This window comes from Hordeum vulgare, chromosome 4H, assembly GCF_904849725.1.
Source record: "Hordeum vulgare subsp. vulgare chromosome 4H, MorexV3_pseudomolecules_assembly, whole genome shotgun sequence".
In the NCBI taxonomy this organism is placed as follows: domain Eukaryota; kingdom Viridiplantae; phylum Streptophyta; class Magnoliopsida; order Poales; family Poaceae; genus Hordeum; species Hordeum vulgare.
The window spans coordinates 563193232-563265320 of record NC_058521.1 but is presented as its reverse complement, the minus strand read 5'-3'; the positions used below and the strand labels follow the sequence as shown (position 1 = coordinate 563265320).

General features: G+C 44.4%; 3 protein-coding genes across 3 annotated transcripts; 2 read left to right on the top strand and 1 right to left on the bottom strand.

Annotated features, from left to right (window-relative positions):
- The first annotated feature begins 26778 nt into the window (after window positions 1-26778).
- On the top strand, window positions 26779-27576 carry LOC123450763. Its single transcript, XM_045127863.1, has one exon. It carries the CDS (start codon window positions 26779-26781, stop codon window positions 27574-27576), a length of 798 nt encoding a protein of 265 aa, XP_044983798.1.
- A 588-nt stretch (window positions 27577-28164) lies between these two features.
- Window positions 28165-32887, top strand: LOC123449540 (serine/threonine-protein phosphatase PP2A-4 catalytic subunit). Its single transcript, XM_045126794.1, has 11 exons — window positions 28165-28388; window positions 29039-29095; window positions 29609-29692; window positions 29792-29863; window positions 30015-30086; window positions 30314-30354; window positions 30934-31000; window positions 31587-31778; window positions 31863-31952; window positions 32037-32144; window positions 32423-32887. Exons 1-11 carry the CDS (start codon window positions 28296-28298, stop codon window positions 32486-32488), a joined length of 942 nt encoding a protein of 313 aa, XP_044982729.1. The 5' UTR covers window positions 28165-28295; the 3' UTR covers window positions 32489-32887.
- LOC123449539 (fatty acyl-CoA reductase 2, chloroplastic-like) lies at window positions 32675-36134 on the bottom strand. The gene is made up of 9 exons (XM_045126793.1): window positions 35501-36134; window positions 35303-35406; window positions 35024-35223; window positions 34788-34888; window positions 34451-34673; window positions 34180-34341; window positions 33998-34079; window positions 33487-33881; window positions 32675-33387 (listed from the first exon to the last, which is right to left on the bottom strand). The coding sequence occupies exons 1-9, from the start codon at window positions 35853-35855 to the stop codon at window positions 33153-33155; spliced, it is 1857 nt and encodes a 618-aa protein (XP_044982728.1). The 5' UTR covers window positions 35856-36134; the 3' UTR covers window positions 32675-33152.
- Window positions 36135-72089: the final 35955 nt, after the last annotated feature.

Here is a 72089-nt window from a genome sequence, read left to right as displayed (position 1 = left end):
AACAAGAACCAAGAAAGATGATGCAAGTGTGCAAATGGTTTGAGCTCTCAACGAATGATATGATCAAGCTACTCACTTGAGAGCCCCCCTTGACAGTACGACAATCTATCCTAAAATAGAAAAATCTATCAAGAGCAAACCTATACGTTGCACATAGTCCACTTGAGCTAGAATATGACGATCTTGACTTCCTCAAGATGGACCACCTTTCTTGATTGCGTTGGCTTGATGGAGACAAGTTGATTTCTCCCCCATACTCACTATGGGTGAGCCACTCTTCAGCACATCTTCACAAGTTCATTGCCACCACAATGGACGGCAAGCTTCAAGCATGATATCTTCGTGATGCTCCACTTGAACTTGCACACCGCAATCTTGATGACGATCACCACTTGATGCCATCCTTCATGGGTTGAATGAGATGTTCCTCTTGACGCAAACCCATGGAAACACACCTAACCCCACATAGAACTCTCATGGAGACCATGGGTTAGTACACAAAAAGCGTTATGGATAATGCTTACCATACCATGGGATCACTTGATCTTGTACGCTTTGTGTGTTGATCATCTTGATTTACTCTTTGTCTTAGTCTTGATCAACAATATGTCTTTATGACCATTCTTTGGATAATACCTTGAATACCACCTTGGTCATCATATAAACTCCTTGAAAACAACATATGGACTTCAAGAAATGCATATGGACAAATCTTTTGAATACAACTGTTGAATCAAGAAAAGACTAAGGATGGAAGCAATCTGAATATCAACGCCCACACACTCCTTTGTGTTCTACTCATGATATTATCTATGCGTAGACCTAGCTCTAATACCACTATTGGTGAATGTTGCATGGGAAACAAAAAATTCCTACGCACACGCAAGATCTATCCATGGAGACGAGTATCTATGAGAGGAGAGATCGGATCCACATACCCTTGTAGATCGCTAAGCGAGAAGCATAAAGCAACACGGTTGATGTAGTCGAACATCTTCGCGATCCAAATCGCAAGCCGTACCATGATCCAATCACTATCTCGTGTCGAACGTACTGCACCTCCGCGTTCAGCACACATACAGCTCGATGATGATCTCTGCCTCCTTGATCCAGCAAGCAAGGACGGGGAGGTAGATGAGTTCACCGACAGCACAACGGTGTGGTGGCGGTGGTGGTGAACTAATCCGGCATGGCTTCGATGAGCTCTACCGAACTAATCTAGAGGAGAAAGAGGATCTAGAGAGGAGAGGCCAGCACGTGGCTTTTCACGTGTTGGGATGCCCTCAAACTTCCACTATATATAGGAGAAAGGGGTGGGAGGAGGCACCCTAGGGTTTCCCCCTATGGCCTTGGCCGCCGGCCAAGAGGTGGAATCCACCTCCAACAAGGAGGTGGGGCGCGGGGGAGGAGTCCTACTCCAACAAGGACTCCTCCCACCCTCCACCTTTTTCCTCTTGGGTGCATGGGCCCTCATGGGGTCGGCTGTCCAACCAACCAAGGGCTGGTGCGCCACCTCTTGGGCCCATGTGCCCCCTCGGGGTGGGTGGGGCACCTAGTGGACCCCAGAACCCGTTCGTCACTCCCCGCACACTACCGGAAATACCCGAAACCTTTCCGGAACCGGAATACCACTTTCATATACAAAAATATTTACCTCCAGACCATTCCGAAGCTCCTCGTGACATCCAGGATCTCATCCGGGACTCCAAAAAACCTTCGGTCACCAACATACATAACTCAATAATACCAAAACGTCACCGAACGTTAAGTGTGCAAACCCCGCGGGTTCGAGAACTATGTAGACATGACCGAGACACCTCTACGACCAATAACCAATAGTGGGACCTGGATGCCCATATTGGTTTCTACATATTCTACGCAGATCTTTATCGGTTGAACCTCTATGTCAAGGATTTGTTTAATCTCGTACGTTGTTCCCTTTGTCCATCAGTATGTTACTTACCCGAGATTCGATCGTTGGTATCTGCATACCTAGTTCAATCTCGTTACCGGCAAGTCTCTTTACTCGTTCCATAATACAATATCCCATGGCTAATTCTTTAGTCACATTGCTTGCAAGCTTGTTGTGATGATGTATTACCGAGTGGGCCCTGAGATACCTCTCCGTCACACGGAGCGACAAATCCCAGTCTTGATTCATGCCAACTCAACAGACACCCTTAGAGAGACCTATAGAGCACCTTTATAGTCATCCAGTTACATTGCAACGTTTGATACACACAAGGTACTCTTCCGGTGTCAGTGAGTTGCATGATCTCATGGTCATAGGAACAAATATTTGACATGCAGAAAACAATAGCAATAAACTGACACAGTCATATGCTACGTTCATAGTTTGGGTCCTGTCCATCACATCATTCTCCTAGTGATGTGATCTCATTATGAAATGACAAGTCATGTCTATGGCCAGGAAATCTTGACCATCTTTGATCAACGAGCTAGTCCCTTAAAGGCTCACTAGGGACACTGAGTTGTCTATGTATCCACACATCTATTTGAGTTTCCAATCAATACAATTCTAGCATGGATAATAAACGATTATCATGAACAAGGAAATATAATAATAAACACTTTATTATTGCCTATAGGGAATATTTCTAACATATATCCCATCTCATGAGCCATGCATATTTGAGATTTTATTTTCCTTTTAGTATCTTAGTCGTGTAGTCATTACGGAGAAAGATTAAGATATGTAGTTTACTATGATTTGACTTGATGACCCACAAGTATAGGGGATCAATCGTAGTCCTTTCGATAAGTAAGAGTGTCAAACCCAACGAGGAGCAGAAGGCTCTGATAAACGGATTTCAGCAAGGTAATAACTTCAAGCACTGAAACTAGCGGTAACAAGTGATTGTGTAGCGAGGTGAAACGTAGCAAGCAAAGAGTAACAAGTAACAAGTAGTAGCAACGGTGCAGCAAGTGGCCCAATCCCTTTTGTAGCAAGGGACAAGCCTGAACAAAATCTTATAGGAGGAAAAACGCTCCCGAGGACACACGGGAATTTCTGTCATGCTAGTTTCATCATGTTCATATGATTCGCGTTCGTTACTTTGATAGTTTGATATGTGGGTGGACCGGCGCTTGGGTACTACCCTTACTTGGACAAGCATCCCACTTATGTTTAACCTCTCTCGCAAGCATCCGCAACTACAAAAGAAGAATTAAGACAAAGTCTAACCATAGCATTAAACTAGTGGATCCAAATCAGCCCCTCACAAAGCAACGCATAGGCTCGGGTTTAAGCTTCTGTCACTCCAGCAATCCATCATCTACTTACTACTTCCCAATGCCTTCCTCTAGGCCCAAATATGGTGAAGTGTTATGTAGTCGACGTTCACATAACACCACTAGAGGAAAAGACAACATACATGATATCAAAATACCGAACGAATATCAAATTCACATGACTATTATTAACATGACTTATCCCATGTCCTCAGGAACAAAAGTAACTACTCACAACACATAATCATAATCATGACCAGAGGTGTAATGAATAGCATCAAGGATCTGAACATAAACTCTTCCACCAAGTAATCCAACTAGCATCAACTACAAAGAGTAATCAACACTACTAGCAACCTTACAAGTACCAATCGGAGTTGCGAGACGAAGATTGGTTACAAGAGATGAACTAGGGATTGGAGAGGATATGGTGCTAATGAAGATGCCTCCCCTCCGACGAGAGGAGTGTTGGTGATGACGATGGTGACGATTTCCCCCTCCGGGAGGGAAGTTTCCCTGGCAGGATCGTCCTGCCGGAGCTCTAGATTGGATCTCCTCAAGTTCCGGATCGTGGCGGCGTCGAAACCACGAAAAAACTCCCTCTTTATTTTTTCCAGACCAGGACGCTTCATATAGCAAAAGAGGGGGACTAGTGGTCCTTCAGGCAGCCCACAAGCCTGCCCTACGCCACCAGGGGGTTGGCGTTGGGCAAGCTTGTGGGGCCCTGGTGGCCCCCCTCCAGTAGTTCTTTCGCCCAATATTTTTAATATATTCCAGAAAAAATCCACGTAAATTTTCAGGGCATTTGGAGATGTGCAGAATAGTGGACTAGGATTTGCTCCTTTTCCAGTCCAGAATTCCAGCTGCGTGAATTCTCCCTCTTCAAATAATCCTTGCAAAATAAGAGAGAAAAGGCATAAATATGGTACCACAAGTAATATAACAGCCCAAGAAGCAATAAATATCAACATCAAATCATGATGCAAAATGGACGTATCAACTCCCCAAGCTTAGACCTCGCTTGTCCTCAAGCGAAAACCAAGTTCCATAAACATGTCCACATGTTGAGGGACGAAGGTGTCGAAAAAACATAATACGGACATGAGGGCATCATGATCACACATAGACAACAATATATCATAAAGATTCTTATGGGAAAGTAACAATTCCTTCACAAAGCAAAGCATGAAGCAAAAACCTTACCGAGAAGTAACCAACAATATTCCATAGTCATTGAAGCAATTGCAATTTATCACAACATCAGAAAGAATCAAATAAGAGCTTGTAAGGCAAACCCACATACTCAACCATCTCTTTTGTTTTCCAGAATTGTTACAACTCACGTGGTACTCATGGTGTCAAAGTTTCAGCTGGACACAGAGGAAGATAGGGGCTGATAGTTTTGCCTCGCAACCATTTACTGTTGGAATTATGCCCTAGAGGCAATAATAAAAGTATAGTTATTATTATAATTCCTGTATCAAGATAATAGTTTATTATCCATGCTATAATTGTATTGAATGAAGACTCATTTACATGTGTGGATACATAGACAAAAACACCGTCCCTAGCATGCCTCTAATTGGCTAGCCAGTTGATCAATGATAGTCAGTGTCTTCTGATTATGAACAAGGTGTTGTTGCTTGATAACTGGATCACGTCATTGGGAGAATCACGTGATGGACTAAGACCCAAACTAATAGACGTAGCATGTTGATCGTGTCATTTTGTTGCTACTGTTTTCTGCGTGTCAAGTATTTATTCCTATGACCGTGAGATCATATAACTCACTGACACCGGAGGAATGCTTTGTGTGTATCAAATGTCGCAACGTAACTGGGTGACTATAAAGATGCTCTACAGGTATCTCCGAAGGTGTTAGTTGAGTTAGTATGGATCAAGACTGGGATTTGTCACTCCGTGTGACGGAGAGGTATCTCGGGGCCCACTCGGTAATACAACATCACACACAAGCCTTGCAAGCAATGTAACTTAGTGTAAGTTGCGGGATCTTGTATTACGGAACGAGTAAAGAGACTTGCCGGTAAACGAGATTGAAATAGGTATGCGGATGCTGACGATCGAATCTCGGGCAAGTAACATACCGAAGGACAAAGGGAATGACATACGGGATTATACGAATCCTTGGCACTGAGGTTCAAACGATAAAGATCTTCGTAGAATATGTAGGATCCAATATGGGCATCCAGGTCCCGCTATTGGATATTGACCGAGGAGTCTCTCGGGTCATGTCTACATAGTTCTCGAACCCGCAGGGTCTGCACACTTAAGGTTCGACGTTGTTTTATGCGTATTTGAGTTATATGGTTGGTTACCGAATGTTGTTCGGAGTCCCGGATGAGATCACGGACGTCACGAGGGTTTCCGGAATGGTCCGGAAACGAAGATTGATATATAGGATGACCTCATTTGATTACCGGAAGGTTTTCGGAGTTACCGGGAATGTACCGGGAATGACGAATGGGTTCCGGGGGTTCACCGGAGGGGGGCAACCCACTCCGGGGAAGCCCATAGGTATTTTGTGGGGGTCACACCAGCCCTTAGTGGGCTGGTGGGACAGCCCACTAAATCCTATGCGCCAAGGAATAAAAATCAAAGGAAGAAAGAAAAAAAAGGGAGGAAGTGGGAAGGGGGAAGGACTCCCTCCCACCAAACCAAGTAGGACTCGGTTTGGGGGGGGAGAGTCCTCCCCCCTGGCTCGGCCGACCCCCTTGGAGTCCCTTGTACTCCAAGGCAAGGTCCCCCTCCCTCCTCCTATATATATGGGGCTTTTAGGGCAGATTTGAGACGACTTTCTCACGGCTGCCCGACCACATACCTCCATAGTTTTTCCTCTAGATCGTGTTTCTGCGGAGCTCGGGCGGAGCCCTGCTGAGACAAGATCATCACCAACCTCCGGAGCGCCGTCACGCTGCCGGAGAACTCTTCTACCTCTCCGTCTCTCTTGCTGGATCAAGAAGGCCGAGATCATCGTCGAGTTGTACGTGTGCTGAACGCGGAGGTGCCGTCCGTTCGGTACTAGATCGTGGGACTGATCGCGGGATTGTTCGCGGGGCGGATCGAGGGACGTGAGGACGTTCCACTACATCAACCGCGGTCTCACATCGCTTCTGCTGTGCGATCTACAAGGGTACGTAGATCACTCATCCCCTCTCGTAGATGGACATCACCATGATAGGTCTTCGTGCGCGTAGGAAAATTTTTGTTTCCCTTGCGACGTTCCCCAACATTTACCTCAAGGGTAAAGTCAACAACAATAAAGCATAAGTACTCAACTCCAAGTTGATATATGAATATAGATCTTTCCAAAGCATATGACGGTAGCCAAGACAAAGGCAAAAAGGGAATTGGTGAAGATCACCATGACTCTTACAAGGGTAAAAAGTAAAGGTACAAGATAGGCCCTTCGTAGAGGGAAGCAGAGGTTGTCATGCGCTTTTGAGGTTTGAATGCGTGTCCTCTTAGTGCGGAGGAACGTCACTTTATATTGCCTCCTGTGATAAAGAACTTTATTATCCAGTGTGTCGCTTTTATGTCTTCCTCATCACAGGTTCGTACAAAGCTTATTTTCCACACACTAATAGATCATACATATTAGATAGCAATTTTTATTGCTTGCACCGATGACAACTTACTTGAAGGATCTTATTCAATCCATAGGTAGGTATGGTGGACTCTCATGGCAAAACTGGGTTGGAGGTTTATAGATGCACAAGTAGTATCTCTACTTGGTGCGGGAGTTTTGGCTAATATGAGGTGGAAGCAATCGTCACATGCTAAGGGATCTCTAATCATATAACATTGTTTGGAACCAAGCAAACACAATTCATTATGTTGTCTTCCTTGTCCAACATCTACTCCTAGGCCTGTAATAGTTTGGTGAGTGCTCACAATTGCAAAAAGTGTCTAAGATGATATATTTATATGTGAACCTCTCTTTCCTTATTACTTCTTATTAATTGCAACAATGACTGAGGTCTATGTTGATTTATTCTCAACAAGTTTCAATCAACATACGTGTCATAAGTGAAGTTATCACTTTCCATAAGATCGTCTCATGATCTTTCATGCTATTGTTCTTTTCATACTTTTGATCATGGCACAAAGCAAAGCCCTTGACTAAGACACTCTTTATTATATAGCTCGTAAGCTCGAATACATCGGGGGAGAGACAAAAGCAAAAGACTCAAACTAAAAACTAAAGACTTATTCCTCTAAAAGAAGAAATAAAAACTGAAAAGGAAAGAACTAAAACAAAGGTAAAAGCAAAAGATATAAGGGTGATACGATACCAGGGCAACTCCCCCAAGCTTGGCAGAAGCCAAGGGGATTGCCCATACCAATGCTTAGTTGTCTTCCTTTGGTGGTGATGGTGGTGTTGTTGTCGGAGCAGTCTGATCCTCCGTCTTCCAAGGCATAGGTGCTCCATCATGGCAGGATGAACGAGTCGCCGGAATCCTCAAATCTGCAGCCAACCTTATTGATTTAAATCTGTACTCATACTCACAGTTTTGATTCTGCAGGTCATAGATCTGGTCCTGAAGTTGGTCAACCCTATCGTAAAGCCTGGAGAGGTGTTTCCCAATATCAATGGCATCCATCTTGTGATTGCTAGTGAACTCCTTGATCATCGTGTGGTTGGCGTTGAGTCCTCGCTCAACCATCCCTTGGCACTTGAAGACTTGTTGCTCCATTGCTTCGAGCCTCGTCTCCATGCTTCCGGTCTTCTTAGGCCCCTCAACATCACGGATGTGCAACATCCCCTCGCTCATGTTGATAGATTGAGGGTGTTTCGGCACTTCCGTGAGGTAGGGATTGATGACCTTCTCGAAGATCTTGTCCTTAGGAGCGTTTGGGGAAGTCATGATGATCTAGATCTGCGGCAGAAACAAGCTCGAAACGAAAACAGAGGAAAATTGCGCGATACAGAGATCAAAACCTTCGGGCGACTATATATTGATTTTTTCTAGGCCAGAAGGAGTCCTCCGCAAGAAAACGGAGTCCGGGAGGCACACGAGGTGCCCACAAGCTTGCCCACCGCCACCAGGGGGGTGGTGGCGGAGTGGGCCCTTGTGGTTGCCTCGTTTTCTCCCCGGACTACTTTTTATTTTTCTAATTTTCCAAAAATTCCAAAACGGAAGAAATTTCCTATTGGAAAAGTATCGGAGTCCAATTTCTTGCCGAAATAGATACATCTTCGTTTTCAAGGTCTGAAACAGGCTGATAAACATCCCTTATGTACTCCTCTGGAGTTATGACATTGATGATATTGGTCTCAACATTTATGGGAGTACCAGAGATGTAATGCTTGATTCTTTGCCCATTTACCACTCTAGGAAAATTTCCTTCCGTGTTATTGATTTTGATGGCACCGGAATGATATACTTCCTCGACAACATAGGGACCTTCCCATTTAGAGAGAAGCTTGCCAGCAAAGAATCTCAAACGAGAATTGTATAGCAAGACATAATTACCTACATTGAACTCTCGTTTCTGTATTCGTTTGTCGTGCCATCTCTTAACCTTTTCCTTGAACAACCTGGCATTCTCATATGCCTGGGCTCTCCATTCATCTAACGAGCTGATATCAAACAACCGCTTCTCACCGGCAAGTTTGAAATCAAAGTTGAGCTCTTTGATTGCCCAATAAGCTTTGTGTTCCAGCTCAAGAGGTAAATGACAGGCCTTACCGTAAACCATTTTATACAGTGACATGCCCATGGGATTCTTATAAGTAGTCCTATAAGCCCATAGTGCATCGTCAAGTTTGCTAGACCAGTTCTTTCGAGATCTGTTGACGGTCTTTTGTAGGATCAACTTGATCTCCCTATTACTCAACTCCACTTGACCACTAGACTGAGGATGATAAGGAGATGCAACTCTATGGTTGACATCATACCTAGCTAGCATCTTGCGGAAAACACCATGAATGAAGTGTGAACCGCCATCAGTCATCAAGTATCTAGGGACTCCGAATCTTGGGAATATGACTTCTTTAAGCATCTTAATAGAGGTGTGGTGATCAGCATTTTTAGTGGGGATAGCTTCTACCCACTTAGTAACGTAATCCACACCAACTAAGATGTGAGTGTACCCATTGGAACTCGGGAAGGGTCCCATATAATCAAAGCCCCAGACATCAAACGGTTCAGTGACAAGTGAATAGTTCATAGGCATCTCTTGACGCTTACTGATGTTCCCTATCCTTTGGCATTCGTCACAAGACAAGACAAACTTACGGGCATCCTTGAAGAGAGTGGGCCAATAGAAACCTGATTGCAATACCTTATGGGCAGTTCTATCTCCAGCATGGTGTCCTCCGTAGGCTTCAGAATGACACTTCTGCAGGATCTGTCCCTGTTCATGTTCAGGCACACAACGTCTAATAACACCATCTACTCCTTCCTTATAAAGGCGAGGATCATCCCAAAAGTAGTGTCTCAAATCAAACAAGAATTTCTTCTTTTGTTGATAGGTAAAACTGGGTGGTATGTATTTGGCTACGATATAGTTTGCATAATCGGCATACCATGATGCACTATGAGAAGTGCGGATGACGTTTAATTGCTCATCAGGAAAGCTCTCATCAATTGGTAGTGGGTCATCAAGGACATTCTCTAGCCTAGACAAGTTATCTACTACAGGGTTATCAGCACCCTTTCGGTCAACGACGTGCAAATCAAATTCCTGTAGCAGGAGAACCCATCTGATCAGCCTAGGCTTAGCGTCCTTCTTCTCCATGAGGTACTTAATAGCAGCATGATCAGAGTGAATAGTGACTTTGGAGTCAACTATGTAAGATCTGAACTTTTCACATGCAAACACGACTGCTAAAAATTCCTTCTCCGTAGTGGCATAGTTTCTTTGGGCATTGTCTAAAGTTTTACTAGCGTAGTGAATGACATTCAACTTCTTGTCAACTCTTTGTCCTAGAACAGCACCAACAGCATAATCACTAGCGTCGCACATGATTTCAAAGGGCAAGTTCCAGTCAGGTGGTTGAACAATAGGTGCGGTTATCAAAGCCTTCTTAAGTATTTTGAAAGCTTCCTCACAATCCTCATCAAAAACAAAAGGAACATCCTTCTGCAAGAGGTTGGTAAGAGGCCTAGAAATCTTAGAGAAGTCTTTAATGAACCTTCTATAGAAACCAGCATGACCTAGGAAACTTTGTATACCTCTGATATCTGTGGGGCAAGGCATTTTCTCAATTGCATCAACCTTAGCCTTATCAACTTCAATGCCTCTTTCAGAGATTTTGTGTCCTAAGACCATACCTTCATTAACCATAAAGTGGCACTTCTCCAAATTCAAGACGAGGTTGGCTTCTTCGCATCTCTGTAAGACTCAATCAAGGTTGCTGAGGCAATCATCAAAGGAAGACCCGTAAACGGAGAAGTCATCCATGAAAACCTCGACAATCTTTTCACAAAAGTCACAGAATATAGCCATCATACATCTTTGGAAGGTGGCAGGTGCGTTACATAAGCCAAAAGGCATACGTCTATAGGCAAAGGTACCGAAAGGGCACGTGAAAGTGGTCTTCTCTTGATCAGATTGTGCAACAGGTATTTGCGAGAAACCTGAATAACCATCTAAAAAGCAGAAGTGTGTGTGTTTTGATAGCCTTTCTAGCATTTGGTCGATGAACGACAAAGGATAATGATCTTTCCTGGTTGCCTTGTTCAGTTTCCGGAAGTCTATCACCATTCTATAGCCGGTAATAATCCTTTGTGGGATTAGTTCATCCTTATGATTAGGAACGACGGTGATACCTCCCTTCTTAGGTACGCAATGTACTGGACTTACCCAATCACTATGAGCAACGGGATAAATGATTCCTGCTTCCAGAAGCTTTAATATTTCTTTTCTAACGACCTCTTTCATCTTAGGATTTAATCTCCTTTGATGATCAGCAACTGGTTTAAAGTCAGGATCGGTTTTAATCTTGTGCTGACATAGAGTAGGACTAATACCCTTAAGATCATCAAGAGTATATCCAATAGCAGCGCGGTGCTTCCTCGGAGTTTTTAGTAACTTCTTCTCTTCGCGCTCTGAGAGGAGAGCACTAATAATGACAGAATATATCTCCTTCTCATCAAGATAGGCATACTTAAGAGTATCAGGCAACTGTTTAAGCTCGAACACAGGATCACCCTTTGGTGGGGGAGGATCCCCAAGCAGTTCAACAGGCAGATTATTCTTGAGAATAGGATATTGTTCTAAGATAATTTTATCTATCTCATCTCTCTCCTCCATATGCATATCATTTTCATGCTCAAGCAGATATTGCTCTAAAGGATCCGTAGGAGGTACGACAATAGAGGCAAGAGCAATGATTTCATCTCTACCAGACGACTCTCTTTCATGGGTTTGTCTTCCAAACTTGGAGAAGTTAAATTCATGAGACACACCCTCGAAACTTACTGTGACAGTCTGCTTAATGCAATCAATGCGAGCATTGACAGTGTTGAGAAAGGGTCTACCAAATATGATGGGACAAAAGCTATCTTGTGCAGTACCAAGGACGAGGAAATCAGTAGGATACTTCGTCTTACCACACAGGACTTCTACGTCTCTCACAATTCCCACACGGCAGATAGTGTCTCTATTAGCTAGCGTAATAGTGACATCAATGGGTTCTAACTCAGCAGGTGCAATCTCATCTTTGATTTCATCATATAGAGAACGGGGTATTGCACTAACACTAGCTCCCATATTAGATAAATCATGGTCACAGTGATCTCCTATCTTAACAGAAACAACGGGCAGGCCAACTACAGGTCCGTGTTTGTCTTTCGCGTGAGGTTTAGCAATTCTAGCGGAGTCCTCACAGAATTTGATAACATGCCCGTCTATGTCTTCGGCTAAGAGATCTTTGATAATAGCAACACTAGGTTCAACTCTAATCTCCTCATGGGGTGCAAGTGATCTAATGTAACCCCTACGTATCACAGTTGGAGCTTTAGAATAATCCTTTTATCCTAGCAGGGTATGGTGGTTTCTCAGTGTAAGCACAAGGAACAACATGATCACTAAAAGCTATGATTTTCTCCTCAACTAGATTGGTTTTGGCTATGTTGCTTTCTACAGGAGGATAATATTTAAACCACTTCTCTTTGGGAAGATCAACATGAGCAGCAAAAGATTCACATAGAGAAGCTACTATCTCAGAGTCAAGTCCATACTTAGCGCTAAAATCTCTAGAAGTGTTTGTCTCAACAAAAGATTTAACGCAATCAAACTGGAAATTCATACCTGACTCCTTACCTTCCTCCAGCTCCCAATCTTCAGAGTTGCGTTTGATTCTCTCCAATAAATTCCACTTGTGATCAATATCCTTCTTCATAAAAGAACCGGCACAAGAAGTGCCAAGCATGGTACGATCTTCATGAGAAAGCCGAGCATAAAAGTTTTGAGTGATGATTTCTCTCGAGAGCTCATGATTGGGGCATGAATATAGCATTGATTTAAGCCTCCCCCAAGCTTGAGCTATGCTTTCCCTGTCACGAGGCCAAAAGTTATAAATAAAGTTCCGATCACGATGTACTAAATGCATATGATAGAACTTTTGATGAAATTCCAATTTCAACCGATTGTAGCCCCATGATCCAGCATCATCACATAGCCTATACCATGTCAACGCCTTATCCTTCAAAGATAAAGGAAAGACTTTCTTCTTTACCTCATCCTCGGGCAAACCTGCAAGCTTAAATAAACCAAAAACTTCATCTACATAGATTAGATGAAAGTCTGGATGTGAAGATCCATCTCCTGTGAAAGGATTAGCCAGCAGTTTCTCAAGCATACCCAAAGGAATTTCATAAAAGATATTTTCAGTAGGTACCTCAAGTTGAGGAGCAACTCCTCGTGCTTCCGTTCGTGGTGAAGATACCCCGAACAAACTCCTCAAAGAAACAGTTTCCATAGTGACAAGTGACAATAAATTTCAGCACAGTATATAGATGTTTCCTTACCAATTTCCACTTACCAAAGGCACTTCACTCCCCGGCAACGGCGCCAGAAAAGAGTCTTGATGACCCACAAGTATAGGGGATCATTCATAGTCCTTTCGATAAGTAAGAGTGTCGAACCCAACGAGGAGCAGAAGGCTCTGATAAACGGATTTCAGCAAGGTAATAACTGCAAGCACTGAAAGTAGCGGTAACAAGTGATTATGTAGCGAGGTGAAACGTAGCAAGCAAAGAGTAACAAGTAACAAGTAGTAGCAATGGTGTATAAAGTGGCCCAATCCCTTTTGTAGCAAGGGACAAGCCTGAACAAAGTCTTATAGGAGAAAAAACGCCCCCGAGGACACACGGGAATTTCTGTCATGCTAGTTTCATCATGTTCATATGATTCACGTTCGTTACTTTGATAGTTTGATATGTGATGAACTTGCTCAAACTACATCTCCACTGTTCTCCTCAAACTATATCTCCACTATTCTGCTTAGACCACATCTCCACTGCTCTGCTGTTATCTGAAAATAGAACCAGTGCCTCGGACATCCAGCTTCCTCCGGACGACCGAATGCTTCGGAAATCCAGAATCCTATACCAGAGAAATCAGAGCCATATAAATCAGACTTCCGGCTCCCTCCGGACGTCCGAGGCCCGGATATCCGACCAGCTTCGGAATTCCGGAACTATGCACCAGAGAAACTTGAGCCATATAACTCGGACTTCCGGCTCACTCCGGACGTCCGAGGGCCGGTCAAGGGTCGGACGACCGACATGCTTCGGAAATCCGGAGCCCTGCACCAGAAGAACATGAGCTCTATAACTCGGATTTCCGGCTCCCTCCGGACGTTCGAGGGCCGGACGTCCGACCCCCTTCGGAAATCCGGAACCTACCACCAGAAGAAGTTGAGTTGTATAACTCGGATTTCCGGTCCTCTCCGGACGTCCGGTCGCTGTTTAATTCAAAATAGTTTCAGCCGTATCTACAGGCCTCGGACGACCGACCCCTGTCGGACGTCCGACCCCTCGCGGACGCCCAGACTTCCGGCAACTGTCGGACGTCCGGACCCTGTGTGACTTAAAGTGTCGCCAACGGCTGTTTTTCTCTCCCCACTATAAATACCCCCTCCCACTTCGTGAGAGGGCAGCCCAACATAGCCTTATCCTCATAAGAACACACTTCTACCTCACACACATTTGCTCACACCAAATCTTAGATCCCAAGAGCATTTGTGAGCCCCTTTGAGAGTTGTTCCAATCAAAAGATAGATCGTCTCCCTCTCCTCCTTTCAACCCAATCTGTTTGAGATTTGAGCAAGTTTTGAGCATTCCCCGTGATCTTGTTACTCTTGGAGGTTGGAGAATCCTAGGCGGTAGGAGTTCTTCAGAGAGGAATCAATCCGTGTTATTACCCCCCGGAAAAGTTTGTGAGGGTTTGGAAGCCACCTCAAAGGCTTACCACTAGTGGTTGAGAAACGTCTTCATGGTGTTATCTCAAAGGGAGAATAGCGTGAGCCTTCGTGGCGTTGGTGTGCCTCCGTGGTAACATCCACCTCTCTAACGGTGACTAGCTTCCCTCCAAGGAAGTGAACATCGGGATACATCTTCGTCTCAGTGACCTTGGTTATCCTTAACCCTAACTCCTTACTTGTGGTTTACTTGTGTTACTTGAGCATACATACATTGCATGTTGTTTGTGCTCATTATATTGTGTTGGCTATTTCTTGTACAAGATTAATCATTCAAGCATACCCTCTATATCCACACGTTCATACTTGCAGCCTTTAATATATCGTGTGATATAGTGTGATCTAGTATCTTGTGTTGTTCACCTACTTGTCGTGTGATATAGCTCAAGTAAGTTTGTGTAACTTACTTGTGCTTGTTAGTAACTGTATTGTGTCCATCTTGGTAGATCGTGTTGTTGATACACGTTGCAGTGCCTAGTGCATTTAGGATTTGTGCTTGACAAGTACCCTCTTAGTTTATTTCCGCATTAGTTTCAAGCCAAATCTGGAGAAGTTTTTAAATAGCCTATTCACCCCCCTCTAGGCGTCATCGAGGTCTTTTCAATTGGTATCAGAGCTAGGTCTCTCTTTAATTAGGTTTCACGACCTAGAGAGTATCGATGTCGACTATTGGATTAGTGCACAATGGCATCTTTGACTTTGATGGCACAAATTATACCCTATGGAGAATTCGTATGCTTCATCACTTTCGGGCCATGGGCCCAAATACTTTACGAATTGTTCTTGTAGGGATTGCCGACAAAAAGGATGATGCATCTCATCTACTAATAAAATGTATCTTGATTGTGAGGCTTTTCTTGCCATTCATCGAACCATAAGTCCTGAAGTGTTTAAGTCTATCTCGACTTGCAAGTCAGCTCATGAAGTTTGGACTAAACTTGAAGAAATATATGGTGGGTCCAATCTTGATGAAGACGGTATTATGATGAAGGAGTTGGTGCATGAGCTCTTCACTCTTTTCGATCTTAAAGAGTCCACCACTACTTCCATATCCGATTGCTTGCACACCACATCATCTTCAATCTCACAAGGTAATGACATGGTGAGTGAAGAAATATATGTTGATGAAAATGTCATAGCCTCTATGGACACGAGCATATCTAGCACCACACATAGTGTAAATTATTGTGCTGATAGGTCATGCATTTCACCTAAAGATCCCTCGACAAATGTATGTGGTGATATGCCTGCTTCCTCGTGTCCTCTTGATCAAAATATCTTGTTTCTCCCTAGTTGCTCTATGACTAATCATTTAGGAGAAATCAAGAAATATGAAGTACTTTTGACTAATGAAGAATCTGATTCACCAAAAGAATCATCATCAACTCCTCCAATTCACATGTGCCTCATGGCAAGAGGTAATAATGAGGTATCATCTTCCCTGTGCAATAACGATGATATTTGCGATGAGGATGATGATGATGACTTGACTGAAAATATATATGTGATCAGTAAAATTCTTCATAAAGCTAAAAATAACGCTCTTCAAAGGTTCGAAGATGTTCTTGCTTACTTTGAAAATTGTAGTGATTCACTTAATCATGAACAAGCTAAAAGTGAACAACTTGAACATGAACTTGAGAAGAGTCATCAAGCATGTAGAGACTTAAGATCTTCAAAAGGAGAGACTTAAGATCTTCAAAAGGAGAGATTGAAGTTGCTCATGATAAACTCAAAAGGGATTTTGAGGTCCTTCTCCTTGAATGCAAGAATGTCAAGGGAGAGCTCGTCAAAACCTCTAAGATATTTGAGGAGCTTCAATCTACTCATGAGAAGTCTCTAATCGCTACTTACTCCTCTCATATTGTTGATCATACTTGTACATCTAACCCTATCTCTTTTGAAGTATCAACATTGAAGGAGAATGTTGAGCTACGTGCTCAACTTGATATACTAACTAGCAATTATGGGAAGTTGGAAGAAAACCATGTAATGCTCACAAGCTCTCATGCCGATCTTCTAACATCCCATAATGTGCAAAAGTTAGCTCATGAGGCTATCATCACCAAGGTAACATCAAGTGAGCCTCATGTGGACAATGGCACTACTTCTAGTCAAAGTACTATATTTCCATGTGCTAGTCCTCGTAATTCGCCTACTCACAATGTTGCTACCTCGTGTGATGAATTACTTTCCTTGCCTTGTTGCTCTAACATTGAAGCTTACACTTCCTCTAGTACTTGCATTGATACTAACCGTGCAGATGAAATCGAAGAGCTCAAGGCCCAAGTCACTTCTTTGAAGAAAGACTTGGAACAGTGTCATGAAGGGATGTCCACACTCAACAACGTCCTGTGTGAGCAAACATCTCCGAATGACAAAAATGATGTTGGAGTAAACTCAAACAAGAACAAGAGGGGCCTAGAACAAGTCAAGAATTCGTCCAAAATCATTTGCTTCAAGTGCAAAGTTAAAGGGCACCATGTTAGATCTTGCCCTCTGAAGACGAAGTCTCAAAGTCACAAGCAACAAGGGAAGCGGCCACAAACTCAATCACATATTCAACTACAAATTGAAGGAAGGCCTCTTCCCAATAAGACCCAAGCCAACACTCCCCAAGGTGAGAAATCGACTGGGAAGAAAACAAAGGGTAGATGTTGCTACTTATGTCGTGAGAAGGGTCACGTCGCTTCGTCTTGCACGAGAGGTAACTTATCCAACCCAATCACTATTGATGATACCTATTCCCTTGGGAAGGATAAGGTTGGCAATGTGTTTGCCAAGTTTGTTGGTACTCAAAATGGTGTCAATAAAAGAACCATTTGGGTTGCCAAGCCTATTGTGATTAACCTCTTAGGACCCAACGTAGTTGGGGACCAACAAGCTCAAACTTGATCAATAGGTGACTATGAAGGACATTAGAGACTTGGATACATAATGAAGAATTAAGGGGTCTTCATCATTCATATTATCTCAAGCCAAGTCATTTGGATTATCAAGTTCCTATCTTATATCCAATGTGCCTCCTTACGGTAACTTATACTTAAACTGTTTACATTGTTAGGTGCTTGCCCCTTTGCATGTTGTGGTTTTGTACCTTGCATGCGTTTGTATATGTTGTACTCCCAACCTGCTTATCTTGAGTAATCGAGTATGGGTATGTTGGTTTGCATATCATGTACATGTGAGTCTTGTATTGAGCCATTTTGCATCTTGTTTATTTTTTTTTGTTGGCTCTTGTGAGAGATTAATGGATTATCCCATTGTGGGGGAGTGATGTGCTTTGCACACCTCACAATCCTATAAATGTGTATACATGGGGAATACCACTTAGTTTTGATACTTCAAGATTATCTAGTTTCTATGTGGTATGTCTTACTCATGAGAAATTCAAATTCTATATGGTCCATTAAGTATATCTTGTTGGTTTTAATCTGCCACTTGTTAATGTTGTTGGTTTATCACATTATGGGGGAGTAATATGCTATGTGCATATTACAAACCTAGAAAATGTGTACATTTGATGTGTTGCCACTTAGTGTTGACATTGTAAATTATCTTGTTCCTAGGTGGCATGTTAGCTCTACAAGTGTCATTTGCTTGTGTTTTATGGGTAAAAATGATCTTGGATATATTTGTGATCTACCAATGAGTATCACTTCGAAAATACTTCTTGTCCTTGACAATTGGCATTCCCATCATGTGATAGGAATTGCTAATCATCTTTACACTGGATTTTGTGTTTCGTTTGTCTTCCTTGCCTCTTATGAATCTATTTTAACATGTCTAGTGTTTTTATAGATATAGAGAAAGTGATCATCCCATCGTGTGTGTTTTGTATTTAAATGCAAATTCAATATAATGCACGTCCCTTGGGGGAGCTATCCTATTTTCTTTAAAACACTCTTGTTATTCACCCATCATAAAATCTTTTGATCCCCATCAAGTGTGTGTTGATGGGAGGCAAGTCTTGCTCTTTATGATGCTTTGTGCCATCATGAAAATTTATCGAGGGCTTGGTTTGTTGGAACCTAGCTCTCTTTTGGAAATTAGATACCTCGTGTTTGTTTTCCTTCAATTGGTTTCTTGTTGCCTTCTATTTGGCGTGTGTCAATGGATATATCATTCCTTGAGGTATCTTTTAATTGATATCCTTCAAGTGATAGTTCTTTTTGTTTTAGGATCTTATTATCACTTGATACCTTGTCTTTTGGTGACTTATCAACTTTGTGTTGAGTTGATTCTTGAGAGTCTTGAGCATGCGTATCTAGCTACTATATACAACTTCTTTTGCTTGCTTTCCTTCTTTGACCCAATATATAGGGGAAACTCCACCTTGTCATAAATTGGCTAGAGTGTGCATGAAATTCAAATTCATATCTATATGCACATATGTATGTGGAGTTTGTCCTATGTATTGCTGGTTTTCTAACTCTTTGGTCCCAATGAGTTTGGGCACCGTTTTGTTTGTTTTGTTGTTCCAGGAACAACTGGAGATGCATTGGATGCTCGGCTCACCTATAAGGAAGATGTTGAGACCATGTGATTATTGGAGCCAAGTTAGGATGATCAAAGAACAACTATCTACTACATCAATTCAATGTTGTCTCGGTAACAAGTATCCACTTCATGCATTCTTTTCTTGCAAAGGACCCAACCTGTCTTTTCTTTTCCAGGTTGCATCATGGCATGAATCTCTTGATTCGTTCTTGTAGTACTTGTTTGCTTTCTCAAAGCATCCGAACGATGATGTCTTACTACTAGTTGGGATGTCCTTGATGTTCGTATGTTGGAAGTTCATATTATACAATAAGAAAATATTAGGCCATGTGCTATGCTTCCAAGCAAAAGATCTCATCGATATATTTATGACTTCCTTTTTGGATATCTAGTTTGTTTTTTCTTGTAACCATTTCGTGTGTACATCCTTCTTTGTGGATATATATCATCATGATTGTCTTCTACTTAGAATCTTTTTACACATGAGAGAAGTTACATCTCTAATTAATATCCTATTTTCTTTCACGATCATCATTGCATTTCCTTTTTCAACTTTTGGGGGCTTCGTGAAAAGTTTTATTTTGATTGCGTATCTTATTTTCCTACATCTTGATGCACTCTTTGGCCGTGAAGATTATTTTTCCTCATGCTTGTCTTGATGAGGGTTTTGCCATTTCAATTAGTATCTCTCCTCTTGACAAGGTTCTTACTTTCTATCTTCACAATGGGTTGTCACAAGCGTTGGTTCTTATTTTGTTTATTCATAAGCTTGTGAACCCATTTTCTAGTATGTGTGTGTGGGAATGATATGTCTTGCACTTTGTATCTCATTTCATCAAGACTATGTTGATGAGTAATGCTCATCCTTATCTTAGTCTTCTCAAGTGCTTTGCCATGACTCACACACATTACTTTGGTTGAGCCTATTCTTAAATTTCTTCTTTTACATGTTGCTCAACCATTTGTTTTGTGCAATTGATATGCTTATTGTCTCATCTATCTTCTTGCACTCGTTGTGTGTTTTTATAAATTCTGGGGGAGCAACGATCCTATTTTGTGCACCTGTGTCAAATACAAAAATCTCATATTTGTGCACAAATCATGGGGAGCTTCTCTAGTTTTTGATAAAGCACTATGTTGCCTTTATCATAATATCTTTTATTAATGTGGTTCGAAGGACCATATGATAGTTTGTTCCATCTGGAATCTTTTGATTGCTTGCCTCTATCTTTGTATGTCTTTGTGGCATACGATCCTTTTATTTGCAATCTTTGGGTCCTCAATATAGTTTGTTTTCCTCCAACTACTTATCATTGTATTTGTGTAGTTTTCTGCACTCATTTGCTGAGAAGTACACACTTTTTGGAGGACCACCTACTATATTGGCTTTCTAAACTTTTCGTCCATTTTGGCAATCGATGCCAATGGGGGAGAAGTTTAGAGAGTTTACTTTGGATATGCTTAGAGGGTTTTGCTTTTATTGCGTAAGCATTTACATCTTGCACACACGCATTATTACCTTGTATGTGTGCGCTTGGTTATGCTTATTTCCTTATATAAACTTTCTTGAAGTGGTTGTCTTCAATTACCAAAATGGGGGAGATTGTTAGAGCATATATCTCCATATGTGGTTTTGGTAATTGATGACAATTCCTATGGACTAATGGTTGCCTTAAGTTATATTTATAGGATTTGTCCAAAGGCACCTCTTGAAGTCCATCTGTTGGGTTCAAGGAGTTTATATGATGACCAAGATGTTATTCAAGGTATTATCGAAAGAATGGTCATATAAACACTAGGTTGATCAAGATCTCAGACAAAGAGTAAATCAAGATGATCAACACACAAAGCGTATAAGATGTACCGAGAGGGATCAAGTGATCCCATGGTATGGTAAACATTGTCCATTACGTGTTTGTGTACTAACCCATGGTCTTTGTGAGACTCCTATGTGGGGGTTAGGTGTGCTTCCATTGGGCTTGCGTCAAAAGGAAGATCTCATACAACCCATGAAGGATGACGTCAAGTGGTGATCGTCATCAAGATTGTGGTGTGCAAGTTCAAGTGGATCAGCACGAATATATCATTGAAACTATTGTCAATGATCATGTGTTGATAAGGACAACCTCATGTGCTAACAAGGACAAGATCAAGATAAGCATTCCTGAGCACTACATGCTTGATTCTTGTAGATGTTCACATGGTGGACAAATGAAGATGAATACATAAGCTAGGCTTTCCGCATTGTGTATGGGAGAGCTACTTGAAGACTTCATCATGTCTTGCTTTCAACTTGAGCCAAGAAGGAACAACAACATCAAGCTCAAGTGAAAGGGCTAACTCAAAGGTATCAGTTCCTTTGACGTTAGTGGTGCGGAGTGATGATCAACGAATAAAAGTATACACTCAAGTATGGATCATTAGTACCCTTTTATGATTCTTGAGTCCTTAGGGATCACGGGTTTTGCGATGAACTTGCTCAAACTACATCTCCACTGTTCTGCTCAAACTACATCTCCACTGTTCTGCTCAGACCACATCTCCACTGCTCTGCTATTATCTGAAAACAGAACCAGTGCCTCGGACATCCGGCTTCCTCCGGACGTCCGAGGGCCGGACGACCGACTGCTTCGGAAATCCGGAATCCTATACCAGAGAAATCAGAGCCATATAACTCGGACTTCCGGCTCCCTCCGGACGTCCGAGGCCCGGATATCCGACCAGCTTCGGAATTCCGGAACTATGCACCAGAGAAACTTGAGCCATATAACTCGGACTTCCGGCTCACTCCGGACGTCCGAGGGCCGGTCAAGGGTCGGACGACCGACATGCTTCGGAAATCCGGAGCCCTGCACCAGAAGAACGTGAGCTCTATAACTCGGATTTCCGGCTCCCTCCGGACGTCCGAGGGCCGGACGTCCGACCCCCTTCGGAAATCCGGAACCTACCACCAGAAGAAGTTGAGTTGTATAACTCGGATTTCCGGTCCTCTCCGGACGTCTGGTCGCTGTTTAATTCAAAATAGTTTCAGCCGTATCTACAGGCCTCGGACGACCGACCCCTGTCGGACGTCCAACCCCTCACGGACGCCCAGACTTCCGGCAACTGTCGGACGTCCGGACCCTGTGTGACTTAAAGTGTCCCCAACGGCTGTTTTTCTCTCCCCACTATAAATACCCCCCTCGCACTTCGTGAGAGGGCAGCCCAACACAGCCTTATCCTCATAAGAACATACTTCTACCTCACACACATTTGCTCACACCAAATCTTAGATCCCAAGAGCATTTGTGAGCCCCTTTGAGAGTTGTTCCAATCAAAAGATAGATCGTCTCCCTCTCCTCCTTTCAACCCAACCTGTTTGAGATTTGAGCAAGTTTTGAGCATTCCCCGTGATCTTGTTACTCTTGGAGGTTGGAGACTCCTAGGCGGTAGGAGTTCTTCAGAGAGGAATCAATCCGTGTTATTACCCCCCGGAAAAGTTTGTGAGGGTTTGGAAGCCACCTCAAAGGCTTACCACTAGTGGTTGAGAAACGTCTTCGTGGTGTTATCTCAAAGGGAGAATAGGGTGAGCCTTCGTGGCGTTGGTGTGCCTTCGTGGTAACATCCACCTCTCTAACGGTGACTAGCTTCTCTCCAAGGAAGTGAACATCGGGATACATCTTCGTCTCAGTGACCTTGGTTATCCTTAACCCTAACTCCTTACTTGTGGTTTACTTGTGTTACTTGAGCATACATACATTGCATGTTGTTTGTGCTCATTATATTGTGTTGGCTATTTCTTGTACAAGATTAATCATTCAAGCATACCCTCTATATCCACACGTTCATACTTGCAGCCTTTAATATATCGTGTGATATAGTGTGATCTAGTATCTTGTGTTGTTCACCTACTTGTCGTGTGATATAGCTCAAGTAAGTTTGTGTAACTTACTTGTGCTTGTTAGTAACTGTATTATGTCCATCTTGGTAGATCGTGTTGTTGATACACGTTGCAGTGCCTAGTGCATTTAGGATTTGTGCTTGACAAGTACCCTCTTAGTTTATTTCCGCATTAGTTTCAAGCCAAATCCGAAGAAGTTTTTAAATAGCCTATTCACCCCCCTCTAGGCGTCATCGAGGTCTTTTCAGCATGTGGCTGCCCTGGCCGACTTGTCACACAGCCACCCACCCACCTCTGCCTTCTTATTTAATTCGCTGGCCCATCCCATCCACCTTTCTCCTATTATTATATTGCCACAGTGCTGCTGCCCACTTGCTTCCCGTTGGATGCATGTGCTGACCCATTTAAAAAAGCGGACACGGACATGCCGACGGACGACTCAAACGGACGAAAAGCAGACAAAATCGCCATCCGTTTGGGTCGGCCCGTTGGAGTTGCCCTAACTTATGAAGCAAATGCTTACTTTTCTACTAAGTTAGCCTGGTTGCTGAACATTCCATTACCATCGGCACCATCATGGCCGTGCTTGATGAAGGCGCGAGCGCGACAAACCAGTTGCAGAAGCAGTGGACCAAGGCTAACACGGGGCTTGCGGCGCCCGGTGGATTTGATGCACAAATTGTCCCTAGATCCCAAGGCCATCATGGTTGGCGAGGGCAAAGAGGCGTAGAAGAAGGTACTCACATCTGTTTGTAGGCTGTATCATTTGGCTGTGTTGGTGTGGTGATGTTGTGGTGGCGTCTAAATTTGGATCCCCGTGCAGGTATCAGTAGCACCCAATGGCAGGTTGAACGACGTGTTGGCATCTCCAAATCCCGAGGGGGCTGCTGCAGGGCAGTGGGCAAAAAATGGGCTGTGATAACGAGTTTTCTAAGCTAACATTGAGTTTCAGTTACAAGCTAGGCCCATCTATTAATTTATAACTTGTGGTGTTTCTGCAGATATGTAATGCTATTACAATTGCTACTATAATGGAGGCAACACTTATTTTGCGAGTTCTAACAAAATTTTCAGTTAATCGAGGATAGTTTCCTACTATAATGTTTTAAAAATGAACTATAGTTATTCTAGCAGAATCAATACGTTTTTTCTGCACACATGTGATCAATATGCTTGTGGTCTGAATATCACATTTGTCATAAGGATAATTTTGTTCTTGTACTACTACTCGAATGATCAAAATACCCGCTCTTCATGCTTAAGTATTATTCACGCTTAATTTTCTTGTAACTCCTGAAAGTCATTGTTCCTCATGCTTAACTATGATAATATTGTTGTTATATGATATCCTAATTAGGAGCAAAACTTCCTTGATGCTAGACTTGTGAAATAGTGACTACTATGCCATTTTCATTTTGTTAGTTGCAATCTCCTGTGAAGGAACTTGTAATGGATTTGTCAAAGAACGCTTTTTTCAAGAAGCAACACGCTCTGTCATTTTTTTATTGTGGTCCATTGCCATGTTATGTTCATATCCTCTCTTGTTTTATCTTTCTTTTTTAACAAAACAACATCATGTTTCTCTATTGTGACACCTTGTTTGTGTTGTCCAGATTAAAAAAGGAGAATGAAAAGCCCGGTGTTTCTACCTCACACCGTACGAACTTCCTCTCACGTGACGTACTAGGGGTGCGATCCAACCACTAGTCCTCATTCTACGGAGGCATCCTATGTTGCACAAATACAACACAATACGTGTTATTTTTCAATAATGAATGTCGACACAAGATACATGTTATTTTTTAATAATGAGATACGAGATACGTGTTATTTTCTATTAATGAATGGCGACACAAGCACGAACAGAGCTCTTCATAGGGCAAGGTAGGACGGTTGTCTTACCTTGATTTTGTACATAAAGTTTTACACGTGTATGTATATATGGTTTCCTTCAAATTTCTCAAAGCTCTCTCATTCAATTTTTATACTATACATTATGCTTCCTAACTTTCAACGTCTTGCAAATTGAAATATTCAATTTAGAATTGGGTCAATCGATTTTGACCGAGTCAATAGTTTCTCTAGCTCTTCCATTCAATTCTTTTCATACACAAAGTTTCCTAATTTGGAATCTCTTCCATTCACTTGAGCTATTCAATTTTGAGTTTAGTTTACAATATTGACCGTGCCAACAAATTTTCAAATCAATCAGCAACAACCGGTAAATAAAAACATATCAATCCCACACACCTTCCCAGCATCTAAAAAAAAGCGTCGTCATATAATTGGTTAGCAAATAACACAAAATCACACCACGAAAGGTCCACCAAATTACCACATTATAAACAAAAATAAAACACATCCATCATCTTCCCCTCCCCTTCCAAAATATGACATGTATTAGTTTCTTGAAAAGAAAGCCAATTGCCAATCTACAACTAGGATCAAGTGTCCCCTCAAAAAAAAAGAAAAGAACTATTCCTCTATAACTAATACTCCGTATAAGAATATTTAGATTACTAAAGTAGTGTTCTAAGGCCCTGTTTGGTTCCAAATAAGTCACCAACTTATAAGTTGAAAAGTGCAAAAAGTGACTTATTTTGCCAAACAGACCCAACTTATAAGTCACCCAAACTTATAAGTCATAAGTTGCTCCACCCCAACTTAGGCCCTGTTTGGTTTCAATAAGTCACCTGACTTATAAGTCAGGTGACTAAAAAGCAGTGACTTATAAGTCACGCCTGTTTGGTTGTCATCTGACTTATAAGGCCCTGTTTGGTTTCAATAAGTCAGGTGACTTAAAACCAGTGACTTATAAGTCACGCCTGTTTGGTTGTCATCTGACTTATAAGTCACCTTTTCATGCAAAAGTGGGTGACTTATAAGTTTTAAGTTGGGGTGGAGCAACTTATGACTTATAAGTTTGGGTGACTTATAAGTTGGGTCTGTTTGACAAAATAAGTCACTTTTTGCACTTTTCAACTTATAAGTTGGTGACTTATTTGGAACCAAACAAGGCCTAAGTCACCTTTTCATGTAAAAGTGGGTGACTTATAAGTTTTAAGTTGGGGTGGAGCAACTTATGACTTATAAGTTGGGGTGACTTATAAGTTGGGTCTGTTTGGCAAAATAAGTCACTTTTTGCACTTTTCAACTTATAAGTTGGTGACTTATTTGGAACCAAACAGGGCCTTAAAACTTATAAGTCATCCACTTTTGCATGGAAAGGTAACTTATAAGTCAGATGACAACCAAACAGGCGTGACTTATAAGTCACTGGTTTTAAGTCACCCGACTTATTGAAACCAAACAGGGCCTAAATGCTTTTATTACGGAGAGAGTAGGATCAAGTGTGTCGCTATTCAAATGGGGATTTTTTCACTGTTTTAACCCATAAGACGTAAGTAATTCACAGAATGAACTCGATCTGAAAGTATTTCCGGATCTGACCCTTTTAGAAACGCCAGAGTCCGTGGCGTTGCTGCTCCACGTAGAAACGCATGTCTACAGTGGCGTTTCTGGTCCACATTGGAACACCAGTCTAGCGTGCGTTGCAGCCCCAGACCGAAACGCCAATGCCTTTGGCGTTGCAACCATGTGACAAACGCCATGAATAATGGCGTTTCAACCGCGCAGAACAGTGCCCCCTGCCATCGGTCCTATCGGCGCGCGCGGGGAGGTTCGGGCCGTCGCGATGGTGGATGTGGAGCACCGGATGGCGGGCATGGCCCCGGCGGCACACGCGGCCGGCCTGCGTCGCCTGTCCACGCGCGCTGCGGCCGACCCTTCCTCGGCGTCCGCGTCCCCGCGCCACGGCCTCTACTCCTTCCAGGGCGTGGCGTCGTCCGTGCTCTCGCACCTCCGGGCGTCCGGGGTGGCCATCCTGCTCGGGCTCTCGGAGACAGAGCTTGCCCGCGCCGAGGCCGAGATGGGGTTCACCTTCCCGCCCGACCTCCGCGCCGTTCTGGCCCTCGGGCTGCCGTCCGGCCCGGGGTTCCCGGACTGGCGCTCCCGCGCCGGGCTCCGCGCTGCGTTCGACCTGCCAGTCGCCGCGGCGTCGCTCCAAATCGCGAGGGGCGCGCTGTGGCCTCGGTGCTGGGGGAAGAGGCCGGCCGACCCCGAGCGCTCGAGGCGGCTCGCTCGCTCCGTCATACGGCGCGCGCCGCTGCTCGTTCCCCTCTTCGACCGCTGCTACCTGCCCTGCAGCCCCTCCCTCGCCGGCAACCCCGTGTTCTTCGTCACCGACGACCCCGTACTCTGCTGCGGCCTCAACGTCGTCCACTTCTTCACCCGTGAGTCGTCCTTCCAGCCGATGGACATCTCATCCCAGTTCGCGGCGATGCCCTCTTCCGGCACGAGCACGCCGTGCACGCGCCGCAGCCTCGACGCCGCCTGCGGCGGCCAGGCCCCGCGCTGGATCGAGTTTTGGAGCGACGCGGCCTCGAACATCTCAAGAGCAAGAACATCTGAAGAGCATGCATCGTCCGCCTAGTGGCCGGCGGTAACTAATTAGAGCAGCAAGCAAGCAATCGCTCTGCTTTTCTTAAGCAGGAGGAAAGGGACATCGGGGGAGGATTAGGAAGATGCTCTGCGCGGTAGAAACGCCATTATTAATGGCGTTTGTCACCTGGGTTGCAACGCCAAAGGCATTGGCGTTTCGGTCTAGGGCTGCAACGCACTCTAGACCGGCGTTCCAATGTGGACCAGAAACGCCACGGTAGACAGATGTTTCTACGTGGAGCAGCAACGCCACGGATTCTGGCGTTTCTAAAAGGGTCAGATCCGGAAATACTTTCAGATCGAGTTATTCTGTGAATTACTTACGTCTTATGGGTTAAAACAGTGAAAAAATCTCGGGATCTCGATAAAATCTCGGAAAATTTTGGGAAGGATGGCGCCCCAGGTCTCCCTCCGGTCCACGCACGCCCTCGTCACACTCACCCCCGGCCGGCAGCCACTCGCGAGCCGCGACGCGGGGCGCGCGGGTCCCACCGGCTGGACAGATTTGGGCCCATGTGGCGGATGATGGGCTTCCCTTCCGCGTCCAGCTCCTTCCCCCGCTCCTCTCCTCCCAGTCTCACTCCCCCACTCTCCTGTTCCGCGGCCCCTCCCCCCGCTCCCCCCCTCTCGCCCCGCCTCGCCGCCGGCGACGAGCTCCAGCTCAGCCTGCCTTTCCCCCACGGTCGGCGGAGGAGGCCGGCGGCAGAGGGCATGGAGCCTATGAGCGTGGACAGCAGCGGCTGCGGCGGCCTGGACGCGCAGATCGAGCAGCTGCTGCAGTGCCGCCCGCTCGCCGAGCAAGAGGTGAGATTTCCGTACGGCGGCCGCCTCCGTTTGTATCTGGCTTCCTCCCTCGCGCGCTCGCCGGCGCCGCCGCCGGATCTGGCGAGTGCTCGTTTTGATCTGCTATCAAGGGCGGCCGCCTCTAGGGTTTTTTAAACGGCCGGGCTGCTGGTTCGAGGCCCTGGATTCGGGGCGTGATCCGGTGGTTTGGGTGCTGTTTGTCATGCTCTCGATGGTTCGGAGGATGATAGATACGACGTCCAGCTTGTGCCCGCCCAAGGCTCTTCTTTTTGAATCATTCTGATGCCGTGGTTCAGATTTGGTCTCTCGGGACAGATCTCCTGTAATAGCCGCGGTAAAGCAGCATCAAAATAGGAAGTTTTGCAAGCTCCTATTGTCACTCTAGCCTTCTTTGTAGAAGGCAAATTTGTCTCCAGTGTCATTTCAGTAGGGAAAACTGCATCTTTAGGGGCAAGTGCATCTTCCTCAAAAAAAGAATAATGGGTCAAGTGTATCACGCACGTACATTTGGGTCGATATGGATGGTGTGTGTGCTCTTGTCCAGAAACAGGAATATTTGATGCCCATAAACATTTATAGAGTTTATACGTTTCTAACGTTCCTGGAATATCAGAGATTCGACTTGTGTCCTTACTTGCCCTCATGTGCAGGTTAAAGCACTATGCGAGAAGGCTAAGGAGATCTTGATGGAGGAAAGCAATGTTCAGGTATCACATACTATCGGTTCTTATCTCACTGCTGCGCAGTGTATCATTCGTTATACATGCAATTGGTATCTTCCTAGCTGCTTCTAAAGGTTGTTTTGAACTTAGTATACTGTCTTGGATCTTGGCACTGCGTTTGAGCAACAGCATCCTCATTTTATTGTTCAGATAGCTGTTTCCTTTATTCAGTCCAATGTGTCAAGGCTCAAGGGCATTCTGATCAATAATTTGACTTTAAATAAATTCAGTTATATCCTATTATTTGGTGTTTTTTCCCAACCCATAAATAGGCAATTGCTGATGCTAAAATGAAATATAGTTACTTAAAGTCTTCTTCTTTCACATCCATTTGATCTACTTAATTGTTATCTCATTTGTAAATCATGAAATAATGCAAGGTTCCACTCTGATACTTAACAATGTATTTATACAAACATCATCTGAAATTATTTACATGTATGGGTGCATCGGCAGATAAGCATTGGCTTTAAGCTTTTACATTTTTTTGTTACGCAGCCAGTCAAAAGCCCAGTGACAATCTGTGGTGATATTCACGGACAATTCCATGATCTTGTTGAGCTTTTCCGGATTGGTGGGAAGGTATTACTTTTGTTAGCTCATCTTCATTTATTTATTCCTACCTTGCTTTAAAAATATGCAGCGAACATTGCACAAATGGTTAACCTTTTTCTCATGCAGTGTCCAGATACTAATTATTTGTTTATGGGGGATTATGTGGATCGTGGATACTACTCTGTCGAGACTGTTTCTGTAAGAATCAACCTACTCATGTTCATCACCATCTGTTCTTCATCCAGTCTGCAAAAAATCTTTCTAGTGGAGTTTTGCTTAATCAGTATTCTTTCCAATGACACTATGTTCGGATTCATGTTATATGTACTTAATGATATTTCTTGTCCAGCTCTTGGTAGCACTGAAGGTTCGCCATCCACATCGGATTACAATCCTCCGTGGAAACCATGAGAGTCGACAGGTACTATTAGATATTATCTTCCCAATGCTTGTGTGTTGATGTTTGTACCTCAGCAGCTGTCATTATTGCAGTTTGAATGGAAAATTGAGCAGGCTTCTCTGTTTTGAATCTTGCATCTCCTGTTTTATGCATAATTTGCTCTATTAGAATTTCGATGCTATTGTAGTGATTCATTTGTCATGTATTTTTGTTCTCAAACTGAAAGTATGTTTCCACAATGGTTACAGATCACACAAGTATATGGATTCTACGATGAATGCCTACGAAAGTGAGTTTACTTAATCTTATTCCAGGTCTAGTCTGTTCTATATTTACTTAATCTTATGGCTCCAGCTGTGCTAAAAAATCTGTGCTTGTTCAATCTGATCCTAGTTGTCTGTTAATTCTGGAGTTCTTGTCTTATTCTCATATATAGTTGTGCCATGTGTTGATGCATGTGAATCTAGTTGGCATCATCTATTCATGTGTCATTTATACCTGCATTTGTAGAGATTCCTTACATTAGTATTGACATTGTGTTGATTGCATACAAATTACTCCCTTCGTACCTAAATAATTGTAGTTGGGAAGAACTAGTTTTGTTCTCTCCAACTACAATTATTTAGGTGGAGGGAGTACTTGTGAAACTAGTTGTATGATCTTTCTTCTGATGGTGCTCTATCACCATGCTTAGGAGCTGCATATGCTTTGAGCAAATTTGAATAACTACATGTTATTGTTATGTTGTATATAAAGTTACAAACTCTTTAATTCAATATAAGTTGATTACAGAGAGAACTTTTACTACAAGTCTGTGGTAGAATTCCTGTCCTGGCACATCATTTATTTTCTCTTTCTTTCTAACCAGGTACGGCAATGCAAATGTATGGAAGATATTCACAGATCTTTTTGATTATTTCCCATTAACAGCGCTGGTGTGTACTCTGAATCTTAGACCTCCTTTCTTTTTCTTAGTATTATTCTGCATTTTTCTAAGATGCATGCAGCCTTAATGTGGGAGGTTTTTTTGTGTTAAATTATATGGATGTCTAGTTTGGTTGGTGCCTGTATGATAGTTATGTTTCCTGCCTTGCCCACTAACATATCCATGGACCGTGGCTAATGTCTTCACTTTGTACAAGTGTGACAAGCCATAAAATCTTTGCTTTATAATGTGCGGAACTGCGGAACACAATCTTGAATGACTCTCACCAACTGTTAGTTGATTCTAGCTGTTTTGCTCTTTCTAGTGTTGGTAGGTCTTGACTCTTGAGATACCCAGTTGTATGAACGGACTATTAAATACTGAACTTATTCATCGATAGGTTGATAATATACTCAGTGTTTTTATGCTATATGCATACAGCATGATAAAATAGCTGCCCTCCACCCTTCTGATTATCAGATAAGGTTTTCGTGCATTTTTCTCCACTCTTCTGATTATCACATAATGTTTTCTTGCATTTTTCTCAGTATTATGTGTTCAGGGGCTATATTGATATTTTATTTACATTCTTGAAGGTGGAATCTGAAATTTTCTGCCTGCATGGTGGTTTATCTCCATCAATTGAGAATCTTGATAGTGTCCGTAGCTTAGATCGTGTCCAAGAGGTTCCACATGAGGGACCTATGTGTGATCTCTTATGGTCTGATCCGGATGATAGATGTGGATGGGGCATCTCTCCTCGTGGTGCTGGCTACACCTTTGGGCAGGTACTACTGTAGTACTGCGTTCCTTTCAAAAGCGCTATTTGCAGATTTACTGAGCTTTACTTTGTCCATTCTTTTTGTTCACAGGACATATCCGAACAATTCAATCACACCAACAATCTCAAACTTGTAGCGCGGGCTCATCAGTTAGTTATGGAGGGATACAACTGGGCTCATGTAAGCTGGTTGAACTTTTATATACTTTATCAGCTGTTTCTTTTTGCAAGTAACATGTTACGATTATTCGCTGTCCATATATAGGAACAAAAAGTTGTTACCATATTCAGTGCTCCAAACTATTGTTACCGATGTGGCAACATGGCATCCATCTTGGAAGTTGATGACTGCAACGCTCACACCTTTATCCAGGTGATCACGAGTTCACTTCTTCATTTTTACATGATAATTTCTCTTTGTTATCTGGCCCATGGTGTGGCATCATCTAGGTAGGCACGAAATGCAGATCAGTCATGTATGCACCCATGCTACTGTAAAGCTACTGAAACTTCACATAGAAATGTTAATAGCGTATTTCAATATTTTCTGGAAGACATTATACTCAAATAGCTTCCTCATATCATGTCCTGCGTTTTTTTTCCCTCTTCACGCCATGCTTATCAAGCTGGTTCCGTCCCCCATTGTTGCAGTTTGAGCCAGCCCCTCGGAGAGGCGAGCCGGACGTGACACGGAGAACGCCTGATTATTTCCTTTGAGTAAACTGGCTGCACCATTTCTCAGCTTGTATTGCGAATATCGGCACCAATCAGTGAGATTCCTGCTGGATCCAAATCTGCACATGAGCCAACAAACAATAACAAAGGGGTGTACGAGTGCCCCATGTAAAATTGACCCCCATTGGTCAATCCGAAAGATTGCTGCCATCCTGAAACAAAAGAAGCTTCATGCAGCCACCTGCCCTGAGTTCCAGGTGAAGAAAGGGCTATCCATGCACCCTCTCCCTCAGTACTTTGGCAATTTCATAGAGGCATGGCATTTTACATTGGCAAAGACTGAACTCCTATATGTAGCTTAAGCTTGTATCACTAGGCTTGTAATCTGTATTATCAGACTGTAAGATAACAGTTAATTAAATCATATTTCAGTATTTCCAATCCTTGTTTTCCCATAAATTACATGATAAGAAATACAACATGTAGAGAGAAAGAGGGAGAACACATATTTTCTCTTGTTTAGGACAAGCAGGTCTATAACGCAGAACAAACCTGGTACAATGACATCAAGCCTTAGTTAAGTTGCTTCCAACACAGAACCAAATGTGCTTCTTCAGTGGATCACGTACTTAGGCACATGATACAAACAATCTAACTAGTGTACACGCCGCGGCGCATCTTTGTGTAAGGTTTAGGGCCGACGTGTTCACACAGCGGAGGCGCTGGCTGCGGCGAGCTCCTCCATCGTGGACGGGGATGCCGACGGTGAGGAGGAGGTGGCGGCGATGCCCCTCCCTTTCATGACGTGCTTCCTGAGCCCCGGGATGTGGACGTTGGTGATGTAGTCCGTCCAGTCGATGCTCCGCACGTCGAAGTGGAACCCTGCCTTCTCCTGCGCCGACATCTCCGCCATGAGCCCTTCCGTGTTGCAGTTGTCGAACCTGCGCCCATGTCGATGGTAGCGGCGTGAGCAGACAAAACATATGCGTGCACAAACGGTAGCGCCATGGGCGAGAAAGAGAGAGAGATGGAGGGATCACCTGCCGGTGTAGAAGGTGTACGGCTGGTAGATGCTGCCGAGGTGGATGGTCTGCTCGACGGACTTGGCGCAGAGCTCCTGGAGGCGCTGCGAGAGGCGCTCGCCGGCGGGGGCGCCGGCCCTGGCGCTCCGGAGCAGCGCGTCCGTCTCGACGTAGCTGGCGAACTGCTCCATGGTGTCGAAGAGGCGCATGGGCGGCACGGCGATGGGCTGCCCCGCCGCGTCGCTGTAGGGGCTGCTCGTGAAGTGCTGGAACAGGAACCGGCTCAGGTCGCCGAACACCAGCGGGTTCACCGTCGACGACGCCACGTGGTACACGTGCATTCCCCCCTCCGCCGCCCGCCCGTGCTTCGCCATCGCCGCCAGCGTCGCGTTCACCACCATGTCCGCCGGAACCTTGCCCAGTGACACAACGAGAAAGCCATTAGCGCCTGCAAGATCATCTTCCATGGTCTCACTAGCTACTACGGGGTACATTTGGTTAGGGAATGCGTGCGTGACCGATTGATTACCACGTCTAGAACGCCGGCCGGGTCGGCGAGGAACCCGCTCAGCTGGCCTTTGCCGTAGTAGAGGACGACAGGGTCCATCATCCTGACGGACCAAACCGATTCGCCCACAGAAATCAGCACAGGATGTTGGTGAACTCTGCAGGATTATAGCACAATCTGCACGCACGCACGCACGTACGTACCTGTTGCCTTCCATCCAGCCCGGGAAGGGGTCTCTCCAGGTGCTCTCGATGACGCTGGGCCTGATGGTCACCACGGGGATCTCCCCTCGCATGCTGTTGATCACCATCTCCCCCATGGCCTTGGTGAACACGTACGTGTCCTGCCACCCATGGAGCTTCGCTCTATATATATATATATAAGAGCAACCAACACGTTCAGCAAATCAAATGAATGTTGCACCTTCAGGCTGAGACCGAGGAGGTCATGGTAAGAAATGCACATCTTGCGTACCTCTCTAGCCCTAAATCCTTCATCTCCTGAGAGAAAGAAGCCGGGTCATCATCGGCGCGGCTTCTCGAGTCGAAGGCCAGCTTGATCTCCGCCTCGATGTCGAGCACGGCGTTCTTGTGCTGCTCCGAAGAATCCGAGGATCCAGCTGACCCTTTTCCTATGGTGTCACCCAACCGAAACGGTTTCTCCAGCACGACACCCTGCCTCTGCCCGTTCACATACGCTGCAGAGATCATGCATGGATGTCATGCGACACAACCGTTGGAAACCTCGAATAAGAAAACCATGGATGTCACTTTCACAAGAAGAAGATTAAGTTGGCATGATCCCTCCTCACCTGTGGACACCTGCAGGAAGAGCTTGAGCCTTCGAAACCGATGCGCGAAGCTCATTATCCGGAACGGCCCCACGGTGTTGATGTCCATGGCAACATCGTACCTGCAGGTTGAACATTCACAAGTAAAATTCTTGAATTTGGTCGCACCGGAGTGACTGAATCTAGGTGGTAGACGAGTATTTTTACACTAGACCAGAAGCCAAGTGGACGGACTATAGAAGGACGGACGAACGAACCTCTCGTCGAAAGTGGTATTGGCGGCGGAGTTGACGATGATGTCCACCCGCTCCGCGATCTCATCGGCCAGCTCGGGGGCAATGCCGATGTTGGCCTCCCGGACGTCGCCAACTACGGGGACAAGCTTCGTGGCTATGAATCCGTGGTAGTCTTTCCCGTGGATCTCCTGCAGGCGCTTGAACAGCTCCGTGTCCACCACCTGCCCACAGGAGAAAATATCATCATCGTTTGAATGAGCGGCAAAGGGAACTTGGCCTTTTCTAGGCATCGTATCATACCTCGTTTTGCAGTCTCTGCAATGCCGTCTCGCTGTCCTTGGCCTTGATCAGCACGTATATCTTGCCCACGTCAGTGTTGGTCCTCAGGATTTTCTCGATCAGAACTGAAATGAAATCACGAGCGAAATCAAGCACGAAAACAGCAAAGATAATCGAGTGGAGAGGAGACAGAGAAAAATGAAGATGATGATATAGTACCTTTTGCTAGGAAGCCAGTCCCGCCGGTGATGAGGAAGTTCTTGCCGCCAAGGAACTCCTGGATCCCGAGCCCGTCAGCGTCAGCGTCAGCCTGATCGCCGGCCTCCCGCCCCGAACCGGGCCCGGAACTCTTGCCGTGCACCGGCAAGGAAGGCGGCCGCGACCCACCAGACAAGCCGCCCAGGTACCCGTTGGCGATGCCGCACGACACGCCACCGTCGGCGGCGGTGCGCCTCCTCGACGACGACGACGACAATGCGACCACGCATCTCCCGTGGCCGCCGGCGCCGGTGCCGAAGCCCGGGCGCCTCGCGGCCGCGACGGCGCGGGAGAGGTTCACGCACGAGCTCCCCATGGCGCCAAGGAGGAGTTCAGGTACGGGCTAGGTACGCACGCACGTACAAAGGGTATCGTACGTATCGACTGCAGGGCCGGCCGCGGTGTAGAGCCGGAGGAGATGGCGAGTAGGTGGGCGGTGCGCCGGGTTAGAAACCAGCTACTTCCTGCCTGCTAATCACCTGGGACTGCTGGGGCTGGGAGGCGAGTAAGTCACCTACAAAGCTCCCGGATGGTGGAGCTGAGATCGGGGTGGAGGGAGGGAGGGAGGGAGAGGCTGCCAACAGGTTGCATGCATGGGGCTCGGGGCTAGCTATCGATATGGTCCTTCTGCCGCCGGGGAGACAAATATGCGGCGCCGGCAATTTATACCGCCGTGCGGCGGGAAGAACACGGAAAGAGTCTGGCCCCCGAAGTCTTTTGCCCAGCTCGTGCGTGGCCGCCCGCCTTGGGCAGGGCAGGGCGGGCATGCAAAGTTCGTGCGCGCATGCTCTTCTTGGAAACGCAGGAGGGATACTGTAGCGTCCGCGCAAATAAGTGCAGCCCGGACTAGACTGTAGCCTGTTGCCGGCGGAATGGATGGCCACTTAATAAGGGGAAAATGAAGTGGCATCAACCTTGGTCCGGCCCCATTAACGTACACCCCGTTGGAAACACATTGGGAAAAAGCTAAGGAGGAGATTAAGTGGCATGTGCTGTGGGTGTTTTTGTTTCATTTGAAACCATTTGGGTCAAAATTTAATAGGAAATTGGTGCAATGTTAAGAATACGGTGTCGGAGCGTGAATGCGTTTTTTTTTTGCGTGAGGGATCATGAAGATGTTATGATTTGATATTTTTTTTGTGAATTTTATAATTCGATAGTTTACTCCCTCTGAACACATTTCTAGCAAAAAGAATATGGTTATGAATTTGTGAATAAAGCTGCGAGATTTGGGCGGCACTTAATTTGCAAAAAATGTCCATTTTTTTCTGTAAAACTCAACAGTGGTAAATAATTTAGGAAAATTGTGTTCTTAAAAATTGTTCTTAATGTAACTTGTTTGAATTTCAGCAATATAAGCAACATTATATCCATAGATAGTTATGGGTGATTCCAACAAACAAATACCACTTGAACCTTCAATAAGGTTCAACATTCTCCGAGGTCATGCACATTCTTATAGTCATAAGGAGTATTTAAAATTGCGTGAAATTTTTATGAAGTTGATCGGCATCTGATTAAATATCTGATTTTCAAAAGATGTTTCAGAAATTTAATGAAATAGAACTAAAATATTGAATATATGTGAAAAAATTGTGTTAGTCAAAATAATTAAAAACGATTTCAATAATTGCAAAGCTTGAATAAAAATACGTTTGAAGAAATGTCTGAACTAATGGAAGATTCGTGGAGAAATATCTAAGTCCCATCTTATGAAAAATAATTTGATTTTTTTGGACAATAGCACAAACTAAACTTTTTCAAAACATTATTTGAAATTTAGCCTAGCCTTTGAATAGGCAGTGAAAAACGGGAGAGATAGAGTCCTTGGAATATGCAGTAAAAAACAGGAGGATAAAGGAAGCAATCATATGGGAAATTTCTATGCCAATTAGGTTAAATACAAAAATACAGAAAAGAATATAGTATTTAAATACACCCCATTCATGTGTAACTGTACCTACAAAGTTTGCGATATGTTATTGGTGCAGAGGACTCCCCTAGGTAATGGAGACTTAGAAATGTTTTTCTGTAAGAATCGTCAAACCTATCAAACTAACTGAATATGATTTTTCTTTTGAAATAAACTAAACATGATTTTAGGTCAATGTGGTCCATGGATCATCCTAGAAATTTTGAAGCGCACATATGGCAAAACAAAATATTTTCCAAATATAATTAATTTCATAATAATATTTTTAGTATTGGTCCACACTCATCCCTTGGGTTGGTATACCACTAAGAGCAACTCTAGCAGACCCTTATATCGCGGATCCATATCACGCGTTTTCAGGTCGTGAAAAATGGTTTTTGTGGGTTGGCGCAGGCCGCGGAAGAAAAGACCCCGCATTGCCATGCAGGGTCTGTTCTACCACATATATGTCAGCCCGCAAACTATAAAAAAGAAATGAAATTTGACATCAATTTCAATAATTGACGACAAATTTGAACAATCAAACACAATTTGCACATAAATTAAACCATAGTTTTTTATCAAGACACTAAAGAACGTCATGCAAAAGCAACCACCATCTTCAGCATCATCCTCGTCATCGTTTTTGCTCTCCACAACCACAATCAAGTCACAACTTTCCACGTCTTGATCAAGATTTGATCTTCCAAATGCCTGTAATTCTTGGATCTTGCATGGTTTTTTGCTTGCTCTTGGTCGAATGCCGCCTTGCCAATCTCCTTCACCCCATCTTTTTCCTCACCATGATCGTGCACGCCACCATCCAACTCATTATAACCATAATCACCGATCAGGGCTTGATCAATGTCGACGGCGTTGTCATCCAACAAGTGCATAAACTCGTCAGTCGCATCGTGCAAGCTGTCCCTACAGTTACGATCAATAATTGACGAACGAACATAATGGCGAACAAAGAAACAAGTTAAGAAATGAAAGATTCATACCTTGCCCCCATTTTGTCGAACACGTTGGACACGACGGTAGCATAGCCGTCCACTGGCATCCTCGGGGTTGCTCCCGTCGGTGCAATCGAAGGAGGTGTTGGCGGGGTTGCTCTTGTGCCCGCCTTCTTGCGATTCACACCCGCGACCTTGCCTTTCCAGGCCGACGCTGACCTCTTCGGAATCGCAGCGGCGACGGCAGCGAGCGCGCCGACGAGGATCGTGGATGCACCGATCTGGACGACGACAATGTCGTGCCGCTTGCGGGGTGGCACGGCTGAGCCTTGAACGACGACGGGCGCGACATGGCCGGTGACGAGATCTGACGGAGGGTTTGGCGCATGACTGACCTCGACAGTGACGGGCGACGGCTCGAAGGCTTCCATGACGTCGTCGGGCAGACGCGGATGGTGGTCCGGAGCGGCAGGAGGGAGATCAATGGAGGCGGACGGGAGTGGAAGCGGGAACAGCCGCACGGAAATGTCCCTCTCGATAGGGGTCAAGCTCGGCTCGTCCTCCCAACCCGTGATTCTAAAGGTTGATGGTGAACTTTTACCGCGCTCCGCAATAATTTTATGGTTTCGCGACCGATATGGGTCTGTTGGGGACACTTTTTCATTGCGGAACTGTAAAATAACGGTTATTTTACGGGTTCATGCGATATACGGTATCTGTTAGAGTTGTTCTAATGATGCCATATTTGTTCGCCGGGGGTGAACTCCAAGGTGACCACGCGTTCTTGCAAAGATGGCAACTCGGGAGGCATATGGGCAACAACCCGTGGGCTGTGGAGCATATTATGAGAGCAATGGCACATGTGCTAGTACAACAGGTCGATATTCAGAAACTTTATTTTTTAAAGTCGCCATTAGGCTTTTGCAGTAGCCGAGATACGGGTCAACTTATTTACTTTTTGACAATTAGAATTTTCACGGATGTTCATGGTGACACGGTTGTGTTTATCTTAATACTCTATTTTAAATGATGACGTGGCTTAACGTGGTTTCCACATTAGGTGTCAACTATGAGCTAACCATGTCTGACGACGACGACGACATGCATGCCGTGTTCGTATGATCTTCTTGTGTTCTTAACCGTGTAAAGATCTTTGCATGGCCTTTGTTTCACGGTCGACTTAACTTCAAAAGCAACCTCCTCCGCAAACATATTGTCTCGAACTTACTTTGTTCGCGATGTGGGTTCGATGGTAAAACCAGCCCCCACATCTCCATTCACCGTCCGCTCGCACATCGAATATGGCAACGGATTGACTTTCCACCTACGAATAACCTTGATCATTTCTGGGGCTGCTGTCTACCTATCCAAATAGATGCGGTGATTTGGCATTCAATTCTCATTATTCTATGAAAGATTTGAGACTCTAGAAATGCTATGACCTTCACGCAGAAAAATCACCACAACATTTACACCCCAAGCGAATCATTGATGACCTTATGCTGTGGACACACCGGATGAAGAAACCGCAGTATAAACAGGTCACCTACTCTTGACGATCCTATCTCCTATCATGTTTACACGTGTCTATGTAATTCATCTTGTAATCTGATAAACATTGTGTTACAAACTTGAGAAATATATTCAGATGGGGCTCTCCGGTGATTTTTCAAAAGACAATATTACATCAAAACTAACTAATCCGATGATATAAGTCACTATCATCATCAATTAAGGATTGACTCTTTAAATTATGTCATTGTCATCTCTTTTCTAGAATACACAGAAACACGTCGTATCATATGTTAGAATGGGAACTGGGAAGTGTTTACAAACCGAGCCACGTTGACATGTTTAGTACATCAACTCGATGCACTGAGCACCTTAGCCAACGACCCTAAAAGCGAAATGAATTATACTTCATGATTATTCTAGAATACTCCACTCATTTGATCCACTCATTTGACGCCCTGATGAAGGGCTCCTAGTCTCCTAATAATTCATGCTTGACGCCACGTTCTACTTTCTTGAACCACCTTTGCCAATAACCGTCACCGTTAATGGCGAAGCACAATTAAAAGCCAGGTCATTCCTATGTTTTTAGAGCTCCAAGAGAAAAGGATAGAGTGGAACAAATAATATATATAAAAAACCGAGAGTAGACGCTTATATATACACAAGCACATTTATCTTCATAATCGCACACATGCACATGACGGTCGGCGAATCAGACACCATGCATGGATGAGAGACTCTCTAGTGCAGTGATGTAGAAACATAATTGTCATCTCCTTTTATTCTAAAATTAACTATCATCATTAATGAAGGATTGGCTCAACTTATGACACCATTGTCATCTTTATCCCTATATCTATTTTCTAAAATTGACTCCTAGAAACTACGTTGATAAGACCTCTTTCAATGCAAAGGTGCTTAGATGAGGTGTTAAATACATTAAATGTCTTAGCAACTCAAGTACCTAATGCATAGGTGCTTAGCTTTTAGGTGCTAAGTTTCCTTCATTTAATTAGTTGTGGAGTCAAAATTGTGTTTCGACCTAGATACACGCGCTTAACATCGTTTCTTTCTGGGTCACCAAAATACTCTCTCTCTTCTTACTAATTAACCTGTCACGTCAGATTTGTGCCTACTTGACAGCGTTAGCATATGTACATGATGGATCATTGGGAGGGGCTGTAACACCCGGAATTTTTGAATTTGTATTTCTTGATTTTTGAACTATTTTCAAAATGGATTTTTAAAATTTGGCTCTAATAAAAAGCTTTGAAGCTCTTTGACAACCTCTTTAAGAAAATTTGTGGAGCTTTCTTTTCTCAACCTACCTGGTTTAAAAATTATTCTTTTGACCCTTCTCAAAATAAATTGGTTTGGGAGAATATTTATTCTTTTGCAAAACCTTAGGATTTATTTCTATAGGTTCAATTGTAAATTTTCCTCAAGATTTCTTTTTCCTCCATTCTGATTTTTACCCTTTGGCACTTCTCTAACATCTAGGTCTACATTTTTTTTGAAGGAAAACTGTAAGGGAAACCCCTGACAGCGAGTTTTTTTTTGAAATAATAAGAACCCAAATTCACGTCGTGGGGACTTGAACCTGGATGGCTGGGTTGTACATCCACTCCACTAGCCAACTGAGCTAGGCTCACTTCCTTCTAGGTCTACATTTTCATTGAATAAACAAGGCTTTAGAAGGGTTTAACCGCCTTTCATATTTTATTTCAAATAAAAGTATTTTCTGTAATCAGATTTGACTCCAGCAAATTTACAAAGGAACTGAGTGATTCCTTCGGAATTTTAGACCCAAACTCTTACACTTAGAAGGCCTTAGTACCCTCAACCTATTTCAATAAAAACCATGGAGCCACAAGTTTGAAAATTTCAAATTTCATTTGACTCAAGGTTGACCCGAAAGACTGTGTTTTCAATAAAAACCTGGCTCAAATAGTTTCAAAAATTCTGAAAATTTATGGGTCGTCTTTTCACCCAATGAGAGACCACCCCAAAAATTTCCAGCTTAAAATATTTTGTGCACATGCCATTTGCATTTGATCTAACACCTAGCCTGCACTGTTGCCACCGTCTAGCTCTGGATTTGATCCAGTCAACATTCAGAGTTCAGTTTCAGTGACAATCTCCACAGTATCGATGCAAGAGCCGCTCGATCATGTGCCCGAGTTTATTCACGCGCCGCGCATCACCTTGGACGCTTGCTAGCATCGGTGGTGAGGTGGCCGAGCTAGTCAGCTCCGGAGCAACACCTGCAGCAGCTGCCGCGGCCACCAGCGTGTCCCCTGTTGGAGCCCCGCACCGTCCAGCACCGTCCTTTGCACCTGAAGCCTCCACGTGTCCTTAGACCCAGCACGCGTCACGTTTGCCATCGCCACGCCCCGGGAAGTGCAAAGCATGAACTCTAGTGCCCCGTGCTTAGTCGACACGGGTCCTCCGTCATTGACCGAGCGACCTTAGGCCAAAATGGAACCCCCATGATGAGTAGGTACGAACCGGACCACCTAACCACCTCACTAACCCCCTAGATCACCGGAATTGCTCGCCGGAGTTAAGACCCACGACACCTCCCTCGGGCCTCTATAAATAAAGCTTCCTCCGAGCCGTCAAACCCATCACTCACCTCACCACACTCCACCCCCACTCTGAAACCTTGCCCGAGCCAAAGAAGGGCCTCAGAGAGGCCTTCTTCCCCAGCTCCGTCCGCCCCGATCCGCTTCGGGTTCCGGTTGGATATGAGCAAGGTGAGTAGAGGTAGAAGCCCCTGAGGCGTTCAGTAGCTCCCTGGTGACACCCTCATCCTGAGCTCCCCTTCGATTTGATCGCACGCGAGTCCCTCGGTGAGTTCCAGTGGTGCCCAAAGCCGCCTTCCGTCGGAGCTAGGTCGCCGTCGACGTAGAGCCTCCCCCTCGACCCAATATACCTCTCACTGACGCGCGGGAACACGGTGAGTGCGTAGGTGCCCTCGGTTAGCTCTCTCCCTTCGTCAGTCACCGCCGGCGATCACCACAATGCCTCTGGCGCCGGTGAGTTCGAACCTGACAGGGTGGGACCCCCTCATCAGGGTTCTGTTTTTTTTTGAAATGTTTTCCCCGAAGGCGCCTACGCCAGGAGCCGTCTTTGAGGCTGGTTAGCGTATTTTCCTTTCGGGCGCTTTGAGTTTCTCAAACTAGACCCTAGACAGATTCTGTTTTATTACAAAATAATCCCTGAATTGTTTTGCTTATAACTTATAAACTATAACAAGTTTTGAATTGATTCTTTTTGCAAAATATTGCTCTGAGGGTCTAGTTTATTTTCAGATTTATTTAAAAATTATTTGGAGACAGTAGCTAGACCTCAACTCTTATGACAGTATGTGTTATATGACGTAGATTTTGACGAAGGAAACGCCGACGTTAACTTCACCGAGCTTGATCCCGACTACATGGAACCAGACAAACATGTTTGAACTTCCGATGTGCTATTTGTTCACTAACGAAAATATTCATCCATTGCGTTATTCAAGCATATTGCATATCTCATAAATAATGTTAGAAAACATGACTATGGCAAGTGGCCTGGTCATGACAATTGCATAATTGTGATGGGAAGATAGTAATAACTCCAGTACCGACCTAGATCAACTCTTGTCAGTGTCTCAATTTCATTATCATGCTACCACTGTTTCCTGAATGAGGATTCGTATAGTCGGTCGTAGGCCGATTATCAGTCACACACCAAGTAGAGAGGCCGGAATGAAGGTATCCATGGCCCTGGACTAAATCAAGTCATCCGGTCAGGGGGCATGGGTGTTTACGGTCTGGGACTGAGAGGGAGGTCACTCCCTTGTAGCACGCGGTATAATTTCGATCCCATGCTAGCCGAGGTCGGAGCCTCCTCGTCTTATGGTTTTGCCCTGGCAGCGTAGTCCGTGTGAAGCCGGGCTTCGCGGAGGTAAAATGGGTGTGTGTTGGTTTTGAGTGTCTGCTTCTAAAATACCGTATGCGGGATTAGTCATATGGACTATCGGAACCCGTGAGCTATGGGTAAAGAGTACACCCTCTGCAGAGTCAAAACTATTCGATCAGCCGTGTCCATGGTTAAGGACGGTCGTTTGACAAGTCAAGTGTTGGTCTTAGAGTCGGTCCTTCGAGTACAAGTTGGTTTAACAATAATGGTTGTGGATATCTAACGGTATTGTGGAACAATTTATTATTAACATCTTGGTTCTAAAACTATCCTGAAGGTTGGTTGTACCACCCGGATAATTCTTAATTATTTTTATGCCCTTTCTTTGGTGTTGCCAAGACACCCGATGATACGTCCCAAATGTATCTATAATTTCTGCTTGTTCCACGATCTTTTGGGTGACATTGATATATGTTTTACTACACTATTATATCATTTTACACATATTTAGACTAACCTACTAACTCAGTGCACCCAGTGCCAGTTTATGTCTGTCGATGTCTATTTAGCAGGGGCTTTTACCCAATTTTCCGAAGCACGAAACATTCCAGGAAAAATATATAAAAATGAGCGTAACGGAAGCTTCCAGATCACCGAAGATGGGCCAGAGGGGGCCCAGGGGCCGTCCATGCGACCTCCTCGGGCGGCCTACCTCTTGGCCGCACCAGCAGACCGCCTGGGTGGGTCCCACCTCCTCTGGTGCCCTACTTTGGCTCCTATTTTTACCCCCGTGGAGAAAACACTGATTCTAGACCCCTTTTCTCCAGAAGCAAATCCATCTCCGCCGCCATCGCCGACAAGTTTCGAGGGACAGAATTCCTGTGCCGGTACCCTGTTGGGACGGGGAAGTGCCCCCGGATTCATCTCCATCGACGTTGCTTCCTCCCTCCATGAAGCGGGAGTAGTTCCTCCTCGGGACTAAGGCCTTCTACCGTAGCTATGTGGTTAATTGTCTCTCCCATGATGTGATCTTGATTGTGATCATAGGCTATGTTAACCTAGGGTGATCCCATGATGTTTCCCCTTCTTCTATGTATTGGATTGATGTACTCACTTGATCTTATCTAGTATAATCCCCAAGACCATGGTGACAGCGGTCTATTGGACATGGATTAGAAGAATATTTTCATGAGTGATTTCCTCTTTTGTGAATTGATTGAAGATTGAGATTATCTTGGTGCTTGTCTTTGACTATCCTTGAGATACGTTGTGGTGATTGTGGTATTCTCTTTGGATGGCCGCGGTGACATTGGGAAATCCATAGATGAGAACTACGAACTCTGAGGTGTGCTTTTGTAGCCCTACATAATTCTCGTCCTCTCTTGATCACAAAGGAATGATCTCCGAGTACGTCACCATTGCATGTTTTAGTGGAAATATCATGTGATTAGACTAGGTTACTTTTGTTGGGAGTTGCCACTAGTGAAAGTATGAAGCCCCGACCTTGTTTCTCACCATTGTTACACCGTTTATGCTCACTTTTGTTACTTGCTATCTTGCTGCCATTTTTATTTCAAATTTACAATACCTTGTTTTACCATCCATATCACTTGCTTTTTAACATCTCTTCGCCGAACGAGTGCACCTATACAACTGACAATTGTATTAGGTGTGTTGGGGACACAAGAGACTTCTTGTATCTTAATTGCAGGGTTGCTTGAGAGAGACCATCTTCAACCTCTACTTTCCTGAGTTCTATAAACCTTAGGTCATCCACTTGAGGGAAATTGCTGCTGTCCTACAAACCTCTGCGCTTGGAGGCCCAACATAGTCTACACGAATAGAAGCGTGCGTAGACATGAAGCTATTTCTAGCGCCGTTCCTGGGGAGGTGAGTGCTTGAAGGTATATCTTTAGATCTTGCAATTAAATCTTTTTGTTTCTTGTTTTTATTTCACTAGTTAGGCTTAATGGGAAACAACAAAAATATGATAGAGCTTTATAAACTTTATCTCAAACTAGGACATGAAGTGTTTGAGGAGAAAATTAAAAAACCTATGGAACTTCATTATTTGCATAACAATTATGATGGTGGCAATGTTATTAGTATGCTTCCTTTGAATACCAATATTGCTAATGACATGGAAAGATCTAAGCTTGGGGATGACGGATTTGATGAACATGATATTTTTAGTCCCCCAACTTTTGAGGAGAAAATTTGCTATGATGATTATCATGATGATAATGATAGTCCTACTCCCACTATTACCAATGAGAAAGATTATGCTTATGTGGAGAGTAAGAGTACCTTTTTTCATGTGGATCATGGTAACAATGCTTTATGTGATACTTATATTGTTGAGTTTATTCATTATCCCACTGAAAATTATTATGAGAAGGGAACATATGCTTATAGATATTTCAATAATATCAAGTTCCCTCTCTTTATGTGGAAGGTTTTGAAGTTGCACCTGTTTTGCCTTCCTATGCTTATTGCTTTGTGCTTCAATGAATTATTATATTGCAATATTCCTATGCATAGGAAGCATGTTAGACTTCAATGAGTTTGATATTTGCTTCTTGATGCTCTCTTTTGTTCTACAACTCTTATTCCTACGAGAGCATCATTAAAATCTTAAGCCTATCTTTATGGTTACAAAAAAAGATCTCGACAACCCTTGTTATATTTACTTTGAGTTTTTACTTTCAGTTTTTAGTGGTCTTGATGTGTGTTACTACTGTAGCAACATCATTGTATCTTTTTTTTCAAGCTTTGTGCCAAGTTTTAGCCTCTGATTGCAAGAAAGCTCAAAAGTTGTGACATGCTGTCCAGAAACAGATTCTGTCTGCTTGACGGAATAATTCGCCAATAATCACCAGATCATCTTTTTGATCTGAATTTTTTTGACAGAATGATCTATATAATTGTATTTCTGGGATATGTTTTGAGTTTTTTGATTTGAGTTGCAGAAGTACCCCGAACAAATTAAATCCTACCTACCGTTCTGTTTTTCACAGATTCTGCCATGTTTTGCGTTTCCATTGTTTTGCAAATCCTAAGCTTGTTTCTTATTTGCAAAAACCTTTTGGAAATCATGGGAAGCACTAGATTTTCATGAAAATCTTTATTTACAGCAGGTAATGAATTATTTTATTAAGGGGATAACCAATCTAATCAGCTTATGGTGAGTTTCGTATGAAGGGAGTTTTCAAGTGTGTGATGGGAGATGATGAAAGAAGATACAGGAGTGTCAAGCGCTCAAGCTTGGGGATGCCCCCGTGCACCCCAAGAAATATTCAAGGAGACTCAAGCGTCTAAGCTTGGGGATGCCCCCGTGCATCCCCTTCTCTATCAACAATCATCAGTTCGTCCATCTTCATGCTATATTTTTATCACTTCATATGTTATGTGATATGCTTGGAGCGTCCCGCTATTTGCTTTTTAGTTTGTTTTAGTTTTTCTTGCTGTTCATAACAAGTAGGAATCTAGCCTACCTTGTTTGGGAGAGAAACACGCTCAATTCCACTCTAGAACACAACATAGGTTTTCATGTTTATCCTTTTTGTGTGTTCTTCATCTTTACTTAGCTACTGTCATGCTTAGCTCTTAGTTTTCATGCTTATATTTTTAAGAGCTTTTATTTAGGTTTATTTTGGAACTCTCTTGAGTTATCATGCTTATCTTGTTTAGAGAGTTGGCTTGTTGCACTCAGTTGTGTGTCTTGCATGAGTAGGTAATTAAGATTGCTATTTAAGTATAGTAGTAACCTACAATAGTTTTGAGGTATTGATTTGAGTAATGTTTGGACTATTTGTGCCAAGAGCTTGAGCCTATTAGTGATAGATGTCGTATTCTTGGAAATCCATGTGTTTTTCGAAAACAAAAATTAGTTGAGAACTCTAGCTACTAAATTGATCGCTAACCTCTAGAGGGGTTGGAATATATAGAGTACCCTCACATTACCATGAGTCGAGGATGCGCAAGGATAACCAAACCCCCAAACGCTCCTCCTCAGGGTACTTTTCTCTTTGTAAATTTCATAACTAGATAGAGAGATACCGATAATAAGTGTATGAGTTCTTCGGACTAATGTGAGTATTCGATTATTGGCACTTCCACCATCCATATTTTGCTAGCCTCTTCGGTACCGTGCATTGCCCTTTCTCACATTGAGAGTTGGTGCAAACTCCGCCGGTGCATCCAAACCCATGACATGATACACTCTGTCATACATAAGCCTCATTACATCTTTCCTCAAAACAACCACCACATCTACCTATTAAGGCATTTCCATAGCCTTGCGATCCTGGAGTGTGTCACTGTATTATTTCTCTGCTTCCGCCACCGCGAATAAATCGTTAAGCCTCACTCTGGCGTTTTGTGTATAGTTGTACTTGTCATGTCACATTACTGTAATGTGACGTGCCCCTTTTATTACAAGCAGTAGAGTTATCCCATTACCGCTGTAACATATCCTTCTCTGTGAGACTTGGACATGTTGTAATAAATTGTAGAGCAACCTCTGCTCTACCTGTTTAATATTAAGTACTAGTTGTTTTGTGTATCAAGATGAGTCTATCAATGGGAAATATTTTTCTACACTGGTGACACACATGACTGATTTCCAATAAACTATTTTATTTGGAAACCGGTTGTGACAATCTTGATATGAGAGTCAGGTTGACTGTAGGAAACCCCTAGGCACGATCGCTAACCGGATTAGCCGTGTTATTATTCTGCATGTTGTAGATATTTTCCATTAGTCAACATATATTTATGTTATGACTATAAGAAAATTTTGTCTACTCTGTAGATGGCTGGCAGCGGTTGCCCGTCTCAGTTGTTCGCCAACGAGCCAACGGGATTTTCGCGACTTCTTTCCGTCATTGCCAAGATCGCGATTGGACCGACGACTCGTACCGAGTACACGTTCTACTGCCACAAGATCAGTGACTCCCTGACTATACATCAAACGTCGGTGCATTTAATTGGTGGGCGATCGGAGGCCCGTTGTCTTCCTTTTGTTGGGAGAGCCATGCCTACGGAGAGGCAGGTTATTCAGATGGCAGCCAGGGAGGCAATTTCCCGTCTCTGGGACACCCTCCCAGTGATGAAGACTTGTCCTTATCACTTCCTGACATGCCACGTGCCGTACACCAGTCACTATGGTTTTGCCTGCCCTAGAGGAGAGGAAGACGATTCTATTGGGATGCTCGTGCAGTACCTTATAGCCTTGGAGTCAGCCTTTGATGGCTTAGTGAATGACTTGGTGGCTGCTCGCATCGAGATCCTTACTCGTCCTCACAGCAGGACTGAGCTCCTTCGCCCTGCACCACCTCGGTCATGCCCATCTTCCTGTGCTTCATGCACTCTGTCAGCTCAGCTTTGCCGTTAGCTTCCTTCGATTGAAGAGTTCAATCAAGTCATTGCTGCTGCCCCCATTAGAGCTGCTATGCCTGCTAGTCCAGTTCGTGCTTCGCCGTCTCGTCCAGTCCGTCTAGAGCTCTTGCTAGAGGAAGTGGACTCCCCAACTCCTCATCTGGGACTTTCCCCGGGCCAGCCAATCCAGGTCCCTTCCGACTCCACCCAGAGATGGTGCAACAGATCGTCCGTGCGCTTGTATGATATGTATAATATGTATGATGGTGTGCTCCTAGACAGAAAGGAAGTAGTTGTGTTGCGGCATGTAGGACCAAGAGAAGTGCACTAGCTTAAATAACATGTCACGCATATGAGAGTACGACGTGAGTGATATGTATAATTATGCGTGATGTAAGATGTACCACAGTCCTTCTCCGAACGTGACGGTTAGTTAATGAAAAAGACTTTTCGCAGTGTTTCCTTGGATAATTTTTTTAATTTTTTCCCTTGAACTTGGATTTCTCATTTGGTTTTTGCGGTATTAACCCAGCTTTGAGAAATGAGCCATCCCTGGAGACGCTCCATGCCCAGAATGCAGGGAGAAAATAAATCTACTGAGACAGGAAATGATTTCACTCAAGGATAGTCAAGCCGACATGAGAGCGACCCAGCATTTTCGGAGGATTGTTGTCAGTATGAGCAGAGCCAGCACCAGCATCACGTGATGATGAACCAACTGATGAATATGGGAAACCAGCGTGGGCCACACCCGCAACACTCAAATTGGCTGAATTACAAAAGACACGTTCGCCAACTTTTTCGCACATCGACAAACCTATGGAAGCAGACGATTGGTTATCTGACATTGAGAGGAAGCTTATTATTGTGCAATGTTCCGACCATGAGAAGGTAATTTATGCACCTCACTATCTGACTGGAGCCGCAGCCTCGTGGTGGGAAAATATTCTCCGCACACATCCTAACGAGAACGACATCACGTGGGCTGAATTCAAGGAGGGTTTTCATGGGGCATACATTCCAAACAGCGTCATGAAAATCAAGAAGAGGGAATTCGAAGACCTCAAATAAAGGAGTTCCACTATAATGGAATACCTGGACCAGTATAATTAATTATCCCATTATGCAAGTGAAGACTATAAGAGAGAAGAGAAAAGAATGGAGAAATTCCTAGATGGACTCGCTCCGGCATTAAAATGCCAGTTGGTCGTTCACACCTTTCCAGGATTCAAAACACTTGTGGACAAGGCCAACATGCTTGAGGCCGAACGTCGAAGCTTGGACGACATTTGTAAACGCAGTCATAACAACTCGGCACCAACTCGCAACGTCAAGCACAAGACTGAGGACACTAAGAATCAAACTCCTCGTACTCCAACGTCAACACCCACTTTTATGCGAGGAACAAGGATTTTACTGCCTGCCCCGGTATCACATGTTTTGCCTGCGGAGAGGTTGGACACTTCGCTCGACAGTGCCCAAAGTCCGGGAATGGTGCAACTAAAATCAACCCTCCCAGCTTTAACCCAGCACAAAAGCACCACAACTTCAACGCCAACAACAATCACAGGAAGGTTCACGTGAATCTTTTCGCCAAAGAAGATGGTATGAACACGCCAGAGATAGTGCTCGGTAAGTTTCCTGTCAACAAAATTACTGCCATGGTTTTTTTTGATTCTCGAGCTTCCCATTCGTTCATTTCGGAAAAAATTTCTTCGAAACACAACTTTTCAACCCTCCTCTTGGAAAATTCGATGACCATCAAGTCCCCGGGAGTACAACAGATTACATAAAAATATTGAAAGGATGTTACCATTGAGATCGAAGACTTGACATTTTGGGGAAATCTCATTGTGATCGAAAGCAACAATTTGAATGTTATTCTGGGAATGGATTGGCTAAATACCAACAAAGGATTTATTGAGTGCTTCAACCGAACGGTCACACTCACCCACCATCAGGGTAAAAGAGTAAAAGTTGCAACCTTAGAAAAGATGAAGTGAACCCAAGCACAACTAAATAAGATGGAAGCTATTGAACTGAAGGACGTCCCAGTGGTATGTGAATTTCCAGATGTAATTCTTGATGAACTACCAGGTATGCCACAAGACTGACAAATAGAATTTGTTATTGAACTTGCACCTCGTACCACCCCAATATACAAGAAACCGTACCGCATGGCACCTACTGAGTTAGTCAAACTCAAGAAGCAAATAAAAGATCTGTTGGACAAAGGATATATCAGACCCAGCTCTTCGCCTTGGGGATCGCCAATATTATTTTCCAAAAAGAGGGATGGGACGCTAAGACTTTGTGTCGATTATCGAGCCCTCAACATGGCCACCATCAAGAACAAGTATCCATTACCCAAGATAAATGATTTGTTTGATAAGTTAGCACAAGCAAAGGTATTCTCAAAGATTGATTTGCGATCAGGGTATCATCAGCTTAAGATACGTTCAGAAGACATCCCGAAGACATCATTTACATCATGATACAGATTGTATGAGTTTACGGTAATGCCTTTCGGACTAACAAACGCACCAGCTTACTTCGTGCATTTAATGAATAAGGTATTCATGAAGTACACGGATAAGTTTGTCGTAGTCTTCATTGACGACATACTTGTCTACTCCAAGAACCCCGAAGAACATGCTGAACACCTAAGAATTGTGTTGGGAGAACTGCGTAAACATCAATTCTATGCTAAATTCAGAAAAAGTGAGTCTTGGGTGAAGCAAGTTGGGGTTTTGGCACACGTAATGACCCAAGAAGGCATAGCTGTGGATCCTGAGAAGGTCAAGGCTGTAAGTGAATGGCCGCAACCAGCAAACATGACAGACATACGAAGTTTCCTCGGAATGGCAGGACACTATCGGAGATCTATTGAAAGTTTTCCACTATTGCCAAGCATATGACCGAGCTACTCAAAAAGGAAAAGAAGTTTGAATGGACTGAAGCCTGCAAGAATAGCTTCCAAGAGCTGAAGAGGAGACTAACCACGACACCCGTATTGATTGTTCCAGACTTAAATAAAGATTTTGTGGTATACTGTGACGCCTCAAGGAAAGTCCTCGGATGCGTACTTATGCACGAAGGGAAAGTCGTGGCTTACGCCTCAAGACAACTACGGCGACACGAAGAAAATTACCCCACTCACGATTTGGAATTGGCCGCAATGATACACGCTCTCAAGGAATGGAGGCATTTTCTGCTTGGAAATCACTGTGAGATAAACACAGATCATAAGAGTCTTAACTATATCTTCACGCAGCCAGATCTCAACCTACGACAACGACGTTGGTTGGAGTTAATTAAAGATTATGACATGGGCATTCATTACTATCCTAGTAAGGCTAACGTGGTAGTCTATGCTCTCAGGTGGAACCCCACCTCAGGCAAAGGCCTTGTACCAAAGCTAAGACCTGAGATTGCCAGAGAGTTCGCTCTGCTAAACTTGCTTCTTGTTCCAGGGGGCACCGTAGCACAACTAGTGGTACAACCCACTCTGGATGAGAATATCAAGAATGCTCAGAAGGATCACCCCAGCATTGAAGGCATAAAGAAAAAGGTGAACCTTGGAAAGGCCCCCGAATTTATTATTGATGAACAGGGGATATTATGGTACAGAGACCGACTATGTGCCAGACCAAGAGGACCTCAAATCTCAAATTTTGGAAGAAGCTCACAATGTGCCATACTCAATCCATCCCGGATGTACAAAAACGTTCAAGGATCTATGATACGTCCATTTTGCATCATGCTTTCATGTTGATATTTATCGCTTTTTGGGCTGTTATTACACTTCACGGTACAATACTTATGCATTTTCTCTCTTATTTTGCAAGGTTTACATGAAGAGGAAGAATGCCGGCAACAAGAATTCTGGCCTGAAAAAGGAGCAAGTTTGAGATACCTATTCTGCACAACTCCAAAAGCCGTGAAAATCAACGTGGATTTTTTTTGGGATTTATAAAAAAATACTGGGCCGAAGAAGTACCAGATGAGTGCCAGCAGGAGGTCACAAGCCTGCTAGGCGCAGCCTGCCCCCTGGCCGCGCCTAGGGGGCCTGTGGGCTCCCACTTGCCCCTCTGGCTCCCCCCTTTTGCTACAAGAAGGGTTTCGTTCCAGAAAAAATCAGGAGGAGGCTTTTCGGAGGATTCGCCGCCGCCACGAGGCGAAACTTGAGCAGAACCAATCTAGAGCTCCGGCAGGATGATCCTACCGAGGAAACTTCCCTCCCGAAGGGGGAAATCGTCGCCATCGTCATCACCAACACTCCTCTCATCGGAGGGGACTCATCACCATCAACATCTTCATCAACACCATCTCATCTCCAAACCCTAGTTCATCTCTTGTAACCAATCTCCGTCTCGCGACTCTGATTGGTACTTGTAAGGTTGCTAGTAGTGTTAATTACTCTTTGTAGTTGATGCTAGTTGGATTATTTGGTGGAAGATTATATGTTCAGATCTTTGATGCTACTCATTACCTCTCTGGTCATGAATATGATTATGCTTTGTGAGTAGTTACTTTTGTTCCTGAGGACATGGGATAATTCTTGCTATAAGTAGTCATATGAATTTGGTATTCGTTCGGTATTTTGATGTGTTGTATGTTATTTTTCCTCTAGTCGTGTTATGTGAACGTCGACTACATGACACTTCACCATTATTTGGGCCTAGAGGAAGGCATTGGTAAGTAGTAAGTAGATGATGGGTTGCTAGAGTGACAGAAGCTTAAACCCTAGTTTATGCGTTGCTTCGTAAGGGGCTGATTTGGATCCACTAGTTTAATGCTATGGTTAGACTTTGTCTTAATTCTTCTTTGGTAGTTGCGGATGCTTGCGATAGGGGTTAATCATAAGTGGGATGCTTGTCCAAGTAAGGGTAGTACCCAAGCGCCGGTCCACCCACATATCAAACTATCAAAGTAGCGAACGCGAATCATATGAACATGATGAAAACTAGCTTGACAGAAATTCCCATGTTTCCTCGGGAGCGTTTTACCTCCTATAAGACTTTGTCCAGGCTTGTCCCTTGCTAAAAAAGGGACTCGGCCACTTTGCTGCACCGTTGTTACTTTTGTTACTTTCTACTTGCTACGAATCATCTCACCACACAACTACTTGTTACCGATAATTTCAGTGCTTGGAGATATTACCTTGATGAAAACCACTTGTTAGATCCTTCTGCTCCTCGTTGGGTTCGACACTCTTACCTATAAAAAGGATTACGATAGATCCCCTATACTTGTGGGTCATCAAGACTCTTTTCTGGCGCCGTTGCCGGGGAGTGAAGCGCCTTTGGTAAGTGGAATTTGGTAAGGAAACATTTATATAGTGTGCTGAAATTTATTATCACTTGTCACTATGGAAACTAATCCTTTGAGGGGCTTGTTCGGGGTATCTTCACCTCAAACGGAAGCACAAAGAGTTTCTCCTCAACCTGCTGCACCTACTGAAAATATTTGCTATGAATTTCCTTCGGGTATGCTTGAGAAACTGCTGGCTAATCCTTTTAGAGGAGATGGATCATCAGATCCAGACTTGCATCTAATCTATGTAGATGAAGTTTGTGGTTTATTTAAGCTTGCAGGTTTGCCCGAGAATGAGGTCAAGAAGAAGGTCTTTCCTGTATCTTTGAGGGATAAGGTGTTGACATGGTATAGGCTATGTGATGATACTGGATCATGGAACTACAATCGGTAGAAATTGGAATTTCGTCAAAATTTTATCCTATGCATCTAGTACATCGTGATCGGAATTATATTTATAATTTTTGTCCTCGTGACAGAGAAAGCATCGCTCAAGCTTGGGGGAGGCTTAAATAAATCTTATATTCATGCCCCAACCATGAGCTCTCGAGAGAAATTATCATTCAAAACTTCTATGCTCGGCTTTCTCATGATGATCGCACCATGCTTGACACATCTTGTACCGCTTCTTTTATGAAGAGAGATATTGACTTCCGATGGAATTTATTGGAAAGAATTAAACGCAACTCTAAAGATTGGGATCTTGATGAAGGTAAGGTGTCAGGTATGAATTTCAAGTTTGATTGCGTTAAATCCTTTGTTGAAACAAATACTTTTTGTGATTTTAGCGCTAAGTATGGACTTGACTCTGAGATAGTAGCTTCATTGTGTGAATCATTTGCTGCTCATATTGATCTCCCCAAAGAGAAGTGGTTTAAATATCATCCTCCCTTAGAAGTCAATGTAGTTAAACCCAATCGAGTTGAAGAGAAAGTCATTGCCTATAATGATCCTATTGTTCCCAGTGCTTACATTGAGAAACCACCTTTCCTTGTTAGGATAAAGGATCATTCTAAAGCTTCAACTGTGATACGTAGAGGCTACATTAGAACACCTACACCCCCTGAGCAAATTAGAGTTGAACCTAGCGTTTTTATTATCAAAGATCTCATGTCCTACATTGTTGATGGCCATAATATTCACTTCTGTGAAGATGCTGCTAGAATTGCTAAACCACACGCTAGAGACAAACATAGGCCTGTTGTTGGCACGCCTGTTGTTTCTGTTAAGATAGGAGATCATTGTTATCATGGTTTATGTGACGTGGGTGCTAGTGTTAGTGCAATACCTCAATCCTTATATGATGAAATCAAAGACGAGATTGCACGTGTTGAGATAGAGCCTATTGATGTCACTATTCAGCTTGCCAATAGAGATAATATCTACCCTATGGGAATTGTTAGGGATGTTGAAGTCTTGTGTGGTAAAACGAAGTATCCGGCTGATTTCCTCGTTCTTGCTACCACACAAGATAGCTTTTGTCCCATCATATTTTGCAGACCCTTCCTCAATACCGTCAATGCTCATATTGACTGTGAGAAGCAAACTATCACTGTTGGCTTTGAAGGTGTGTCACATGAGTTCAATTTCTCCAAGTTTGGTAGACAACCCCATGAAAAAGAGTTGCCTAGTAAGGATGAAACTATTGCCCTAGCTTCTATTGCCGTGCCTCCTACTGATCCCTTAGAGCAATACTTGCTTGAGCATGAAAATGATATGCATATGGATGAAAGGGATGAGATAGATAAAGTTGTCTTAGAACAATATCCTATCCTTAAGAATAACTTGCTTGTTGAACTGCTTGGAGATCCACCCCCACCAAAGGGTGATCCTGTGTTCGAGCTTAAACAGTTTCCTGATACTCTTAAGTATGCTTATCTTGATGAAAAAGAGATATATCCTGTTATAATTAGTGCTAGCCTCTCAGAGCCTGAAGAAAAGAAGTTACTAAAAACTCTGAGGAAGCACCGTGCTGCTATTGGATATACTCTTGATGATCTTAAGGGCATTAGTCCCACTCTATGCCATTACAAGATTAAAACCGATCCTGATTCCAAGCCAGTTGCTGATCATCAACGGAGTTTAAATCCGAAGATGAAAGAGGTAGTAAGAAAAGAAATACTAAAGCTCCTGGAAGCATGTATTATCTATCCTGTTGCTCATAGTGATTGGGTGAGTCCGGTGCATTGCGTCCCTAAGAAGGGAGGTATAACCGTTGTCCCTAATGATAAGGATGAATTGATCCCACAGAGGATTATTACTGGCTATAGGATGGTGATCGATTCTAGGAAATTGAATAAAGCCACTAGGAAAGATCATTACCCTTTGCCTTTTATCGACCAAATGCTGGAAAGACTGTCTAAACACACACACTTCTGCTTTCTAGACGGTTATTCTGGTTTCTCCCAAATACCAGTTGCACAATCTGATCAGGAGAAAACCACTTTCACCTGCCCTTTCGGTACCTTTGCTTATAAACGTATGCCTTTTGGCTTATGTAATGCACCTGTCACCTTTCAAAGATGTATGATGGCTATATTCTCTGACTTTTGTGAAAAGATTATTGAGGTTTTCATGGATGACTTCTCCGTTTATGGGTCTTCTTTTGATGATTGCCTCATCAACCTTGATTGAGTCTTGCAGAGATGTAAAGACACCAATCTTGTCTTGAATTGGGAGAAGTGCCACTTTATGGTTAATGAAGGCATCGTCTTAGGACATAAAATTTCTGAAAGAGGTATTGAAGTCGATCAGGCTAAGGTTGATGCAATCGAGAAAATGCCATACCCCACAGATATCAAAGGTATAAGAAGTTTCCTTCGTCATGCTGGTTTCTATAGGAGGTACATTAAAGACATCTCTAAGATTTCTAGGCCTCTTACCAATCTCTTGCAAAAGGATATTCCTTTTGTTTTTGACGATGATTGTGAGGAAGCCTTCGAAATACTTAAGAAGGCCTTGATAACTGCACCTATTGTTCAACCACCTGATTGGAACTTACCTTTTGAAATCATGTGTGATGCTAGTGATTATGTTGTTGGTGCTGTCCTAGGGCAAGGAGTTGATAAGAAGTTTAATGTTATTCACTATGCTAGTAAAACTCTAGACAGTTCCCAAAGAAACCATGCTACTACGAAAAAGGAATTTTTAGCAGTCGTCTTTGCATGTGAAAAGTTCAGATCTTACATAGTTGATTCCAAAGTCACTATTCACACTGATCACGCTGGTATTAAGTACCTCATGGAGAATAAACACGCTAAACCTAGACTTATCAGATGGGTTCTCTTGCTACAAGAATTTTATTTGCACGTTGTCGAGAGGAAGGGTGCTGATAACCCAGTAGCAGATAACTTGTCTAGGTTGGAGAATGTTCTTGATGACCCACAACCTATTGATGATAGCTTTCCTGGTGAGCATTTGAATGTCATCAATGCTTCCCGTAGTACACCGTGGTATGCTGATTATGCAAACTATATCATTGCCAAATATATACCACCTAGTTTCACATACCAGCAAAAGAAGAAATTCTTCTTTGACTTGAGACATTACTTTTGGGATGATCCTCACCTTTATAAGGAAGGAGTAGATGGTGTTATTAGACGTTGTGTACCTGAACAGGAACAGGGACAGATCCTACAGAAGTGTCACTCCGAGGCCTACGGAGGACACCATGCGGGAGATAAAACTACACACAAGGTATTGGAATCAGGTTTCTATTGGCCCACTCTCTTCTAGGATGCCCGTAAGTTTGTCTTGTCTTGTGACGAATGTCAAATAATAGGTAATATCGGTAAACGTCAGGAAATGCCTATGAATTATTCACTTGTCATTGAACCATTTGATGTTTGGGGCTTTGATTATATGGGAACTTTTCCAAAATCCCACGGGTATACCGATATCCTAGTTGCTGTTGATTACGTCACTAAGTGGGTAGAAGCTATCCCAACTAGTAGTGCTGATCACAACACCTCTATTAGGATGCTTAAATAAGTTATTTTCCCTAGATATCTAACGACTGATGGTGGTTCACATTTCATTCATGGTGCTTTCCGTAAAACGCTTGCTAAGTACGATGTCAACCATAGAATTGCGTTCCCCTATCACCCTCAGTCGAGTGGTCAAGTAGAGATAAGCAATAGAGAGATTAAACTAATTCTGCAAAAGACTGTCAACAGGTCTAGAAAGAATTGGTCTAAGAAACTCGATGATGCACTGTGGGCTTATAGAACTGCCTATAAGAATCCCATGGGCATGTCCCCGTACAAAATGGTTTACGGCAAATCATGTCATTTACCTCTTGAGCTAGAGCATAAGGCTTATTGGGCAATCAAAGAGCTCAACTTTGATTTCAAACTTGCTGGTGAGAAGAGGTTATTTGATATTAGCTCGCTTGATGAATGGAGAACTCAGGCATATGAGAATGCTAAGTTGTTCAAAGAAAAGGTTAAGAGGTGGCATGATAAAAGGACACAAAAGCGTGAGTTCAATGTAGGTGATTATGTCTTGCTAGATAACTCTCATTTAAGATTTTTTGCATGCAAGCTTCTCTCTAAATGGTAAGGTCCCTATATTGTTGAGGAAGTATATTCGGTATTTTGATGTGTTGTATGTTGTTTTTCCTCTAGTGGTGTTTTGTGAACGTCGACTACATAACACTTCACCATTATTTGGGCCTAGAGGAAGGCATTGGGAAGTAGTAAGCAGATGATGGGTTGCTAGAGTGACAGAAGCTTAAACCCTAGTTTATGCGTTGCTTCGTAAGGGGCTGATTTGGATCCACTAGTTTAATGCTATGGTTAGACTTTGTCTTAATTCTTCTTTCATAGTTGCGGATGCTTGAGAGAGGGGTTAATCAAAAGTGGGATGCTTGTCCAAGTAAGGGTGGTACCCAAGCGCCGGTCCACCCACATATCAAACTATCAAAGTAGCGAACGCGAATCATATGAACATAATGAAAACTAGCTTGACATAAATTCCCATGTGTCCTCGGGAGCGTTTTACCTCCTATAATACTTTGTCCAGGCTTGTCCCTTGCTACAAAAGGGATTGGGCCACTTTGCTGCACCATTGTTACTTTTGTTACTTGCTACTTGCTACGAATCATCTCACCACACAACTACTTGTTACCGGTAATTTCAGTGCTTGCAGATATTACCTTGCTGAAAACCACTTGTCAGATCCTTCTGCTCCTCGTTGGGTTCGACACTCTTACTTATCGAAAGGACTATGATAGATCCCCTATACTTGTGGGTCATTAATCTACAGGCAAAATATTGGTGGGACGGGATGAAAAGAGATATTGCTTCATTCATTGCCCGTTGTGATTCATGCCAACAAATCAAGGCGGAACACCAGAACCAGCAGGACTGTTACAGCCTATGAAAGTAACCGAGTGGAAGTGGGATGAGGTAGGCATGGACTTCATTGTCGGACTACCCCAGTCACTACACGGACACGACACTATATGGGTTATCACAGATCGACTCACAAAGGTGGCTCACTTCATTCCGGTAAAGACTACATACTCCACTCAGAAGCTAGCAAAGTTATACCTCGCCCATATTGTGTTGCATGGGATACCTAAAACTATTGTATCCAATAGAGGCACCCAATTTACATCCAGGTTTTGGCATTATTTGCAACAAGCTTTAGGAACCCAGTTAGTGTTCAACACAACATATCACCCTCAAACTGGAGGACAGACCAAACGTGTAAATCAGATTCATGAAGACATGCTGAGGGCTTGTGTGCTCACATATGGAAATAGTTGGGAGGATAGTTTGCCTTACGCCGCATTCTCGTACAACAACAGTTATCAGGCAAGCTTACAAATGTCACCTTTTGAAGCCTTATATGGAAGAAGATGATGTACGCCTGTAAATTGGTCAGAAACCGGAGATAGCCATATCTTCGGCCCGCAACTACTTCAAGAGGTAGAGGACAAGGTAAAACTCATAAGGGACAGACTCATAACAGCCCAAAGCCGTCAAAAGATCTATTACGATGAAAAACACCGTGACGCCGGCTTCAACCCAAATGATTATGTATATCTAAAGGTATCGCCCATTAGAGGACTAAAAGGTTCAAGGTCAAGGGCAAGCTTGCGCCCCGCTTCATCGGACCATTTCGTATAATTGCTCGAAGAGGCCAAGTTGCCTATCATCTTGACCTACCAACGGAACTGTCAGACGTGCACAACGTGTTCCATATTTCTCAACTAAGGAAGTGTGTAAGGAACCCCCATCAACACATAGCCCATGACAATATAGAAGTACAACCATACATGTCCTATCAGGAACACCCCGTGAGAATATTAGGGGAGGCAAAAAGGAGGACACGACAGAAGGTCACCAAATTATTCAGGGTACACTCGAGCCACCATTCAAGGATGAGGCCACTTGGGAAAGAGGATTTCTTGTAGAAAGAGCAACCACAACTACTTGAGGACTGACTGAAATCTCGGGGACGAGATTTTTCTTAAGGGGGTAGGTGTTGTAACACCTAAAATTTTTAAATTTGAATTTCTTGATTTTTGAACTATTTTCAAAATGGATTTTTAAATTGTGGCTCTAATAAAAAGCTTTGAAACTCTTTGAGAACCTCTTTAAGAAAATTTGCGGAGCTTTCTTTTCTCAACCTACGTGGTTTAAAAAGTATTCTTTTGGCCTCTTCTCAAAATAAATTGGTTTGGGAGAATATTTTATTCTTTTGCAAAATCTTGGAATTTATTTCTATAGGTTCAACTGTAAATTTTCCTCAAGATTTCTTTCTCCTCCATTCTGATTTTTACCCTTTGGCACTTCTCTAACATCGAGGTCTTCATTTTCATTGAATTACCAAGGCTTTACAAGGGTTTAACCGCCTTTCGTATTTTATTTCAAATAAAAATATTTTCTGTAATCAGATTTGACCCCAGCAAATTTACAAAGGAACTCAGTGATTCCTTTGGAATTTTAGACCCAAACTCTTACACTTAGAAGGCCTTAGTACCCTCAACCTATTTCACTAAAACCCTTGGAGCCACAAGTTTGAAAATTTTAAATTTCATTTGACTCAAGTTTGACCCAAAAGACTGTGTTTTCAATAAAAACCTAACTAAAACAGTTTCAAAAATTCTGAAAATTTATGGGTCGTCTTTTCACCCAATGACAAAGCATCCCAAAAAATTTCAGCTCAAAATATTTTGTGCACATGCCATTTGCATTTGATCGAACACCTAGCCTGCACTATTGCCACTATCTATGTGTGAATTTGATTCACTCAACATTCAGAGTTCAGTTTCTCTGACAATCTCCACAGTATCGACGCAAGAGCCGCTCGATCCTGTGCCCGAGCTTATCCATGCGCCGCGCATCACCTTGGACGCTTCCTAGCGTCGGTGGTGAGCTGGCCGAGCTGGTCAACTCCGTCAGGAGCACCTGCAACGGGTGCCGCGGCCACCAGCGTCTCCCTTGCTGCAGACCCGCATCGTCCGGCACCGCCCATTGCACCTAAAGCCTCCGCGTTTCCCTAGACCCAGCATGCCTCGCATTTGTCGTCGCCACGCCCCGGGCAGTGCACAACATTAACTTTGGTGCCGCCGTGCACAGCGAGACCGCTCCGTCAACCCAAGTCGTCCATCGATGATCGAGGGACCTTAGGCCAAAAATGGAACCCTTACGATGAGTAGGTACGAACTGGACCACCTAACCACCCGACTAACCCCCTAGATCATTGGAATTGCTCGTCGGAGTTAAGACCCATGGCACCTCCCTCGGGCCTCTATAAATAGAGCCTCCTCCGAGCTGCCGAACCCATCACTCACCTCAACACACTCCACCCCCACCCTGAAACCTTACCCGAGCCACATAAGGGCCTTGGAGAGGCCTTCTTCCCCAGCTCTGGCTGCCCCGATCCGCTTCGGGTTCCGGTTGGATTTGAGCAAGGTGAGGAGAGGTAGGAGACCCTAAGGCGTTCAGTAGCTCCCTAGTGACCCCCTCATCCCGAGCTCCCCCCTGATTTGATTGTAGGCGAGTCCCTCGGTGAGTTTCGGTGGTGCCTGAAGTTGTCATCCGTCGGAGCTAGGTCGCCGTCGACATAGAGCCTCCCCTCGACCCAATCCACCTCTCACCGACGCATGGGAACATGGTGAGTGTGTGGGTGCCCTCGGCCGCTGGCGATCACCGCAACGCCTCTGGCGCCGGTGAGTTCGAACATGACAGGGTGAGACCCCCTCGTCAGGATTATGTTTTTTTTGAAACGTTTTCCCAGAAGGCGCCTTCGCGAGGAGCCTTCTTCGAGGCTGGTTAGTGTATTTTCCTTTTGCGCTCTTTGAGTTTCCCAAACTAGCCCCTTGTTGGGGAACGTCGCATGGGAAACAAAAATTTTCCTACGTGCACGAAGACCTATCATGGTGATGTCCATCTACGAGAGGGGATATTCGATCTACGTACCCTTGTAGACCGCACAGCAGAAGCGTTAGTGAACGCGGTTGATGTAGTGGAACGTCCTCACGTCCCTCGATCCGCCCCGCGAACCATCCCGCGATCAGTCCCACGATCTAGTGCCGAACGGACGGCACCTCCGCGTTCAGCACACGTACAGCTCGACGATGATCTCGGCCTTCTTGATCCAGCAAGAGAGATGGAGAGGTAGATGAGTTCTCCGGCAGCGTGATGGTGCTCCGGAGGTTGGTGATGATCTTATCTCAGCAGGGCTCCGCCCGAGCTCCGCAGAAACGCGATCTAGAGGTAAAACCGTGGAGATACGTGGTCGGGCTGCTGTGGCAAAGTTGTCTCAAATCAGCCCTAAAACCTCCGTATATATAGGGGGAAGAGGGGGAGCCTTGCCTTGGGGTCCAAGGACCCCCAAGGGGTTCGTCCGAGCCAAGGGGGGCAACCCTCCCCTTCCAAACCGAGTCCAACTAGGTTTGGAAGGAGGAGTCCTTCCCCCTTTTCCCACCTCCTCCCTTTTTTTTCTTTTCTCTTTGATTTTCTTCCTATGGCGCATAGGGCCTTCTTGGGCTGTCCCACCAGCCCACTAAGGGCTGGTGCGCCACCCCCAAGGCCTATGGGCTTCCCCGGGGTGGGTTGCCCCACCGGTGAACACCCGGAACACATTCGTCATTCTCGGTACATTCCCGGTAACTCCGAAAACCTTCCGGTAATCAAATGAGGTCATCGTATATATCAATCTTCGTTTCCGGACCATTCCGGAAACCCTCGTGACGTCCGTGATATCATCCGGGTGTCCGAACAACATTCGGTAACCAACCATATAACTCAAATACGCATAAAACAACGTCGAACCTTAAGTGTGCAGACCCTGTGGGTTCGAGAACTATGTAGACATGACCCGAGAGACTCCTCGGTCAATATCCAATAGCGGGACCTGGATGCCCATATTGGATCCTACATATTCTACGAAGATCTTGTCATTTGAACCTCAGTGCCAAGGATTCATATAATCTCGTATGTCATTCCCTTTGTCCTTCGGTATGTTACTTGCCCGAGATTCGATCGTCAGTATCCGCATACCTATTTCAATCTCGTTTACCGGCAAGTCTCTTTACTCGTTCCGTAATACAAGATCCCGCAACTTACACTAAGTCACATTGCTTGCAAGGCTTGTGTGTGATGTTGTATTACCGAGTGGGCCCCGAGATACCTCTCCGTCACATGGAGTGACAAATCCCAGTCTCGATCCATACTAACTCAACGAACACCTTTGGAGATACCTGTAGAGCATCTTTATAGTCACCCAGTTACGTTGCAACGTTTGATACACACAAAGCATTCCTCTGGTGTCAGTGAGTTATATGATCTCATGGTCATAGGAACAAATACTTGACACGCAGAAAACAGTAGCAACAAAATGACACGATCAATATGCTACGTCTATTAGTTTGGGTCTAGTCCATCACGCGATTCTCCTAATAACGTGATCCAGTTATCAAGCAACAACACCTTGTTCATAATCAGAAGACCCTGACTATCTTTGATCAACTGGCTAGCCAACTAGAGGCTTGCTAGGGACAGTGTTTTGTCTATGTATCCACACATGTATATAAGTCTTCATTCAATACAATTATAGCATGGATAATAAATGATTATCTTGATACAGGAATTATAATAATAACTATATTTATTATTGCCTCTAGGGCATAATTCCAACACCCCTGCACAGATTCTGTTTTGTTACACAATAGTCCATGAACTTGTTTTTCTTATAACTAATAAACTTAAACAACTTTTGAATTTATTCTTTTTGCAAAATCTTGCTGTGAGGGTCTAGTTTATTTTCAGATTTATTTAAAAATTATTTGGAGATAGTAGCTAGGCCTCAACTCTTACGACGGTATGTGTTAGATGACGTAGATTCCAACGAAGGAAACACCAACGTTAACTTCACCGAGCTTGATCCCGACTACGTGAAACCAGGCAAGCATGTTTAAACTTCTGATGTGATGTTTGCTCACTGAAAAAATATTCATCCATTGCATTATTCAAGCATATTGTATATCTCATAAATAATGTTAAAAAACATGACTATGTCGAGTGATCGTTGTGAGAGGTCGTGGATAACTTAGTCACGCGGAACGTGATAGGCTATGGCCTGGTCATGACAATTGCATAATCGTGATGGGAAGATAGTAATAACTCCAGTATCAACCTAAACCGAGTCTTGTCAGTGTCTCACTTTCATTATCGTGTTACCACAGTTTCCTGAATGAGGATTCGATATAGTCGGTTGTAGGCCTATTATAAGTCACACACCAAGTATAGCGGCCGAGATGAAGGTATCCATGGCCCTCGACTAAATTCAGTCATCTGGTTAGGGGGCATGGGTGTTTCCGGTCTGGGACCGAGAAGCAGGGCACTCCCTTGTAGCACACTGTATAAATTTGATCCCATGCTAGTCGACGTTGGAGCCTCCCCGTCTTATGGTTTTTCCGTGGCAGCGTAGTCCGGGTGAAGCCGGGCTTCGCGGGGTAAAATGGATGTGTGCTGGTTTTGAGTGTCTGCTTCTAAAATACCGTACGCGGGATTAGTCATATGGACTATCTAACCCGTGAGGTATGGGTAAAGAGTATAAAAACTATTCGAGTAGTCGTGTCCATGGTTAAGGACGGTTGTTTGACAAGTCAAGTGTCGTTCTTAGAGTCGGTCCTCGGAGTACAAGTTGGTTGAACAATAATGGTTGCGAATATCTAACGTATTGTGGAACAACTTATTATTAACATATTGGTTCTAAAATTATCCTGAAGGTTTGTTGTACCACCCGGATAATTCTTAATTATTTTTACGCCCTTTCTGTGGTGTCGCTAAGATGCCCGTCTATGGCTTGTTATTTATTTTTATGCCCTTTTGTGGTGGCGCTAAGACGCCCGAATGTGGCTTGTTATTTATTTTTATGCCCTTTCTGTTGTGTCGCTATGACGCTCGACTGTGTCTTGTTACTTATTTTTATGCCCTTTCTGTGGTGTCGCTAAGACGTGTGACTGTGGCTTGTTATTTATTTTTATGACTTTTCTGTGGCGTCGCTAAGACGCTTGAGTGTGGCTTGTAATTTATTTTATGCCCTTTCTGTGGTGTCGCTAAGACGTCTGACTATGGCTGGTTATTTATTTTATGCTATTTCTGTGGTGTCGCTAAGACGCCCGACGGTGGCTTGTTATTTATTTTATGCCCTGTATGAGGTGTCGCTTATACGCCCGATGGTGGTAAACTAACACTTGTTAACCTTTCGAGGCGTCGCTCGAGACACCCGATTGGTGCAGATTTACTTTTCTATTGGGATATCTCGGGAGGATTACCGCCCGATTTATCCACTAACTTAAATTATTTCTAACACATCCATTCGATAATTTCTAATCTGAGCTATGCATATTAAGAATTAACTGCATGCATCTCATCTTTTGTGCAAATTGTTTGTGAGTACTTTTTGAAGTACTCACTGGCTTGTTGATGTTGCCAGATATGGATGAAATAGACCTCATAGATGAAGAGTTTGATAGCGAGTCCAATGTCTAGAGGAGTCCCAGTCAGTCTTGCGATCCTAGAGTCTGCCGCTGTATTATTTCACCGCTTCCGCCACCGCGAATAAATCGTCAAGCCTCACTCTGACTCTTGGCACGTAGTAGTACTTGTCATGTCACATTACTCTGGTGTGACGTGTCATTTTTATTACGTGCAGTGGAGTTATCCCATTACCACTGTAACATATCCGTCTGTGTGAGACTTGGACATGTTTTAATAAATTGTAGAGCAACCTCTTCTCTACCTGTTTAATATTAAGTACTACTGGTTTTCTGTATCAAGATGAGTCTATCAGTGAGAAATATTTTTCTACACTCGTGACACACATGGCTTATTTCCAATAAATTATTTTATTTGGAAATCGGTCGTGACAGGGTCTTAAATGCATGGTTAATAGTACAGTCAGTTGGTGGTTATATGATGTTGCCATGTCATCTATAACCAACCTTATAGTCGGCAAGTATAATATAACTACATATAAGTATGTACTACTTTATGGATAAATGACCTGCCTCACTCTCACATAGTCTCTAGAGCATGTGCTGTAGTCGGCTGTTATTCTATTTGCATCTTACCTCATTAATTACTTGACGCACCAACTCTTTTTTTTAATGTGGAATCTATGTTACTATCTATGTTACTCACACCATGACCAACCACTAGGACATGAGTGTCTACTAGGAGCCAAGGCCCCGCGTCACCACCCCTCCCACGGGTGACTCGGGCGCACACCCTAGACGCCAGCGGACAACCACCCTCCTCCGCCCCTCCTCCCCTGTCGTCGTCGGCAAGCTCCACCGGGCAAAGCCTTCTTCGGGTCGGCAGCAGCGGGCCCTTCCTTTCCCGCTCGTTTGGCTTGCAGCGCGGGGGCAGTCTCGCTAGGCGGTGATGCGAGCACCCGCGATGAGCGGCCAGGGGTTGGATCGTGCTCGCCAATGCGTTAGTCAGGCGCGGTGATGTGCGTGCACGCCTCGGGCGTGAGATGGGCAAAGGATTCACGGGGTCCTAGAGTTGTTGTTGCACCAGATCTAGGGCGGACGGTCCACGCGGTTGGAGCGGCAAGCAGCAGTCATCCATGGCGTGTCGCGGAGTGGAGGGACGGCGGCTGAAACACGAGGTGGGCACATGTTTGCGGGCGCACGCGTGTTCTGCGGGGAGCAGGAGGCGTCCCGGCGTTGTTTTGCTGCTGCGCTCGGGGCAGGGGCGGTTACCAGATTGGGGGAGGCATAGGTGCATGGTGCTCACGTATCGCTCCCTAGTGGATCTGCGGCCTACCGGCGGTGGGAGGAACGCGGACGTCACCTCCAGCACAGATCTGTTGGGTGACGGCCTCATGGCTCCAACGGACTAGCTGGTGGCTTAGATTGGCAGCCCTGCAGGCAGGGCTGCCGGTCTTGTTCTGCCTCTAGTGCGTGCTTGGAGTTGTTCGGCATGAGGAGGTGCATGTGGTTGCTCCGGGGCAGTTGGAGGCGTGAGATCTGCAGGCGGCACAACCCGGTATGGTGGTGGTTTGGGAAGCTTGATGCTGCTATGGGTGGGAGGTCGAGATGGTAGTGGCTGGAGGGAGACGAATGGCGTCTGTGCGGTTGTTGCATCCTTCGTCGGGAGATGAATGCCTCGCAGGTGTTGCATCCACGAGGAGACGAATGGCATCGTGCTTGGTTGCATCCTTTCGATGGGAGACGAATGGCGCCGCGCCGAGGTTGCATCCTCCGTCCAGCAGGGGACACGGATGCAAGGTGTGGAAGCACGTCAAGTTTGCCGGAGAGGTGTGGTTGGCTGTGGAGGCACGGATAGTGGTGTGGTGTGTAGGCTGATCGATCCTAGGCTCGGGCTATGCAGGTGAGACTGTCGGCAAAAGTCGTACTCCGATTTCGACCGGAGTCGTCGATGGTGATGCCTTCAGGCACCGCTCCCTCGTTGGAGGCATCGATGTAGCTTATCTCACCTAATTTTTTTAGATGTGTTCCAGAGGAAACCCTTGATCTAGTTTAGATCAGACGACGACGACGCTATACGACATCACGTTCTCTCTTGGGGCATCGTTTCAGAGCTGGATCCGGTTAGAGGGACCCGTGGCTCGTGGGATTGTGTGTGTATGTTTGCCAAAAGATGCTTGTTGTATCGTTTTTGGGTTTGTTTCCCTCATAAACTGGACCAATCCTTCTCCTTATCAATGAGAATTTGGTAGGACTATTTGTTGGGGAACGTTGCATGGGAAACAAAAAAATTCCTACGCACACGAAGACCTATCATGGTGATGTCCATCTACGAGAGGAGATTTGGATCTACGTACCCTTGTAGATCGCACAACAGGAAGCGTTAAGAAACACGGTTGATGTAGTGGAACGTCTTCACATCCCTCGATCAGCCCCACGAACCGTCCCGCGATCCGTCCCACGATCCATTCCGATCTAGCGCCGAACGGACGACACCTCCGCGTTCAGCACACGTATAGCTCGACGATGATCTCGGCCTTCTTGATCCAGCAAGCAAGACGGAGAAGTAGATGAGTTCTCCGGGAGCGTGACGGCGCTCCGGTGGTGGTGACGATCAACTCGTGCACGGCTCCGCCCGAGCTCCGTAGAAATACGATCAAGAGGAAGAACTATGGTGTCTAGATCTGAGTTGCACGTGGCAAAAGTTGTCTCAAATCAGCCCTAAATCACCACTATATATAGGAGGGAGGAGGAGGAGGCTTGCCTTGAGGGCCAAGCCCTCAAGGGTGCGCTGGCCAAGGAGGAGAGGAAGAATTCTACTCCAACTAGGATTGGAAAGTGGAGTCCTTCTCTTCCTTCCCACCTCCCCCTTTTTTTCTTTCTCCTTGGATTTTTCTTCTCTTGGCGCCAAGGACCTCTTGGTCTGTCCCACCAGCCTACTAAGGGCTGGTGCGCCACCCTAAGGCCATTGGGCTTCCTCCGGGTGGGTTCCCCCCTCCCGGTAAACTTCCGGAACCCATTCGCCACTCCCGGTACAATGTCGGTAATGCCCGAAAACCTTCCGGTAACCAAATGAAACCATCCTATTTATCAATCTTCGTTTCCGTACCATTTTGGAAACCCTCGTGACATCCGTGATCTCATCTGGGACTCCGAACAACATTCGGTAACCACACATATAACTCAACTATACTAAAACATAGCTGATCCTTAAGTGTGCAGACCCTGCGGGTTCGAGAACTATGTAGACATGCCCCGAGGCACTCCTTGGTCAATATCCAATAGCGGGACCTGGATGCCCATATTGGATCCTAAATATTCTCCGAAGATCTTATCGGTTGAACCTCAGCGTCAAGGATTCATATAATCCCGTATGTCATTCCCGTTGTCCTTCGGTATTATACTTGCCCAATATTTGATCGCCGGTATCCGCATACCTATTTAAATCTCGTTACCGGCAAGTCTCTTTACTCATTCTGTAATACAAGATCTCGTGACTTACACTTAGTCACATTGCTTGCAAGGCTTGTGTGTGATGTTGTATTACCGAGTGGGCCCCGAGATACCTCTCCGTCACACGGAGTGACAAATCACAGTCTTGATCCATACTAACTCAACGGACACCTGCGAAGATACCTCTAGAGCACCTTTATAGTCACCCAGTTACGTTGTGACGTTTGATGCACACAAGGTATCCCTCTGGTGCGAGTGAGTTATATGATCTCATGGTCATAGGAATAAATACTTGACACGCAGAAAACAATAGCAATAAAACGACACGATCAATATGCTACGTTCATAGTTTGGGTGTGGTCCATCACGTGATTCTCCTAATGATGTGATCCAGTTATCAAGTGACAACACTTGCATATAGCCAGAAAACCTTGACTATCATTGATCAACTGGCTAGCCAACTAGAGGCTTCCTAGGGACATTGTTTTGCCTATGTATCCACACATGTATCTATGTTTTCATTCAATACAATTATAGCATGGATAATAAACGATTATCTTTAAACACGAAATATAATAATAACTATTTATCATTGCCTCTAAGGCATATTTCCAACACTATTGGTATGACAATCAACACCTATAAGGTATTACTTCCCCCTACGTCCTGAGCCGCTCGCGCGGGCGACTGTGGAGGCCAAATCGCTAGACCCGCAAACCTCTACCTCATGCTCCCCGGTCGTTGAAGGCGGCGGTCAGGGTTGGCGCGCCCCGGCGGGCTCCCCTCGTGCGTGGGTGGAATGCCAAACAGGTGGCGCAGGAGGCACTTCTGGTGTGGTGGCGCATGGCGGGGGCGAAGCGGAGTGGTGCAGCTCGGCAGGGGAGTAGCAACGCAGGCCTTGGCGCTCGGGTTCGGGCTATGAGGGGCGCTGGTAAGTGTCCTGGAGGCGGTGGCGCGGATGGGCCGAGGTGGCGTCGGCGAGGGTTCTGGAGGTGGTCGAGGCACTGTGAGCCCGGCCAGGAGATGCTGCATCGGCAACGGTCGGGTGTAGTAGTGGTGTCTAACATGCAGTGGTGCCCTCGTTTAGCACCGGAGTTGGGAGATGGCAGTGATGGCATGCGTTCCGGATCTGGCCGGGCCGGGTCCTTGGGCCAGGCTACGGCGACAGAAATCTTCTGTCGTCTCTTGAGCTTGCGTTGGTTTTTCCCTTAAAGAGGAAAGGGCGATGCAGCACAGGAGCAGTAAGTATTTCCCTCAGTTTGAGAACCAAGGTATCAATCCAGTAGGAGAATCTCGTCAAGTCTAGAGTACCTGCACAAACACAAAAGAGCTTGCACCCAACGCTATAAAGGGGTTGTCAATCCCTTCAAGATTGATTGCAAAGTGAGATCTGAAGGCGGAAAGTGCAACGAAGAAAAAGAGTAAGGCTGAAAATATGGTGTGAAGTAGACCCGGGGCCCATAGTGTTCACTAGAGGCTTCTCTCAAAATAGCAAGTATTACGGTGGGTGAACGAATTACTGTCGAGCAATTGATAGAACAGCGCAAAGTCATGACGATATCTAAGGCATTGATCATACATATAGGCATCACGTTCGAGACAAGTAGACCGATACTTTCTGCATCTACTACTATTACTCCACACATCGACCGCTATCCAGCATGCATCTAGTGTATTGAGTTCATGACGAATAGAGTAACGCCTTAAGCAAGATGACATGATGTAGAGGGATAATCTCAAACCAATGATGAAAACCCCATCTTTTTACCCTTGATGGCAACAACATGATGCGTGCATCGCTACCCCTTCTATCACTGGGTGAGGTCACCGCACGGTATGAACCCAAAAACAAGCACTTCTCCCATTGCAAGAATCATAGATCAAGCTGGCCAAACAAAACCCACAACTCGAACAGAATTACAAGGATATGAAATCATGCATATAAGAGATCAGAAGAAACTCAAATAAGATTCATAGATAATCTGATCATAAATCCACAATTCATCGGATCTCGACAAACACACCGCAAAAGAAGATTACATCGGATAGATCTCCATGAAGATCATGGAGAACTTTGTATTGAAGATCCAAGAGAGAGAAGAAGCCATCTAGCTACTAGCTATGGACCCATAGGTCTATGGTGAACTACTCAAGCGTCAT

What these genes read in the sequence shown, in the direction of transcription:
- LOC123449539 (XM_045126793.1), bottom strand. Translation starts at nt 35,855, where the DNA reads ATGGGGAGCTCGTGCGTGAACCTCTCCCGCGCCGTCGCGGCCGCGAGG. An exon ending in TGCAGAGACTGCAAAACGAG is followed by an intron (nt 35,224 to 35,302) that starts GTATGATACGAT and finishes TCCTGTGGGCAG; the next exon opens with GTGGTGGACACGGAGCTGTT. An exon ending in TACACCTTCTACACCGGCAG is followed by an intron (nt 33,388 to 33,486) that starts GTGATCCCTCCA and finishes ACATGGGCGCAG; the next exon opens with GTTCGACAACTGCAACACGG.
- LOC123450763 (XM_045127863.1), top strand. Translation starts at nt 26,779, where the DNA reads ATGGTGGATGTGGAGCACCGGATGGCGGGCATGGCCCCGGCGGCACAC.
- LOC123449540 (XM_045126794.1), top strand. Translation starts at nt 28,296, where the DNA reads ATGGAGCCTATGAGCGTGGACAGCAGCGGCTGCGGCGGCCTGGACGCG. An exon ending in GAAACCATGAGAGTCGACAG is followed by an intron (nt 30,087 to 30,313) that starts GTACTATTAGAT and finishes CAATGGTTACAG; the next exon opens with ATCACACAAGTATATGGATT. An exon ending in TACGATGAATGCCTACGAAA is followed by an intron (nt 30,355 to 30,933) that starts GTGAGTTTACTT and finishes CTTTCTAACCAG; the next exon opens with GTACGGCAATGCAAATGTAT.